The sequence below is a fragment of the Carassius carassius genome, chromosome 34 (assembly GCF_963082965.1).
Source record: "Carassius carassius chromosome 34, fCarCar2.1, whole genome shotgun sequence".
Lineage (NCBI taxonomy): Eukaryota > Metazoa > Chordata > Actinopteri > Cypriniformes > Cyprinidae > Carassius > Carassius carassius.
In genome coordinates this window covers 11,067,274-11,139,362 of record NC_081788.1, presented here as the reverse complement: position 1 = coordinate 11,139,362, position 72,089 = coordinate 11,067,274, and the positions used below count along the sequence as shown (strand labels likewise).

The following is a 72,089-nucleotide window of genomic DNA, read 5'->3' as shown; positions in this document are numbered from 1 at the left end:
TTATTTTGGAAAAGTAATTTGGAAAAGTTTTTACACTAATAAAAAACCCGAAACAGAGATTCTAGAAATTTCTAAATGTAAAATAATTTTTTTCAAAACAGTTTTATCAAATGAGGGTAAATAAGTCTCTCACTTCTGTCCCTTTAAACCAGTTTACAGCAAAGACAGCACGAAGGACTGGATGCACGTGATAAATATTCTGCAATTAAGAAAACAGACAAAAGAAATTGCACTGTAAAACCCGACTAGTAACTTAACTCAAACCGTTTGAGTAAACATATTGCCTTGATTTAAACCATGTAAGTTTTAAAACTTAATTAAGTGCTGATTGAGCATTAGTGATGAACAGCTGCTGTTAACAAACAGAATCACTGAAGAAAAGAGAAACACAAATTACTTTTCCAAAATAAAAAAGTAAGTGAGTGAAATTTTCACTTATTTTTCACAAAATCTTGAAGTGTTCCTGTAGCTCAGTGGTAGAACATTGCATTAGCAAGCGCAAGTTTGGGGGGAACACATGATAGGTGAAAATTGTTATCCTGAATGCACTGTAAGACGCTTTGGATAAAAGTGTCTGCTAAATGCATTAATTTAATATTATTTAATTAAAATTTACTCAATAAAATGTACTTATTCGTTTTTTTATTTTGACTTAACTTAGTTAAGTAGATTTACTTAATTTCCAAATGTGTTAAATTTACTTGAAAAATGCTTGTGCAAAAACTTGCCAAATAAAAATTAAGTAAACTTACTTATTGATTTTTTCAGTGTGTGCAAAACTCTAACTACAGTCTGCACTAGGAACAGTCACCTGAGCTAAACAGTTCAAATCACCTACAAAACTCATTCCAAGCAACACAACTCTTAAAACATGGCTCAAAACAGTCTCAGTGCAGCCAAACACTACACACAACCCTCACTGAGATAACACACACTGTCACTCAGAACACACTGAGAGGAAAAACACTAGCATAAAACACCCTTACAGAAAATACAAACTTTTCATCTTTATAGTTTGAACAATTTCAGTGACTTCATACAAAGTCATATTTTCTTCAAAGTAAAGAGGGACATTCTTTCACATGATTTATTTACATTTTTAGAACATAACAATTCTTTAAGGTAAATGAAAATTAGCAGTTTGCTTCAACAGTCTGTGTAGTAATTTACAGAATTGCAGTAATGAGAAACAAAAGGTAGAAACTAAAAGTACTGTACATACTGTAATTCGAACAAATAATTTTCAGGGCTAATTCTGAAATTGCAATCAGCAGTGTTTGAAATCTCTTCTGTTTTGAATGTGTGGTTCACAGTTTTGACAGCAGTGTGTTAGCATTTGAACAAAGTGCTGTAAATCCACAGTGTTGTGCAGGATGTGGTTAAAGTCATGGGATAAGTGTGTAGAGTTTTGAAAACTGTGTTCAAGCAATGAAAAATGAACTAGTGTTTGGTCCACATGAACTGCTGCTGTGCAGACTGTAGTTAGTGTTTTGCACATGTGACTCCAGTTGTGCTCACTGTCGTTTAGCAATTGTAAAAAACTGTAATAATTCCTAAAAAAAGCTCATTCTTTGTTCATGACACCTAAATTCATTTCTTAACAAAAAAATAAAAAATAAATAAACAAAAAACAAAAACCTACCTACCAAGTGTTCCAATTATATTATTATTATAAAAATTTAATAGAATCTTTTTAATTTATATTAACTTTCATAAGACTGATTAAATGAGTCAGGCATTCATATGTAAACTATTAGAGAGCAAATCGTTTGAAAATACAATCAAGACATTCCACAGATTCCTGGAGACTCGGTGGTTTAGTTCTCTAGATGCTTTCTTGCATCTGATTGTGCTTATCCTGCTCTCTGCGGGAGTTTGATTAGTTGGATCAGGTGTGTTTGTGTGGGGATAAAGCCAAAACCTGCAGCCCCCCAAACCACCCCTGCGGAGGGCATGCCACCCCTTCTTTCAGATATAAAGATAATAACTTTATATGCTGACTGTATATTGGTTATTACATTATTCTTGTGATCTCAGGCAATAAGGCCACCCATTACAAGACAGACTATTTTTTTTATTTTTCAGGATCACACCAAATATTACCAGTCTTCACAATACTAGACTGATTTTCATCGCTGCAGTATGATTCGCTTTAGTCACCAGCTCCAAATAAAGTTTTCATCTCTGTCCAGCAGAACTGCTCACTATGTCCTTGTTTTGACTGAAAGACACCTGAAGGAGTGTTTGATATGAGCTGCGTGAATGATGCTGCTTCTTTTTTCAGATTTTTGTAGGCAAGGGAGCTAAAAGAACAACTTCATTTTCATGGTAATTTACCGTGATTGCCCAAAGTTTATTGTACAGCTAGTCCTCCTGAAGATTCATCTAATGCTAAAAACTGATCATGTTTCTGAACTGTTCATTGTTTAAAATTGTAATGTTGAGAGGGATGTTTTCGAGACAAATTCGTCATGGTTAGTCATGTTGATATATGACATCCTTTCGTGATGTGTGGAATGTACAGGCAAAGATTCTCACAGAAATCTTCTTTCTGTTATGTTAGATCTGCTCCTCCTGTGCCACACAGCAGCTGGGCTCTGCTCTGCGTCTGCAGGACAAACAGACCAGTATAAAGAATGGAGCTGTTAGGCGCCTGTGCAAATGAGGACCAATTGATAATGTCAGACCCCTAAAATATGTGGTATTATCCTGAGGCTTGTCTGTCTTATTCACAGGTAGGAACCTGTAGCACCTTAGGGTGAAGAAAGAAGTGTCATACCATGATACATAGCTTAAAAATGTCTGTTTCTCACCTGCACGCAAGCTATTCAATTTTAAACTAATATTATAGAGCACCAAATCAGTAGAAGCATACAACTGAATACAGTAGGTAACTAATGTCAATTATAATCTCCAGGGAGTGTTTTGTTTCTTTAAATAATGCTTTGATCACAGGAATAAATGACTAATTTGAGAGTATGCATTAAAACTGATGGTCGGCATTAAAGCAGCAGTTTGTATAAAGCTGTTTGACCTCAGGCAAGCAGTGGTCACTGGTAATTCGTGACCAGAGACATGGGTTTAGACAAAAAGTAAGGCGCTCTCTAATTTGCTACTTAGCACAGGCCATCGCAGATGACCCAGAGCATTAAGGTTTCAGTTTACACCAGCTTCTTTGATGGCTTTCCTTACGGTAACTGAAGCACAGCAGTGACAGAAAACAGACACATCCTGTGACCCAGTGGGAAACGGTGTGTAAAATACAAGAACACAGTCACATGGTTTTATTAGAAGTGCTTTTATTTGTACAAAATCTACATAAAGGTGACAAGTCAGTTTTAGAGGATTGATTATATACTAGACATAGAAATTTGCCAAAGTAATTTGCAAGCATTTATTAAAAAAAAAAAAAAAAAAAAAATCACACAGTGCTCCCATAATATCAAATTATAAAATGCATCTGAAAATCTAACAGATTAGAATATCTCAGATCTTATTAAAATGTAACACAAATAAAAAAAAAAGTCTCCCTCAATAACATGCAATCATGTTTATGACCAAAAACAGCACTTCTAGCTGTTTTGTAACCAACCTCTCTTTACAGATGATGACTGTACAAGTAACTCAATTCCCAATGTAACAGGTTATCATCTCTGACATTCGAGCAGACTAACTGAATCATTACTATGGAGCGTGCGCCACCTGGTGGCTGGAGATGAAACAGGTCTACAATCTTCAGTTTCTCATATTAGCAACAAAATAAATACATCAGATGCATTAAAGAGACACTCCAACATCATTTCAACATCACATCTACGTTTGTGATTCCAACGTTAACACACAAGAAATAGGAAAAAGAAAATTGTCAAAGGAGAAATTGGATACATTTGTATCTTTTACACACCAAAATGACTCTCACAGGTACTAATAGGCACCCTTTAAAAGGTACAAAGCTGTAATTTGACCACAGTGTCAAAAAAAAAACCTTTAATATATATATATATATATATATATATATATATATATATATATATTTCTGAAGAGTAAAGTTTAAGGATGCTTCCACTTGAATTGCTTCTAACAAAGATTATTTTTTTTAAATAAAACTTTTTTTTCACTCACATTTTAGTGTGGCTACTGGTAACAGACATGATGTTGAAACAAGAAATGCTCATTTACGCTTATTATGACAGTTACACATTAAATGATATAATGGAAGAAAAACAACTTTTATAATAGCGGCAGTTGTAAGTAAATGTTGGACTGTTAAGATTGTAGATTCATATATGAACTTTCTTGCAAAGTGACCTAATATTGGTAAGCAGCGAATAACACAATTACTAGTCAAACATATTTGATTATAAAGTCTGTTCTGCTTATGACTGAGGAATATTGGAAGATCTAAAAGTCAGATTTTTTGAACACTGTAACACAAAAGACTGTGGAGTCAATTATGGACCAGCACAGAGAAAAAAAGAAGGTCTGCGTGCATGAAAACCAAAATGAAGTTGTGGAGGACTTTAAGTCATTAAACTTGATATATTCCTGAATTCTTCAGGTGCAAGATACTGACGACTAGGATCCTTGTCTCCTCCAAAATTCTCCCCCAAAGAAATCGAAATACATTCATAGTTTTTCCTCCCATCTTGTTCTGTTGCATAATGCTGGTTCCCAATACTGTTTTCTCCCTGAATGTTGACCTGGACAGCTACATGTACGTGTCCTCTGAACCCATGCTCTCAAATGATTTACGTAAACCAGGAACTCTGGGAGCAGCGACGGAGTTTCCATTCACAGGTGTGTCGTCTGGAGGAAGCGCAGTGGAGTCTGTAGTGGGTGGAGGATCTTTCAGCTGGGCTGAGTTGTTGGTGTTGCTGGAGTCTTTAGGCAGAGTTAGTGGTTGGATGGTGACTGCAGGGTTGGAGGAGTGAGGGATTTCAGTCAGATGTGCGGGTTTGGGTTTTGGTGAGGGTTGGGGAGGTGGTGGTGTGCGAGAGAGATTTGGAGACGGTTGGGTTTGGGGCGGTTGAGGTGAATGTCGGGGTGGGGGTGGGATGACAGAAGCTGGTGTGTTTTTTTCGGGTGTACTGAGGTGGGATTGCTGTAGTGATGGCGGAGGAGGGTCGGACTGATTGTTTGAGGTCGTCTCTTGTGTGTGATTATTAAGAGAGGCTGGTTTGGGGTCTGTTGGCAGGGGATATGGGTTTGGGATGTCCAATTTCGGATGGGAGGCTTTTCGGATAGTGCTTCTCTTCTTGCCACGAGCGAATTCGGATTTAGTGTCTGAGGGCACGGGATACTGGACGACGATGGTGGGCTTCTGACGTAGGTCTTGGCGGGTGTGTGGCTCAACAGACATGATGGCCCGAGCGCCGTGCATTCTGGGAGGGGCCTTGTAGCTGAGCTCGCCGTGAGTTTTCCGCCAGCGCTTGACCTGCACGCGATGCTCTCTCTCGACGTCCCGAGCAGATATGGGCAGCTCTAATACCTGCATGTGCAGAAGATAAGATTCATACTCATCAGTGTCTATCTTTGTTGTTTTGAACACTACACTCAACTGCAATGTCATGCTCATTAATGTTTCTACATGACGCAAATAAAATTCAGACATTTATGCTAAAGTTAGATTTGCATTTACAACTTAACAGGAAGTTTTTTTAATTCTTTGTAGCCTATTTATAATATTAGTGCCATAAACCTGGCAATATAGAGTTTAGTGAATCTCAGCTATGCTGCAATCAACTATCCAGCTATTTTTTTTTTAAACAAAATCCACTTAAATCTGTAAAACTCTTGACATTATATGAGTGTATGAATATTGGAATATTCAGTAAACCTTTAGTTTAACAAGGATCTTTCTATTTATGTGATGTCGTTTTTTAAACTAAAATTATTTTATACACACTTGTTGAAAAGTTTGGGGTCTGTAAGATTTTTTTTCCCCTTTTTGTAAAAGAAAATTGATACTTTAATTAAAAATATTTTTAAGTAAAAATATTTTTAATGTAACAAAAATATTTTTTATTTCAAATAAATGCTTGTCTTTTTAAATTCTATTCATCACAGTTTCCACAAAAATATTAAGCAACACTTAATATTCTTATATTCTTACTTAATACAACATCTGTTTCCTATAGTGAAAATAATAAGAAATGTTTCTTGAGCAGCATGTCAGCATATTAAAATGATTTCTGACACTGAAGCCCGGAGATGATGAAAATTCAGTGGATTATCATAGGAATAAATTACATCTTAAAATATATTCAAACTGAAGCAACTACAAAAATATTTTACTGCATTTACGATCAAAATAAATGCAGCCTTGGTTAGCATAAGCATAATAAAAGTATTTAAAATATCATAATAACCCCAAACTTTCGTGCATGATGCTTATTATTGAAAAAATAATAATAATAATAAAACTGAAGTTTTATTTGAATTATAAAAAATTATATTAAAAAACATCACTCTTTGTCAATCAACTTGATTCAAAACCTAAAGTGTGTGATACCTGATGTATGAGAAACCCCTCCTGCATGTATCGCGGCTCCAGGGTCCTGAGAAGCTCCATAGTCTCATACTGACCAGGACAAGCCTTCAGTTTCTCACGAGATCCCAGCATGCATTTCAGCAACACCAGTCCAACACGGAACATTATCTTCACTCCTATAGCAACAGCAAAGAACATAGAGTCAGAAAGAAAGAGAAACCTGCGTGTGTGGTAATATGTGTATAAGTGAATCTCACCGTCACACAGGAACATGTCCCACACTCTGAGAACAGACGACCAGGGTAGAGTTCTGGAAAATGCACACATGTACCACTCCGTCATGTAGAGGATGGGCTCGATCTTGTGTTTCTCAAGGTGGCGGTACGCCGGAGGGCTCACACGCTTTAATAATGCATTTAAGATCTCTCCATCCAACTGTATGGCCTCCTACAACACAAACAACACTTGCTTAAAGACAGCAGCAATTCCACATTCACACTAGAAAGGCACTGAAGGATCATCGATTAGATCCAAATTAATTTTGCCAACATCAACTTAATTTACCTCCCAACATTCGTGACACTTATATCACCTTTGAGCAAAAACAAAAGAAGCTTTGTTTTAATTTTACTAGCACCTACAGAATATTCAGGAAACATGAATCTGCTTGCAGTTTGAAAATGGGAACTTCAGATACGAATGCTATGAATGGAATGCAAACTATGAACCTGAGAACGTGTGCGAGGAACCCACATGAGCTTTAAATTACCTAAAACTATGAAGTTCATAATAGCTGATCTTCGTTCACGATGTTTTATTACATGGTTGCAAAATGAGGGACCTTCGTAATGTCATCACCAGGCACAAGATAATGACACCTAGATCTCACAAGTACTTCCCGTTTCCCCTTTTCGGATTATATTTGTTAAGTAGTAACATTTATTTCTTACATAGCAAGTTACATTTAGAGATCTTACCAGGCCTGCGCTGTAATATCCAGGGAGGTACTTCTCACAAATCTGAACCAGCCCCCAAAATGCATCCTAAGTACACATACACCAATAAAACATTTCAATCATCACTTAATCAATCAAGTAAGCATTACAGCTTTTTCTAATGAGAATGTGCACTAGAATAAGCATTGCAAACTACTTCATAATGCACTGTACCTCAGCAGGCATGTGCATCAGAAGCACTGCTGCTATAGGAGCCTGAGCCTGGCAGTAACCCTCATCCGGTCTGTACAGGGTGTAAGCCTTCAACACCCGGAACAGGTCCTGCTGCCTGCTCAAACAAACAAATAAAATAGATCAGTCAGACAGAAATCAAATAGATCAAAAATATACGTACAAACATATGTATAAGAAATTGTTGTGACTAACCCATGACCTCCTCGGGACACAAACATCTCATGGAAGGGGAACTGTCTGTGTAGATCTCTCTCTATCACATCAACCCACTTCGGGTCTCCAGCCATGCTGTCCAGCTCCTATTAAACAACGACACAAACACAGGTTCATCTCACAGACGCAAACATGCAATAGTTTAAGCACAGGGAACGCTGCACAGGTTTAACACATGTATTAACAAGTTTAGAAAAATAGTGGGGCTGCAACTTTAAGTTTGAGAAGCTTTACAGTAAGAAATGCATAATGATACAACAACCTCCTCAAATCAGCTATAATCATGACTCACCTCGAACTTCCCGCTGTTTTGTTCTCTTTTCACTTTTCCGCCTGACAGGTAGAGCCAGGCTCTGCCTCGCAATGAAGGTGGGATTCCTTTCTGACATCGCAGTCGCACCTGTGGGTGACAGAGGTCTGAACGTCACACACTAAAGGGAAACTTTTCAGTTAAGCAGGGACCAGCATGCGTTCACTGTGATTACAACACACACACAAAAAATAATCCAGACATCATTTTCCAATGGTTATTTGACACAAATGTGTCAGTTTCCCTTTTACACAAAAGCCACTTTATGTTTTAACATGTGATCTATGCTGGTTCTGATTCTATCTGATGATTTGGGTTTCCCTAAAGATTCTTATCACACAACACTGGCTGCACTGGATTTGTTGTTACATGTGACCAATAAAGGCAAGAACCAACAGGGAGATGCATTTTCTGTTTATTTCCTTTGCATTACTTCTAAAAATATATAAATAGGATGTACAGTATGAAAAAAAAAGACATTTTGAAATGTAAGCTAAAGCAGGGGTTAAAGCAAAAAAAACAAACAAATCCTGAGCCTGAACCTTTTTCCGGGGGTGGGGCAGCACATGCAAAGCATGCAATCTGTGGCAACTTTAACATTTGAAAGGATACAATGGCAAAGTTATTGCTCTCTTTATTCAAACTGATTCTCTTTTCATGAATATATGGTTGATCTGCAGAATGAAAGCGATGTCATACTCTTGGTAAATTATGAGCTATATACCGGTAACTGCTTTTTGACACTAGAGGTGTGACAATACACTTAGCTCACAAGAGTAGACAAAATACAGATTCTTGGGTCACTAGAACGTGACAATATTTTAATACTATTTTTACAAAATTTTCAATGACAAAATATTTTCATTTGTTTCAAAAAGTAAAACAATGCAGTTGTATTTAGAAATATTTTAACTAATCCAGAACTGTAACTAATGATTATTTTGGTAATCAACTAATCTGATTATTTTGACAACTGAGCCAGTCTGATATTTTTTAGTAACACAAACAGACCTAAGTGAAAAGCAGGCTTTAGTATGACTACCGTATTTTCCGGACTATAAGTTGCACTTTTATTCATAGTTTGGCTGGTCCTGCGACTTATAGTCAGGTGCGACTTATTTATCAAAATTAATTTGACATGAACCGAGAGAAATGAACTAAGAGACATGAACCAAGAGAAAACATTACCGACTACAGCCGCGAGAGGGCGCTCTATGCTGCTCAGTGCTCCTGTAGTCTACCACTGAGCAGAACAGAGCGCCCTCTTGCGGCTGTAGTCGGTAATGTTTTCTCTTGGTTCTTGGTTCTAAATAAATGCGACTTAGTCCAGTGCGACTTATATATGTTTTTTTCCTCACCATGACTTATTTTTGGACTGATGCGACTTATACTCAGGTGCGACTTATAGTCCAAAAAATATGGTATTTATATATAAACGAACGATGTGGCAATAATAACTGGCTCAAATAAATCAAAACCAGTAAATTACAAGACTGTACAGCCGTGGCCAAATGTTTTGAGAATTACATAAATATTGGAAATTGGAAAAGTTGCTGCTTACGTTTTTATAATAGCAATTTGCATATACTCCAGAATGTTATGAAGAGTGATCAGATGAATTGCATAGTCCTTCTTTGCCATGAAAATTAACTTAATCCCAAAAAAACCTTTCCACTGCATTTCATTGCTGTCATTAAAGGACCTGCTGAGATCATTTCAGTAATCGTCTTGTTAACTCAGGTGAGAATGTTGACGAGCACAGGGCTGGAGATCTTTATGTCAGGCTGATTGGGTTAGAATGGCAGACTTGACATGTTAAAAGGAGGGTGACGCTTGAAATCATTGTTTTTCCATTGTTAACCATGGTGACCTGCAAAGAAACGCGTGCAGCCATCATTGCGTTGCAAAAAAATGGCTTCACAGGCAAGGATATTGTGGCTACTAAGATTGCACCTAAATCAACAATTTATAGGATCATCAAGAACTTCAAGGAAAGAGGTTCAATTCTTGTAAAGAAGGCTTCAGGGCGTCCAAGAAAGTCCAGCAAGCGACAGGATCGTCTCCTAAAGAGGATTCAGCTGCGGGATCAGAGTGCCACCAGTGCAGAGCTTGCTCAGGAATGGCAGCAGGCAGGTGTGAGTGCATCTGCACGCACAGTGAGGCCAAGACTTTTGGAAGATGGCCTGGTGTCAAGAAGGGCAGCAAAGAAGCCACTTCTCTCCAAAAAAAAACATCAGGGACAGATTGATCTTCTGCAGAAAGTATAGTGAATGGAGTGCTGAAGACTGGGGCAAAGTCATATTCTCCGATGAAGCCCCTTTCCGATTGTTTGGGGCATCTGGAAAAAGGCTTGTCCGGAGAAGAAAAGGTGAGCGCTACCATCAGTCCTGTGTCATGCCAACAGTAAAGCATCCTGACACCATTCATGTGTGGGGTTGCTTCTCATCCAAGGGAGTGGGCTCACTCACAATTCTGCACCAAAACACAGTCATGAATAAAGAATGGTACCAAAACACCCTCCAACAGCAACTTCTTCCAACAATCCAACAACAGTTTGGTGAAGAACAATGTATTTTCCAGCACGATGGAGCACCGTGCCATAAGGCAAAAGTGATAACTAAGTGGCTCGGGACCAGAATGTTGAAATTTTGGGTCCATGGCCTGGAAACTCTCCAGATCTTAATCCCATTGAGAACTTGTGGTCAATCCTCAAGAGGCGGGTGGACAAAAAAAAACAAATTCTGACAAACTCCAAGAAGTGATTATGAAAGAATGGGTTGCTATCAGTCAGGATTTGGCCCAGAAGTTGATTGAGAGCATGCCCAGTCGAATTGCAGAGGTCCTGAAAAAGAAGGGCCAACACTGCAAATACTGACTCTTTGCATAAATGTCATGTAATTGTCAATAAAAGCCTTTGAAACGTATGAAGTGCTTGTAATTATATTTCAGTACATCACAGAAACAACTGAAACAAAGATCTAAAAGCAGTTTAGCAGCAAACTTTTTGAAAACTAATATTTATGTAATTCTCAAAACTTTTGGCCACGACTGTATTGAACAACACTGTTAAAATACATAATGCCTATACATAATATGAACATAACCAACTTAAGCACATTATGTATTAAAACAAATATCTGCAAAGGGGGCCAACGGCCATGGTGACGTTTCACTTTACAGTGTGATTAAACAATGTTAAAATCCATTACATTTTAATATTTGCTCACGTGCAGAAATGTTTGTTTTGAAATCGCGATGTACAATACATGGCATATTTATACACAGGTTGATGTATTCTCCTGTGTTCGCAAAGGGTTATAAATGACTTATGTTACAAATCTATGTGAGATAAAAACACTGTATTTCCAGATGACATTAAGCAATTCAAATTCACAGCGTATACAGAGTTAGAGTTTAGCCCCTTTCACACATACAGTACTGAGAAAATGACTGGTTACCATTAAGTTACCATTAATAGATCATGTGTGAACAGGACCTTTTCAAAAATCCCGGTGAATTTGTTCTGCCATTTGTATCGTTGTTATGGAGATGACATGATTACTCTGAGCTGTTTACAAAGCTCCCCTGCTTTATAGTTAGCTTTTCTATGTAAATATGCCCTAGATGGAAATCTTTGACCATTGCGACTCGCAGCATTTTGCCGCACTTTTTTCCATTAATCAGGGCTGCGAATCAGAAATTGGTTAATATTATGTGCTTCTCGTGTTTATAAGAGCAATACATTCTTATTGGCTAGTAATGTCAGTTTGGTTGCGAGTGAAAGCTGCTCCTCTCATACCATTGGTAGATGAACTCATGGACTCGAAAGTGATATCAATCAACAAGTGTTTTTTTTAATGTAGGATTATTTTTGCAGCCAACTGCTGCACGCCGGAAATCTGGCACGGTGCTGAAGAACTTTAAGCTCTGCTAAAGATTACATTTAATAGTGTTAATAAATTATTTTTTTAACTTTAAAAGGTTAATAGTATTTTCAAAAGCATTAGTTAATAGTATCACCCAAAAATTAAAATTACCCCATGATTTACTCACCCTCAACTCATCATAGGTGAACATGACTTTATTCTTTCAGACAAATACAATCTGAGTAATTAAAAAAATAAAGCATTATAATGGCAGTGAATGTAGGTCGGGATTTTCAAGCAAAATAATGTGCATCCATCCATTATAAAGCTTGGAAGAGCCATGTCTTTTATGTATGTGTGTATTAGGGGTGTCGCGATATACCGGTATTGGCGATAACCATGATATTCAAAGCAACAATTATAGACATCGTGTTAATTTAGTGTGTGATGATATACTGGTATTAGCAATAACCGCAATATTTAAAATGAACAGTTCTCTTATGATAACACCACATGTAAATACTCCAGTGCCAGTACCTGGTTGAGCTCCCAGGTGGCAGTACTGTGCCTTAATGCTGACACTGTCACACAAGAAGGAGACACCGCGCTCGCAGCTACTCAGAGAAGAGCCGTGTTCATCAGAGTAAGTTGCCATTATATTACTGGTCATAGAATGGGAAACGTTATATTAACCTGTTAACAGCAGTTTTCTGTGTTCATATATTTGATTAAAGAGTGATTATTTTAATAAGTAACGCGTTTTCGTTAGTTTAAACTCTATAAAATGTTAAGTTGGTCGCAGTGCCATGCACTGAATGCCTCATCTGCGATCATTCTTCAATTAGGTTCATTAGTTAACATTAGTTAATTACATTAGTTAAGCTGCGCAAATCCACTTCATTTTCAGCGTTTATTTGCGCATCTTCTCAGTTAACAACGGCTCTGTGTAGTAACAGCTGCTCTATGTGAAATCACGCACCTGATGGAATTTACCACTGATTAGAGAACCGGCTTTACTGACGAGATGCGCATTAACGATCGGCCGATCGTGATTGGCGCAGCCCTAATAATATAGTAATGTCTATTTCTCCATAATCTTGATTATTTTACCCAAAAGGTAACGTTATTCTGTATTTGCCATGAAAATGTCATGAAATTCAAGTTCTCAAGCCCACTACTGCATGTCATTGCTTTCAAACTCTGTGTGACACAAGGACGAGCACACACAGTTACACAGGCATGCAAACATAAAGGCCATCAAAGACTGTTAAGAAATCCTTTGGCAAAAACTCTTCTTTTGTCTTTACCTGAAGACGCCTCACTCCCAGTGAAAGCTTTATAAAGCTTAAGAGAAAAACAGAGGTGAACACTCAGACTAATAGATACACACATCACTGAAGACCATATAAGGAGAGCTGATGTGATATTAGGCTTGTCCAGACAGGGCCTCGTTGGAACGATTGCATATTGGTGTCATTCTGCTGAGGTTTTTAATTAATTCAAGCAGCAGTGGGACTGTCTGAGCAAGTCAACGAGAGGAAAAACGGGAATGGGAAGAAGATGACACTCATAATTTAAAACCCTCATGTTTTCACAGTTTGGTGTACCTATGCCTTCTTTCTCAGTTCTAGTGCTTACATGCAAGACATCACTGATCTGTTCCTGGGAACATGCAAAAGAACAGAATACGACTGACTGAAGAATCTAGTGAACGTCGATGGTGGCTCCTACCTTCTTGAACCTTTTACTGATCCATTTGTCCCAGTGGTTCAGCATATCCAACCATTTGGCTTCCCTGTGCCTTAACACTTCCAGAGACACTTCTTGAGCCCTGTGTGAGAGAGAAAAGAAGAGATTAAGAACTTTACATTTTGATTGTCAAAGGAGATGGCAAATGTTATTAGTTTTCACAATTCTCATAAGCGATTACATCACGTCATATCTCACAACCGATTACTTCTCTAATATTTACACTATTGCTGTATGGAAAATAGCTGGGTAAACATTCTGCTTAACTTCTCCTTTTGAGTTCCACGAAAGAAATAAATTAAGTCATAAGGGTTTGGATATGAGGGGGAGTAAATGATGACACCATTTTTATTTTTGGGTCAACTATAAAACAATAAAAACATACTATGTCAAAGAGAACGACAGCTACTAAACCAACAACTGAAATAGCTTCTTGAGAACAATGTCATGAACACATCACCAGTCACATTTAAGTCCTTCATATAGATACTTAAATACCACAACAACAAGAAAGAAAGACAGATAGACAGATAGATAGATAGATAGATAGATAGATAGATAGATAGATAGATCGATAGAGGACATTTATTGGACATCCAGATTACAAACAACAACATTATCTAGCTGTAAGGAGCTAATAACTAGAGATTCAACAGATATATCGATTTTCTGATATGTTTCCCGATATTGAAGCATTTTACCATAATCGGATATCGGTTTTGTAATATCGGATTCACAGATAAACGCTGAATTTAATTCTCTCTCTGTTGTAAATTTGCTCCATCATTATTCGCATGAAGCCACTTTCATATTGCTGTTCACTCAGCGGGTTGACGTGGTTGATGCTCAGGAAATGATCCAGCACAGCAACCACATGTAAGTTTTAACAAGATTCACTTGTTTAAAACACCCTAAATTGTATTAACATTTACTATATAACCATTATTTTGCTCATAAACATCTAATTAAATACAACTCTATGGAAATATATTATTATTGCCGCGAGCGATCACAGTTTGAGTATAGTTCTGCGTAACTGCATAGATAAACCACACTGTCAGCAGGCATTTCTTAGTCTAGAAGGAAAAACTTTATTAATAATTTTGTATAACATTATAACATTCCAGTTGAGAAATGCAATATAATATTATGTTTTGTTTGTTTTATTTCAATATTCCAGAAAATTATATTCAATGAATTAACATTTTCCAGTGAATTATTATTGACTCTATTATTGTAGCTGTTTAACAGCTTATAAACCTACTAAAATGGTAGTTTAAAATCAAGTTGATATGACTCCTGTCCTTTATTTTCTCCATTTGAAAACATTAGCCATTCTAAATTTATTTTGCTTATTGTTAATATTATTGTTGTTTCTGTTTATGCTTTTTAATAAAATGTTTTTTATTGTTGTAATATAAAGATTAAATTTAACATGAAAGTCAAATTTTCAAAACTTAAAAAAAAAAGATCACTGAAAAGAGGAAAAACCAAAGTGAAGTATGTTCTTTCTTCACTCAGTCATTTATTTACTTTATAACAGTTAATAAATATCGGTTCTGCATATCGGTTATCTGGCACATAAACATGCAAATAATTGCTATTCTTTTGGTAATTAAAAAAATCAATATCGGTTGATCACTACTACTAACATTTCTCAAATAAGATTATTACAAACCAAGTCAAATCAATTCAACATTGATAATAATAAGAAATGTTTCTTAAGCATCATATCATCATATTAGAATGATTTCTGAAAATCACATGACACTGACTGTCACAAGACTGGAGAAATGATGCTGAAAATTCAGCTCTTCATCACAGGAATAAATTACAACTAACAATACACTAAAACAAAAAAATATTTTTTTCGAAATTGTAATAATATTTCAAGGCATTGCTTGTTTTAATGTATTTCAATCAAATAAATGTAGCCTTGGTGAGTATAAGAGCTGTAATCTTACGGACATAAAACTTATGAAGGAGAATATTTAGAGAATGAAAAAAGCTTAATTATCATAAAAAAAAATTGGGCAGAATAATTCCCCTGAATAATTCAAATTTGAACCATTTAGCTTTTGGCCGAGACATTTAAATATCAGTTTGCCAGCAGCACACCAACCACCAGCTAGCTTCCCCTTTACTTAGATACCGATTCTAACCACTAGAAATTTGATCTGAAAGCAATGTTTCTTTAAATATTTTTCCTATTAAGCATGCAGGTTTTACTTCCTTTTCATTTTCTAGAGCAATTTTGACTGAAACCAGAAGAAACTATAACCGTTTTCATGAGTTTGGTTTGGGGCGCTCTCTCTCCAGTAGTTGGCAGAGACGGTGTGACCTCAGGGCAGCAGCACTGCCATAAACCACAGGAAACGGAAAGCAGCTGTACACTCCGTACAGAGGGACAACTATCACTTACTAAACTATTCCATGCTCTTTAACAATTCACAAGGAATAGCCAGGCCTGCAGCCGTCTCAGGCTACTGTTTAAACCCATTCATTCTTCACAATGGTGTGGTGACAATCCTAAATCCAGGCGTATCGGTAAACAACATGAATGTGTTCTTCTCTGTAGATTACAGTGTTTATTAAAGACGCCAACCTGGGGCAGATGCCTCGCTGATAAAAGACAGGAAGCTTTAACAGGACTGAAACTGGCAGCAAAGCAAATGAGGATGAAACGCCCTGACAATCCATTCAAACCACATCAGTGAAAACTAACAGAACTTTTTGAGCCCACTTTCAATGAAAAGAAAACTGAGTTTCATACATCCATCAAAACGGGTTCAACGAGTTGCACAAAACAGATCCATTAACTCTGAAATTAGATTGGTTAATCTTGGCGAGTTTAAGATACTTGGTTGCATGCTATGTTTTGATTTTGTTTACTTTAGTTTGACCAGCCAATTTCCCATTTCACTTTTTTTTTTTTAAAGGTAGGGATTGTGGTGCTTTGGCATTAAGCAAAATTACAGTTCAATTACTAATTTCATGCAAACATTTTCCATGGCTGGTGCAAACAGTCACATGACATGAGCTTTAAATGGATATATGCACAAATTGCACATACAACAGAAAACAGATGTAAAACTGAAAACAATTATTTTTACAATTATAATATCTTTATATATTTTGAAATGCAATAATTTATATATTAGAAATTTATTTAAAAATATTATATTTTTCCACAAACGAATCAAAACATAGATATTAAAATAGTAAACAGTTGTACGAATAATTGTAAAATGGATTCACTATATACACACAAACAATATATATTAAATATAGATTTTTTTTTTAATCTGTATCAAAATATTACTTTTTACTGCATTTTTGGATCAAATAAATGCAGCCTTCGTGAACATATGATGCTTTAAAAACAATTAATTAAAAGGCAATGTCTGCCACCAGGAATAAAGTATTCTTTAACTAACTTTTTGAAGAGATGCAGTTTTCTTTTCTTTATTTATAAATAACACATAGGCCTTCATACATATATAATAACTACATACATAATATGACATACAATAGGTTAAGCTACAGTAATTCAATCACCACTGACTTTTGTTTTGTTTGCTTCAGTTTAAGTTTGTCAAGAATCTAAACTATGTTACTTTCAGATGCTTTCCGGCCCCTCACACACCCATCAAAGTCCAAACATGCAGTATTTTCTGTCCCTCGCCTCATCACGTGACCTCGATCTCCCAAAACCAAGCGAGTAAGCGACACAAACATGATCTGATGGGATCCACTGAACAGCCTGGCACAGGCACACTGGCGCACTTACGATTCGGATGAACACTGCTGGGCTCCTCCGATGAAGCCGTACTTGTCCGTTTGTCTCGAGCTGGTGAAGCCGTTGAGTTCAGAGTCGGATCCAAAAGAGCTCTCCTCGTCAAACTGACTGCCCAGAGTCCTTACACTCAGAGTGTCCTCAAACAGACGGCCGTTCTCCTGCTGAGCCATCGTGATCCTCTACTAAATCACTTAACGTTACAGGTCATCACCTGAACCCGTCAGTAAACATCCCAAGAGAAAACGTGAAATTAACGAGATCCTTCAGCTCTAATTGATCCCAAATCAGGCCACCCAAAACTACACAGTCCCCACAACCACGACTTGAGTTTTGAACTTAAGTACTTTAACTGTATTTCTCGTCTTTTGTATATAGATTTGTGGCGTCTTTTAAAGCCACAACGTGTTTTAAACGGATTACTGTGCGTTTAAATCTCCCGAATGCTAAATTAGCTTAGCGCGCAACGTGTCACTATCCAACCCAGTCATTTTGATCCCAAAACAACAGCAATCACTGAAAAAGTAATTTACATAAGCAGAAACGTCGTCCGAAAAAAATGTGAAGAAAACCGGACGAGCGAAACTACGCCTGAATTTCCTGAATCACATTTTTCCAGTCCATGAATTGTCAGGTTTCGCGCTCAACGGCTCCGGAGGACTGTTTTCATTCAGCACGCAGAGCTTCGAGGAGCAAAACAGCGTATATTCCCGGTCGAGATGCACCAGCAGCGCTGTTCTCGTAATTTACGTTGAGGTCCCATGGTTAAAAGGCACGTAATAAAGTCACTGACAGCAGGTCAGTCGAGTCTTGTTTTTAGTGTTAGGGTGGTGATGACGACATTAGCGCTGAGTTTCCAGTCTTGCGTTTGACAGTTCTGCACATGCGCGTCTGTGTCACTTCCGGAATCCACATTAATTGCATATCATAGTTCTGTGGCTGTGTCGATGGTCGAGGTTTAATTTTAACTATTTAAATATTTATGTGAAAGACGAGCATTAGAAAAGAAAAAGGAAGTGTGAATAGCAGTGTGAATTAAATGGATGAAAATTATGTTATTCCAAACCTGTATGATTTTCTTCTGTTTCTTCCATTAGATTTTTTTTCAAAATTTTTCAGAATATCTTCTTTTGTGTTCAGTAGAAGTAAGAAACTCTTTATTTTACTTTTATTTAAATAATTTTAATTCCCAATATGTAAATAGCCAAAACGACTATGAATATGGTAAGCACTCACTTTAAAAAAATTATATATTAATAATGCCAAGGTAAGCAGTAGAAATGTATATATAATACTGGAAGTAATACAGTCAGTTTTTATAAATTCTCTGAAAAAAAAAACGTGTAGAAACAAATTTCACTGAGAAATTGCTAGCAAATTTCTCACTTAATTACAAAGAAACAACAAGTAACAATGAATTAAACATGAAAATTTGTTTAAAGTAAAAAAAAAAACTGAAAAGGTATTTTTCATGTGAAAAGTACTCCAATAACATACTACTCAATAATCTTCTAATTTGCTGCTTATTAATAGTTATGTTTTTTTTTTCTATTGGGTCAGGTTAAGGGATGTAGAATATGGTCATAAAGAATAAGGTACTAATAAACAGCCAATAGTAATATGCTTGCTAATTATGCTAGTAGATAATAGTGAGAACTGGTCCTTAAAATAAAGTGTAACCAGAATTTTTATTTTATTTTACAACTTTGACATTTTGGTAACACTTTAGTGTAGGCACCCATTCGCACTATTAACTTAAGTTGATTTTTATTAGAATGCATTTTTACTAGCATATTGGCTGCTATTAGTACATATAAAGCACATATTCTGCATTACCATATTTTACATCCTTTAATCCTACTCGATACCTAAACTTAACAACTGCCTTACTAACTATTAATAAACAGTTAGGAGTTTATTAAGCCAAAAATCATTGTTAATAGTCAGTAGTGAGACCTTAAAAATAAAGTGTGAGAAGCAAATAATCTTTTACACTGTGGTCACTCTTTTGAACAATGAATCTTTAGGGATCTTTAAAGCGGTATTCTAAACAAAACATTTAACTCACACTAAAGTTATTCAAAGCTTATATGCATTTCTTTCTGAACACAAAAGTCAATATTTTTAAGAACATGCAGAAAAAAAATGACTTTTTTATATAAATATTTTCCATAGAAGTAAGAAAGACACTCTGGTGTCTCTTGACCATTTCTGAAAAGGTTGGGTTCTCTTGAATTTATCATATTTTTCCCCTCTTACACATGACATATTATTTACACTATTTGTAAAATAATTAAACAAAGCATAGCAACCGAGTATGAAGTTTATTAGAGGTTTGAGAAAATGTGCCACTCGTAGTCCAAGAATTCAAGGGCCTCACAAAGTTCCAGTTTCAATTTGCAGTTCAACAAACTGTCTGTGGGGGGCAGCAATTACAGACAGAATTTACAAGTGAGCAAATATCCTAACATTATGGCCTTTTCTAAAGTTCAGTTAGTTGGTATTAGTCCAATAATATGTACTGTATGCATTCTGCACGATGATAAAATATGTAATTTTATAAAACTGAAGTCAGTGAGCTGGCCTTCATATATATTTTTCTGTTAAAAACATAAAAGAACACTGTTTGTGTTACGAAACCATGTTGTCTTGTAGTGCACTGCTCCTAACAGTACAATACATGTGACAGCAAGCAATAGATATGCATCACTCCTTGCCTTTATTATATCTAGAAATACCAGATCGAGAAATCTTCTTGTGAAATGCAGTGTAATAATGAAAGCTCTTGATATGCCCGAGGGTTGACATGAACAGAATTGCAGACAGAACTAAACTGAGGAGGTTCAAGTGAAATGGAAGATTTGTCTTTATTTAAGACTCCTCCTTTTCATCACCATGTGTGATAATGTAGCAAAGTGATTTATAGTCAATATTCCCAGCCACATCAATTGGAGCCACTGCAAAAGCCTGGTCAACCTGAAAGAGAATCAAGTAGATTAGAACATGATTAGAACAATGATTCTGTAAAAAGTACACATTCTTATCACAGCAACTGATAATATAGGCTATCAAAAGCCCATTGTTTGTGATAGCAGTAGAAAGATGGGGAACATTATCTGTATCTATTGATTTTTCATGCATTTTATGTGACTAAATACATATATATTTTAAATGCAATGTTTATAAATGCAAATATTAACCTCTTCTGCAGTGAATTTATCAGCTTGGTTCATTAGCAGCCTCCTGAACCTGAAATAAAATGAAACAAAATCCATCAAATGTTCTTAAAAACTACAGTAATGTTTTCGCAATTCGTTTTTATTCACTTACTCATCCTTATTGACAACTCCTGTAGCATTTGGGTCAAACAGTTTAAAAGCAGCAAGAATGGTTTCTTCTGGGTCTGTGCCTGTTTGGAGATAAGAATATTACACAAAGTATGATAAATCCTCCATTCAAGTCCCTTATAGGTGTTAAGATCTTGAAAGTTTAGTTGTCATACCATTGAGCTTTTCTCCGAAGAGAGTGAGGAAGACAGTAAAGTTGATGGGCCCTTTTCCCTCTGCTAACATAGACTCCAGCTCTTCATCACTCACATTCAGCTTTCCTGCACAAACATAGTATGCTTATCTAAAAAACTGTCTGCTGATGTTTCAGATGTATAATGGAAGTATACTGAAACTCTCCGGCAAATGCATTTTATATACCTAGCTGTGCATAAGTTTCCTTCAGATCAGATTTGTTAATAACTCCATCCCGGTTCTGATCTATGCAGCCAAATGCCTTAAAAAAAAGGCAGATTATGTATGTTACATGATTTATTCTTAGATTATATATTTAATCAATTAAGCCTGAAATCAACTGCTGCTGGTACCTTTCTTATGTAGCTTTTCAAAATATACATTGTTTCAAAGCGGCTTTACAAAAAGGATGTTTATAATATCATGCCTTATCGATTTGCTCGAGTATACATCACTTTTCAAGTGAACAATATGCTGTATGTATGCAAATAAAGTTGGATATGCATATATATGTTACTTTATATATAATATAATATATATTATATATTTTATATATTTTTATATACAACACAAACTCGTGTTGTGTTGTGACAGTGACAGTAAGACCCGCCTTCTTTGATTTGATTGGCCATCTCGATCATTTTGACATTGACGAGCACTGTTGGAACACTGAAGCAGACCAAAGTTTAACTTTTAAAACTTTTTGTCATCCTAAAAACAAACATCTTTACAATCTTTTTATATAAAGAGTCTTTTAAAGGTCAAAATGGGTGGAAAAACAGTAAAAAAAAAAAAATTAGACATAAACGACATAAAATGCAGGCCAGGAGCGAGGCCCTCTAGAGGCGCAAGACCCTTGCAGTGTCACACTTGACACATCTCTTGCAACGGTACTGATTATAGCCTTTAGTTTTTTGGGTTATGACTCCGTTTCTACTAACGTTGCACATCTCGGCTTTGCAATATTTGTCCACTCTTCTTTGCAGAACTGCTCAAGTTTTGTTAAATGTGATGGTGTGTTTGTGGACTGCAGTCTTCATGTCATTCCTCAGATTTTCAATGGCGTTTGAGTCTGGGCTCTCACTAGGCCAAGCAAGGACATTCACCTCTTTCTCCTTCAACCACTTTGCCTCAAGAATTTGATGGTATTTTGACCCATCCATTTTTCCAGTTCCTGCTGCAGAGAAACCCACTACACGTCCATGCTTTACTGTAGGAATGCTGTTATTTGGATGGTGAGTTGTATTGGATTTCCACCAGACATATCATTTGGTGTTGAGGCCAAATAATTACATTTAAGTCTCATCTGCCTCAGAATCTTCAAGGTGTGTTTTGGCAAATCTCAGTCATGACTGCATGTGGCCTTTCTTGAAAAGTGGTTTTATTCTTGCAACCCTTCCATACAGCCACATTTGTGGATAATTTGTGATGTTGTCACAAGCACACAATGGCCACTCTGTCATAAATTGCTGCCACTGCTTCAAAGTTGCTGTAGGCCTCTTGTTCATCTCTCTGACCAGTTTTCTCCTGACTCTTACATTAGTTTGGAGCGACTTCCTGATCCGGGGAGGATCTTACAGAGAGGCTCAAAATCACCTTCCAGAACATACTCATTCACCATTCATGGATGGTGGAATGATCTTCCCACCCCTATCCGAATGGTGAATTCCTGGCAATTTTCAAGCGACAGCTGAAAACTCATCTCTTTCAACGCTACTTAACATCATTCTAAATTATATATATATATATAAACTTTGCCTTTCTCTTTATTTATTCCTTCTCTTTCTAGCTTTTACTTATTTGAACAATGCCTAAAACTTGGTATTACAAGCACTTCCTGTGTCTGTTTCAAAGTGACATGACATACAGCCAAGTATGGTGACCCATACTCAGAATTTGTGCTCTGCATTTAACCCTTCCAAAGTGCACACACACACTGTGAACACACACCCAGAGCAGTGGGCAGCCATTTATGCTGCGGCGCCCGGGGAGCAGTTGGGAGTTCGGTGCCTTGCTCAAGAGCACCTCAGTCATGGTATTGCCAGCCCGAGACTCAAACCCACAACCTTAGGGTTAGGAGTCAAACTCTCTAACCACTAGGCCATGACTTCTCCCTTCCCCTGTTTGCCGCTATAAGAGGAATATATTTTTGTATTCCCCAGTTGTAAGTCGCTTTGGATAAAATTACTACGTACATTTAGTCATTCTGCAAAATGACTAAATGTAAATGTCTGTGTTTTACCAAATAACTTTTTTAAAACATATTTTGATCTACTGGGATTTTCACACACAACCATCTCTAGGGTTTACAGAGAATGGTCTGAAAAAGCAGGTGTGTAGACGAAAATGCCTTGTTGATGTCAGAGGTCAGAGGAGAATGGGCAAACTGGTTAGAGATGATAGAAAGCAAAAGTAACTCAAATAACCACTAGTTACAACCAAGGTATGTAGAATACCATCTCTGAACACACAACACTTCGATCCCTGAAGCGGATGGGCTACAGCAGCAGAAGACCACAACGGGTGCCGCTCCTGTCAGCTAAGAACAGGAAACGGAGGCTACAATTCACACAGACTCACCAAAATTGGAAAATAGAAGATGGGAAAAATGTTGCCTGGTCTGATGAGTCTCAATTTCTGCTGCGACATTCAGATGGTAGAGTCAGAATTTGGCGTAAAGAACATGAAAGCATGGATCCATCCTGCCTTGTCTCAACGGTTCAGGCAGGTGGTGTAATGGTGTGGGGGATTTTTTCTTGGCACACTTTGGGCCCCTTAGTACCAACTGAGCATTGTTTAAATGCCACGGCCTACCTGAGCATAGTTGCTGACCATGTCCATCCCTTTATGACCACCATGTACCCATCCTCTGATGGCTACTTCCAGCAGGATAATGCACCATGTCACAAACCTCAAATCATCTCAGACTGGTTTCTTGAACATGACAATGAGTTCACTGTACTAAAATGGCCTCCAAAATCTCTGAGGAATGTTTACAACACCCTGTTGAATCTATGCCACAAAGAATTAAGGCAGTTCTGAAGGCAAAAGGGGGTCTAACCTGGTACTAGCAAGGTGGCCAGTGAGTGTATATGTGTGTATCTATGTGGTGTGTGTGTGTGTGTGTGTGTGTGTGTGTGTGTGTGTGTATATATATATATATATATGAATGTGTATTGATTTTTATGCAATATAAAGACTGACCTCTTTAAACTCCTGTATTTGTGATTGCTCAAACATGGAGAAGACATTGGAGGAGCCCCTTTGAGCAGTTTTCCCCCTCTTAGCAGCAGTTTTCTTACTTGCCTTTGATAAAAAAAAAAAAAAAAAAAAAAAAAATATATATATATATATATATATATATATATATATATATATATATATATATATATATATATATATATATATATATATATATATATATTATAATAGTTATAATATATATATAATATAATATTATAACACACAGCAATAAATATACATAATGACATTCATTAAAATGACTTTTTTGATATTTGTCAAAGAATAAGGCTAACTTTACTTACATTAAATAAAAATATTAATAAAAAAACTGTTTAAAGAGTATATAGTGCTTCTAGGTTCTCTATTATAAATCCAGTTTATATTAATTTCAAATTATTTTTTGTTATATTCAAAACCAGAACAAACGTAGCTGTGTCCACTCACCATGTTGACTGTCTGCTTTGCTCTGTGTTTGTGCTCCTGGATCAGTGGTGTTGCTAATGGAGTCTTTAAGTATGAGGACTCTTATCACTTGTCTCTCTATAAAGGTCTGCAGTGCTTCTGTTAGTCCCCTACATGGGCACCCAGAGCCTCCTAAATACAGGAGCGCTGATAACTGCCCAAGTACTCAGATTCCAGTGGGGTGAAAAATGAGATAAAGTATTGGATGGGGAGGGGAGAGTAAATGGAGGACTTTTAAGAGATGCAAATAATGGATGGATGCAATGCAATGAAATGAGAATGTGAAAGAAAGAAACAAGGGCATGAGAAAGCGGTAGTATGTAAGTTTATGTGAGTCTGGGTGGCAGGACAAATGGTACGTGTTCAAATTAGGGCAGCTCATGACCTGGAGAATAACAGAGCTTGCAAATCAACATAGTGTCCTTGAGTGAAGCTCTGGGACACGCACAGTCCATGTTATATTTTAGGTTTGCTTGGATTGGGTTGAATTGGGTACAGTGTGTGAAGAAAATAAGACTGTGTGACAGCATTGTGCATGTGGAGTCATTAAGAACTAAACTATTTTGAGCCAGTTATTTTTATATATGGTTCATAATTTTCAGCGAATTTTTACTGGATCACACAAGTACAGTGCCCTCCACTAATATTGGCACCCTTGGTAAATATGAGCAAATATAGCTGTGAAAATGATTCAGCATTTTTTTTTTAAATCACAAAATTTGAAATTCATTAAGGTAAAGCTATGGAAAGAATCTCATAATTAAATAAATGTTTTTTCTCTTGTTCATGTTAGCCACAATTATTGGCACCCAATTGTTGCAACGTCCTTTTCCCGAGATTACAGCTCTGAGTTTTCTCCTATAGTGTCTGATAAGTTTGGAGATCAGATACCTGGGGTAGCCATGGCAGAAGCTTCATTTTGTGCTAAGTGGCACATTTTTGTGTTGATTTTGATGTTTGTTTTGGATCATTGTCCTGATGGAAGGTCCAACCACAGCCCATTATAAGAATTATTACAGATGAAGTCTGATATTTGATAGGATCCATGATGCCATGTATCTGAACAAGATGTCCAGAACCGCCGACAGAAAAATAGGGCCTCATCATTAAAGAACTAGCAGTAAATTTAACCATGGGCATGGGGTACTTTTTATCCTGTTTGCACCAAAACCAAATGCTCCAGAAGTCAACACAATTTATTAATAGCCGGGGGGTGAAAACTTTCTGAATTTGAAGATCAAGGTAAATTGTATTTAATTTGTCTTCCGGGAAACATGTAAGTATCTTCTGTTGCTTCCAAAGGGCAGTACTAAATGAAAAAAATAAATAATAATAATATATAATAATAATATATATATTTCAACGGAATAAGAAAAAATTGGACACCTTCTTCCTGTTTAAAAGTTTTCACCCCCGCTCTAATGCTTCGTGTTTCCTTCTGGAGCATCAGTGAATTTTCGAACCTTTTTTAATAGTTGTGTTTGTCTTCAATTGTCCACAGTGTGAAACCAAGGGATCCCAAACTTATGAATGGGGTTATTTTAATTATTTCAGCAATTTTTTTTCTTGTGGACTAGATGTAAAAATCTTGTATGTACAATATCTTACTCAGGACAGGACTCAATAAAAAAATATCATGCATTTTGTATGATCTCTCTTATTTTGTTAAAAATATTCACATTTTCACTGATTCTACAAGGGTTTCCCAAACTTTCGCATGCCACTATATAGTCTTTATCCACTCGAACTCTCCTTCCTCTTAGTGCATTAGGGCAATAGACACATGTGCTATTCCAGACAGATTTGTAATATCTTTATTTGGTTGAACTTCTTAATTATTGCTTCTTAATTATTGCTTTCTATTTTGTGTAGCTCAACAATCTTGTTCTGCACATCAGAACTATATATATTTTTTTTGGTTTTACTCCTTGTGATGGATGATCAGGGAATTTATCCTTTGTTTTCCTCCTATTTATAATCCTGTGGAACAGGACATGATGGCTGGAGAATTTCATGCTCCTTACCCTGGTGTGCTAAATGATTTCACGCCTTCATGATTTTAGCAAGTCTAGGCAGACTTTCAGTAAATCTAACCCTAACACCCATCATTGTTTGAAAACAACCACTGATTTGAACTGTAGTTCTGCATGTACACTCAGTAGTCTAATTATTATTCCTCATTAGAAATAAGATACACATGCATCCTACAGTCTTGTTTGTTTAACTGCCTGACATAAGGTATGCATATCATTCATCTTATTATTTCTCTGTTCTTTGGTTTTGCAGTTTTGTGTGTGTCTGTGTGTTTTGCTATGTGTTATTAGTGACTGTAATTAAAGTGTTTGAATAAAACTTACTACATACTCAGAAATATATTAGGTATGTCTTGATTAAAGTTCCAACAACATTTGGCAGAAGTGCAAATGACATAAGTGAGGACTTTATACATAGCCCGAGTCTGATAATACATTGACTTGTAATCAGCAGCATGATCATCTGACCTGGGAATTGATGCTAAACCGTGTCTTATCTCTTGTTCCTTGACTACTGCTTTAACATATCATTATTCATTAATGATGCTAAATCCATAGTTCTAATTTTGTGTTGAGCAAACTGAAAAAGTCCATCGTATTGTTAACTATTCCTGACTGTACACAGCTGAACTGACTTGCTTTAATTACCAATTGTTCTTTTTCTCATTTCAGAGAACCGAAAGGAAAAGAGACAGAAGTCTGATGTAAGCAAGCTTTTAGTTTTCATCATTTTAACAAATGTGATTTAGCATTGCAGTGTAATGTGGATTCAGCGAATTGTTTTCAAGATGTTACAAACGTGATGTTGAATTAACATCACATTTTAACATTTCTTCAACATTACCATTGGTTATTTATGTTAATTTCAGCATTGAATCATTCAAATGATTAAATGAGTCCGCAAATGTGATGATGAAACAACATCATTTTGTAATGTTGATTCAGTTACCATCAATTACCATTTACTGTATTTTATCGTTGAAATTTCCACATTGTTTCAAACTTATCTTGGGGCGCAAAAGTGATAAATCAACCAATATCACTTTATAAAATTAATTCAATGCAATTAGCATTGAAACATCAACACTGATTTAACACTGTTTCAATAGTCGCTCGCTTCTGGGTAAAGTATTTGCCGACAACCAATTGAAGCAATATAGCAAAAAAAAAAAAAGATGAAAGTCTGCTAAAACACAATATTTTTACACGAGTTGGGTAATAATCTAGTACAGTCAGGCACTGTCAATGTAATTTACTGTTTAGTTGTAATTTACACCTTTAATGCAATCTTAATATAACTTTACACATAATTGTACTAAGCAGTGATCGTCATAGGGTGCAAATTAGGGCAGGACCAGCACAGTCATCACAGGGCTCTGGCCTTTTATAAGGGAGAGATTCTTTCTTTTAGTGTCTGTATTATCTTTATATTTGATTTGATAAGGCGTAGCAGCAGTGAACTATGAATCCTTTGTTCTTGGCTATAAAAGGCGATCTGAAGGAGGCTTTGCATCGTCACATGAGCATTTTTCAACTTAGTTAATCCCATATCTTTTGATTTTAAAATCATTGGCCGATATAGTATTGCACCATCAGCAACAATAATTTCTCTGTAATTCCATATTACAATATGAACTGTCCTACTGTCTATGAAGGTAAGAGTTCAATGAACACAGATATACTGTCACTCAATTTCACCAAACAAGACTCATACTCCTCCAATGTTTTCCTAAGTAATTTTGCCTCATTTAACAATTTCCCCTTGGGCACTTAACCAAAGGCAAGCAAAGTGTTTTCCATATCAGTAGTGTGTGGTCTTCACAGATATCCAAGGTGATGAGTTTGCCACATCAACAAGGAGGGCCCGCAGTCTGAATTGGCATAGAAGGAGACAGGTGTGGGTATTTTTTTCTACAAAAATAGGAGAAAATAGTCATTTTGTTGCCTTAGTTACAGGGTGTCAGGGAAAAAGAAAATTATGAAAGAAACCCGCTTTCCTCAACAGAGTATTAGAGTTTCAAAGGATCACAATATCCTGTTTATTTGAGTTAAAAGTTAAAAGATAACTTCAGTGGTGCAAGGTAAGCTGCTCAAGCTTCATGCACTTCTTCAACTGGGAAAGGAATTGGTAACTTTGAGTAAACTGGAATGAAAGTACTGAACAACATATTCAGGCTACAGAAATATTTGGATTTTGGATGTGGGACACTTGGATGATTGAACATGGACCACAAAAAAGACCATCCAGTGTGACTGACTGTTGGAATATCCACATCGGACCATGAAGAAGGTTGGATAAGTTGATTGACAATTTACGTATATTTTTTACATTTCATTTGAGCCATTTGCATTAAGCTGGAAACCAGGAAGAACCAAAGGAAAAACTGAACTTGAAAATGATGAACCCGTGAGGAAGACACACCATGGACCTTCATATCATGGATAAGGTAAAGAACAGTCTTTTAAAAATATTTTTATTGTCCCTTTTTCGTCAGCATGGGTTGTTTAAATAGGGATGTGATTGATGTTTATGAAGCTCTACATATAATGCACATTCTTATATCAAAAGTATATCATATTTTACTAGTAAGTGTAGAATATTTTCATGTTCAGTTATACAGATTTATTCATCTTTATATCATAAATTGGATATTTAATTATTTACAAAGTAACCCACTTTGACAAGAGTATATTCTTAAATCAGATATCTTTTTATTATCTATACTTAATTGCTCCTGGTTTCTGTCCAAGACATTGCCAGGATTGAAGCGTCTATCAAAGCATGCTGCAATGTCCTGCAAATATCTGTTGAGCTTTCTTGGGTCCTCCCCCTCATGCCACAGTAGATAGATGTCTTTGTTGAGCGTTTGCTCTTATGACTGTCATCTATGGCTTATGACCTTGGACGAACTCCATGTGTGCAATTTGTGCCACTTTGGCTGCATCTTCAATTCAGGGACGGCATGATTACACAATTATGTGTTGGCCTGCCAATGTCCATTGGCCTGTCTTTTTATGATATAACTGTGCATTGAATGTGTACCAATAAACAGTTCTCATGTTTATAAAATCTGATAATAAAAGATAAACTCTAGCTAGAGTTATCACACCCTCTCATACAATTTTTTTTTTTTTTTTTGGATAAGCCTAGACAACATACAGAAGTCACAGCTGTAAAAATATTATGATACTGATAGCTTTCTGTCTTGATTACTTTAAACTGAGGATGGGTCTTCTTATAATAATGCAGGCTAGTATAAAGTGTTTAATAACAATGAATAATTTACATTGCAATCAGTTGTATTTCATGTGTTTAAGTGTAGTGTTTTTTTAATGTTATGATACAAATTCAAATGATCTGTATGATAAAGATTGTATTGTAGAGAAGTTCTACAGTGTTCGAGAGCAGTCAGTTCTGAAGTTGAACTATACTTGAATCCAAATGATAAATGTGTCCAAAAATAAAGTTCTGTTTTCACTGATAAGCACCTTTTGCAATGTTAGTATATTTTGACCGTATCTCGGCGTGGGAGTTCAATGTCTGATCACGAGGACACATGACATTTTAAGGTCTTGATACACATACGCATAAAAAGGCATTGTTTAAATATGTAGCACACATTTAATAAAATGTGTGTGTGTGTGTGTGTGTGTGTGTGTGTATTTTTGTTTATTAGTGAGTGCAAATTGCATGATCAAAATTCTGGTTAGGTATGTAATATGTTACATTACACATTTTTGGTAATATACTGTAATCTGATTACTTTCTGATTAGTATAAGATTACTTTTGATCAAACTTGTTTATCACACTGATTTGGATAGGATAATCTTGTGACATATAAAGCGGCTATTTCAGTTAACATGAGGTCAAATAGGTTCGGCTCACAAAAAAGTTTGGGAATCCCTGCATTATATGTAAATACCAAATGACATGGGCTGCATTTCCCAAAGGCTTCGTGAGCCTAAGTAGATCACAGAACCATTGCAACCAATCTACGATCTACAAGCAACTTAGCTCCAAACGCTTTTCAGAAATGCAGCCATGAATTCCAAAGACATTGCTGAGAAAACACTCCTTGTAAGTAAAATTATTTCTGCAAATCCAGTGATCAAAGGTTTTTTTTTTTCTTGATTTTTGTTTTATGAGTGAATATGATTAGTGGCTGGCCTCTGTGTGCAGGTCTATAAATCTAGAACACTTTACAAACACAAGTGACAGGCTTTATTAGGAAGGAAAGTTTAAGTATTATGAAACCTAATACAATTCACTTACAAGTATTCTCAAATAGATACTTACAGTATATACAGTATATATAGAAAATGGTCATAAGGAAATTAAATGTATAAATTTGTTACTTAATACTTATGTAACTAAACCAAATATGATAACATTATCTATTGGCAACATACAATATTTGGATATTAGGTCACACTTGGACCAATTCTCACTATTAACTACAACTTTTGCCTAAAAAAAACCCTCCTAATTTTCTGCTTATTAAACGTTAGTAAGGTAGCTATTACGTTTAGGTGGGTTTGAATTAAGGGATCTAAAATATGGCCATGTGCTTATGTGCTTTATAAGTATTATGCATGCTAATAAGCAACTAGTTAGTCAGAATTGGTCCCTAAAAAAAGTGTAACCAGAAATTTGGTCCATTAAGTGCACAAAATCAGCAACCAACAGCCTTCATGTTATCAGCATTTTAGTACATGATTCATCAGAGTTCCATTTTCTAAACTGCAATTCTATTATTCAATTATTTATGTCTTTTTGCTATACATTTTTTTTTCGAGATACATATTATACATTGTAATATCTTTCTCTTTCTTGAACTTCCATCAAGTTCAAGATAAACTTGCCATTGATGGACATCTTTATTATTATTATTATTATTTAATATTATTTTTATGCTTCTTATGCAATTTAGGATCTTTGTGTAATCACATTTATCTGACTTATCTTATTGAATAATCTTGTTGATTTTTATTTAGCGATTTTATTTTTTACCCTGTCTGACCACTAAGGTAACTCTTCAGAGTGCAATAAACTTCGGATGTTTAGACTTCCCCTCACATCACATTCCTGCAGACCTATTTCTGGAAAAATGTTTGCCCTGTGCAAACTAAGTCATCTATATTTAGAAAGGGTTTAAGTTCAGTAGCTATTTTTGAATTGAACCTAAATACCATTTTTCAAAATCGAATTCTAGAAAGTGCATTACATAAGATAAATCGATATAATAAAATATTGTACAATATAACAAAATATCAATCACAATTTTAGTGGCTCGAACAACCATCTAAAGATAGCCACATGCCAGCTTAGGTATATCCCATACAATGTGGTTAATTATTATTATTTTTTTTGTATTGCATTGCATAAAAATAATATGTTCATTGTTGTTTCATATATATTTATTTATATTACGGAGATTACATTCAATATCACTTTGAATTTCTCATGGAGGCAAAGGTCATGTTCGCTGTGAAGCGCGTGATCATGTTGAGTGGCCTTGACAACTAGGTTTCCAAGGCGATTGGTGAGATTAAATGTGCATGTGTGTGTGTGTTTGATCAAGAGTGTGTGTGTGTGTGTACACAGAAGGCAATGATCTTTTTGACCACACCTCCCCACCTCCTCCACTGGAGCATAAAAACAGCTGAGCATCTCCGTGCATCTCACACACAATCAAATTTGAGCAAATCAACGCTCATCATACACTTGTTGTGAAAAGACTTGCAAAGATGCCGTGTCTTACTTCAGCTCGTAGACAGAGGATGCCGAGTGACTTAGAGTCAGTATTGGAGAGACTTCTCTTGGTAAGAGCTAAAGCAATAATACTAGAGTGTCTATGTACAGACTGACATGAATCATAACACATGCCTTTTGGCTATTTTTTGATTCATTGCCACTAGTGTGAGTGTTACAAACACATTTGAGATGATCTGGAGCATACCATATGTTAATATCAAGTTATGACTGTTTAAAACTATTTGAACCTCTCTCTCCGTGGCATATTCTACAGGTGGAACAAATTCTGTCTGAGTTTCTGCTGAGTAAAGAAGATCTAGAGGAAGTGATGAGGAGAATGCGCAGAGAGATGGAGAGGGGACTGCGAGTGGAGACACACAATGAAGCCAGCATCAAAATGCTGCCCACTTATGTCCGCTCCACACCTGAAGGCTCTGGTGAGAGTTCTGCTCTGATCCGCATGCTCGAAAAAACGACATGTTAATATAAAGGGAAATAAGATAGAACACATTTTTTTGTGTTTCATAGTTTTTGGTTGGTTGAGTATAATTTATAGGCTGTATTTTATAGCTTATAAATGTATAATTAAAAAAAAATAAATTAAATGCAAATAAATGTATAATTAAAATAAAAAATAAAAATTGTATGGGATTGTATTTTATGTTGTCATTGTATGTAGAACATTGTATTCTCCAAGAAGCATATATTTGTGTTAATGGAATAGTTTCCTCATCCTCACGCCATTCCAAAACTGTATAACTGACTTTCTTCTGTGGAACATCCATTTTTTGAAGAATGTTTGAACTGTTTTGTCCTTGCAGTGAAAGTCATTGGAGTCTAAAACAATACTGGACTCCATTGACTTTCATTGTAAGGACAGAAAGCATGCATTTTTCAAAATATCTTTTGTGTTCTACAGAATAAAGAACGTTGTACAGGTTTGGAATAACATGGACTGGTGGACTATTCCTTTAAGTGACATAAATATATTGCAGTTTGTCACAGAGTTTAATCAATAATAGCTTCTCATTAGGTTACTTTATGTAAATAACTATGAGTACACACATGTAGACAAAAAGTCCTAAAAGAAAAGGGCTTTCTTTTCTGGAATCAGATGTTGATTCCTCTGACTCATAATGATGCTGATGCTTATTCATGTGTCTCATCTCAGAGGTTGGTGATTTCCTGGCACTGGATCTTGGAGGGACAAACTTTCGAGTGATGCTGGTGAAAGTGAGTGAGGATGAAGAGCGCGGCTGGAAGGTGGAGACGAAGCATCACATGTACTCCATTCCTGAAGACGCCATGACTGGTACAGCTGAGATGGTAAGATATTAAAAGGTCAAACACTCTGTACATACACAAATTCTGACATGTTAGACTCATTGTACCCCTTTTTCTCTACATATAGTTGTTTGATTACATTGCCGGCTGCATATCTGACTTCCTGGACAAACATAATCTGAAACATAAGAAGCTTCCACTGGGATTCACTTTCTCTTTTCCAGTCCGCCATGAGGATTTGGACAAGGTCAGTGACTGTATGCATACTGTATAGCCTCTTAAGGTTTAATCAGACTGAACCTGTGGCAGATGTGTGCCATATTTATTAACTCATTTAATCACAAAGTGAAGACGAGATGCACTTTAATATGGATGTGCTTTTTTCAATGTTTTAGATTACCAGACGTACTATTTTACGCTTAATTTGTTGCAGGGCATTCTGCTTAACTGGACTAAAGGCTTCAAGGCCTCTGGCGCTGAGGGAAATAATGTTGTGGGTCTACTGAGAGACGCCATTAAAAGAAGAGGGGTTAGTATGCATGACTTACCTTTCATACTAAACATTTCCAGCACGAATTCTGTACTTGAGTCCTATCTAACTGGTAATGGTAATGTTTGGAAAGAGAATGGAAAGCTGCTGTTAAACCAGTAGTATATTAGACACCCTAAAAGCTTATAATAAAAGGTTAAGGCCGCTGTCCTATAAAAGTGATTGAATGAATCTTTGTTCAGGACTTTGAAATGGATGTGGTTGCCATGGTGAACGACACAGTAGCCACCATGATCTCCTGCTACTATGAAGACCACAGCTGTGAAGTCGGCATGATAGTAGGTAAGAGTCACCGCATACACTTAGACCCATATAAATATAGTTAGACCACGGGCATAAACTTTATAACAGGAAGATGGAATATTTTAACAGCCATTCAGGAAAAAAACATCATGGCAATAAAGCAATAGGCCTGAAGCTTTTAGTTTAATGTTTTTGTTGTCTCTCTTTCATTTTTCATGGTCTCTCAGGGACCGGCTGTAATGCGTGTTATATGGAGGAGATGCGTAAGGTGGAGCTGGTGGAGGGAGAGGAGGGGAGGATGTGTGTGAACACAGAGTGGGGAGCGTTTGGGGACAATGGTGAACTGGAGGACTTCAGGCTGGAGTACGATCGCGTTGTTGATGAGACATCACTAAACCCTGGACATCAGCTGTGAGTGAGCTTAAAAATCAATCAATAAAATCGGTCCAGAAGTCTGAGACCACTTTCATAATCCTGGGTTCATATTCAAATTTGGAAATAAAAAAGCTTTATGCTTTAAAAAATAAAATAAAACAAAGGAAGGTTAAAATGAGGAAAAATGTATAAGAAATATTTCTAAAATATTTAAATAAATATATATATATTTTTGCTTATATTCAAGTACAAGATGCACTTTAGAACATGTTATGACATAATATGTCATAAAAAACATTTACTAAATTATTAAAATTTAAAATAAACAAATATTTTGTGATCTCTAACTTTTAAACTAAAAAAATATATATATTGGATATGTTATAGCAGCACAACAAATAAGACATTTTCTTTAATTTTGTTTAATTTAAACCTATTTTAAAGAACTAATCACAAAAATATGCGTTTTTAGTTTGATATTTTTTTTTTCAGGATATTTTCTTTCTAAAACAATCACTGGAAAATATTATTTCAGTATCTTGTCTATAAAAGAAATATTTGACATATTATTTTGTAGTATGATCAGTGCACTTAATTGTATCTAATGTGCACTCTGTGTACTTCAAATCTCAAAAGTACCTTTAAGAAAAAAAACATACTTGCAGATAACACATTAGTGAAATATAGACCACTTCAGTCCTTACACACTTAAGCACACTTATGAAATGTACTATAAAAAGTGAATTTTGTAATAATATCAACTTAAAAGTTTTACTTTAAAGTACATTTTAAGACATCACAAAAATATGGAGCTATGCATGCATCTTTGATATTTTTGGATACTTTTGATCTAAAACATTTACAGGAACATACTGTATTATTTCAACTCCTCATCTATGAAAGTACAGTATTTGACAAATAATATGTATACAAGACAACAGTCACAGTTATGACCATCTTTCGTCATGAAGTTAAATGCTTTCTCCATTGTGCAATAAAGTTATGTGCAATACCACTTTTATTTATTTGATACCACCCATCTTAGTCTATCCCTATATTTAATCTATTCTATTCCATCTATAGCACACTTGTACTTACAATTTTTGTTTATATATATATATATTATATATATATACTTATTTTTTTATCATCTGTATGTTGTTTTTGTCTATGTACTTGAAGCTTTTGTCACCAGATGAAATTCCTTGTATGTGCAGACATACTTGGCAATAAATCTGACTAAAATGTGAAGATACATGCACAAATTCCTCATATATCACATCTGTAACTAGATTAGACACTTTAGGCGCAGCAGTGTGAATCTGAAACGCAGATGTCCTTACATACATGCTTCTAAGTTTAAGAAGAGCTTATTCATATGGCAACCTGGAGCTCTTATGTGGTCTCCAGGTGACAAGGGTTGTTTTTCTGTACATGTGGAGATACTGACGGTAGCCACGTCAGTGCTGGAATATACACGGCTGGATTAATGGCCAGGGAAGGAGGTCATTAGTAAAGCTGCTCGCCTAATGGGTATTTACAATGTACTGTATGCTAGAAGATTCTCAATGGGCCGCTCCTCTTCCCACGTCACTATAGGCCATTTGTATTTCATGATTATCCCCAGGCTTTTACTAACATTAAAATGTTTTCTTGTGCTGCTGAAATTGATGACTCAATGTCAGTTTTAGCTTTGCAAGATCTAATATCCACATATTCTTTCCTGATGACTGTAGGTATGAGAAGCTGATCGGTGGGAAGTATATGGGGGAGCTTGTGCGTCTCGTGCTGCTAAAACTAGTGAATGAAAATCTGCTGTTTAACGGCGACGCCTCAGACCTGCTGAAAACACGAGGAGCTTTTGAAACCCGCTTCGTCTCCCAGATTGAGAGGTACGGCTGATGATTTTCAAAAGAGAAAAGCTACTGTAGATTGTTTTGGTTTGTTCGTTTAACCATTCTTAAATCTAGATACATAAGCAAGTGACACAAGATATCATGTTTTGCTTTCTGAATATCAAAATTAAGAGAACTGAAACAAGTAAATATCTGCCAATGGTGTTCTTGTTTTAAGCATAAACAATTCTGATCACAAGGCTTTAGATCGTATGTCATTCTTGTTATTCAATGTTTAGAAATTTGTATTGGAGAACAAGACGGGACAATCAAAAGCTTCAAACGTTTGTGATAAAGATGTGCACTTAATTGCACTGAATGTACACTTCAGTGTAGTGTACTTCAAAACTAAATAAAAAAAAGATTAAAATGATTTAATACTCTGTTGTGCTTTCAAGAAGTGCACTTATTTAATATCAATTTAAACAATAAAAAAATGTTCATTTAATTGCAAATAACAGTTAAGTATCAGAAATCATTACATTCAGTTCACACTTAAGTATATTATATCTGTAATATATACTAAAAATATTCTAAAGTATAGGCCTATTCTTTTCCACAAGGGAAATGCCAAAGATGATGAAAAGATGTTAGTATCTCTGCAAGGTTAAGAGAATCAGAATTGATAAACAAACGTATGCTTGTACCCTAATACACAATTTATTTGATCAATTTCAGTGACACGGGGGACAGAAAGCAGATTTACAACATCCTAAGCACACTGGGAATCTTACCCTCGGAGCTGGACTGTGACATTGTGCGTCTGGTCTGCGAGAGCGTGTCCACTCGAGCCGCTCACATGTGCGGGGCCGGCCTCGCTGGCGTCATCAACCTAATGAGAGAACGCCGCTGTCAGGAGCAACTGAAGATCACTGTGGGAGTCGATGGCTCTGTCTACAAACTACACCCTCAGTGAGTACAAGACGAGTGAGAGGGATTATGGCAAGGCAAACAAAGAGAAATGAGGGGGGGAATTAAAAGGAAAGAGAGATGGAGGCTGCCAGATGAGTAACTATGTGATATAAACACCATTATAACGTGTTTTCCAAATTCTCCCATGCAGTTTCAAGGAGCGGTTCCATAAGCTTGTGTGGGAAATGAATCCTCACTGCGAAATTACCTTCATCCAATCAGAAGAAGGGAGCGGTCGGGGTGCAGCTCTCATTTCCGCTGTGGCGTGCAAGATGGCCGCCTGCATTCTGAGACCGTGATAAACCCCAATCCGGCCTCGTCAGGTGGATCTCATGAATCACAGCTGACCCGCGATGATCGAGCGGCCTCTCAAAGCCTCTCCATATGGTGAAAGTGCTTCTCTCCTTTTCAGCATTACATTGCATATGTGAAGTGGCCGGCTACAGGGTTGTTTGGCAACATCATGCATACATCCCATTGAAATATTTAACATAGCTATGTATTATTTTATGTCATAAAGTCAGATGTTTGCCGTTAAATATGCTTTTAGACACAACATACATATTTTCTTGTTAGCTGTTGTCCTGAGCACATTCAGGTTGTGTTACACATACTTGCACCTTCATGATTGTTTGGAGGTTAGGAGAGACGTGGAGGGAACTACATAGGTGTGATTGTAAATACATGAACTGGTCAGGTTCAGCAAGGTGATTGTGCACTGTTTATTGCTTGTTTTATTTATTGACTTTTAAATTATGTTTATATTCAGTGGTAATCAGAACTGTTAAATTATTTAATGTAGGAGTTGAATATACTTTGCACATGTGATTCCTTGTTGTAAATAAAGCTGCTGTACTATTTGAGTGACTGGAATTGTTGTTTTTAGAGGTCTGCTATAAAAAAAAAAGTTTAAATCAACATTACACTCAAAAATTAAGATACATAGTGGGAAAGGAAAGTATAAAGACATTTATCACAATGGATTTAATTATCCATCCTGGTCCAGCTCTTTGTACGGTACAACAAGGCTGAAGATAAAGAAGCCATTGATTTCAAATAAACACAATAAAGGATAAAAATGATCAAATAAAAGAAGAAATATGATGAGGAGCCTTATATTTAAAATGAAATTAAAATGTAGCCTACTTCTGCATCCTCCTCCATGAGATTGACATGACATTTCAGGGATTCTCAAGACCTCGTGGATCAGGATGGACCATGACAAAAGTTTAAGAAAGTGTTGTGGACTAGTTGATTAAATTGCAGCAGTCACAAATTCTGCTGGATGATTGTGTTTGATTAAAACTGACGTCAAACAAATGAGCATTCAGGTGGATGACACGAGACCTGATGTGTTACTGCCACCTGCTGCTTCTTATATGGAAATATTTGCATTTTGATGCAAGGATCAAATGTGCCAAACTATATATTGTTTTATACATTTTAAAACTTTGTATTTATTTAAAAAAAAAATCCCCTGGATGACAAGACAAAAATATTTTTCTGCAGTGAAATAATGAGATATGCAAACTTCTGGAAATATTCCAGTCATGTGCATGTACAGTACAAGAGAGTGGGCTTGTTTTTTTGTGGTCGCAGCAGGCAGTTGTTCATAACGGATGTGGCTCTAACCAAACAAAAGTTTGAAAATCTTCATGAGACAATGACAGTGTTGGTAATATTGCGTCACATCTTGTGAATATGTGGAAATTATGTAGCAGAAGTTAAGTAACTCTTAATTTAATTTTATCCTGGGTGGTCATGCACTGCTGAAAAGCCAGAACCATGTTATAGGCAGTGTTGGGGAAAGTAACTTTTAAAAGGAATGCATTACAATATTGTGTTACTCGCTAAAAAAGTAACTACGTTTCATAGTTACTTTTAATGGAAAGTAATTTTAAATATAATCAGGGCTTGAAGTGTTAAAATAAGAAGTTCTGTTTTTTTAGCAAATGTAAAAGCCCTTTCACACCAAAAATGTGTAATGAATAAACCTCAGGCTCAGCAATAAAAAAAATAAAAAAATAAAACAATGAAGCATAATTGTTAGTTTATCTAAAGTCATTTTTGCTTATTAGTATAGTTGGAGTGGATCATCAAAGGTCAGCAGCAAAGACATTAGTTAATAAAATGGGATTGGATACATTTGCGTCATATTCTGAGTTTGCATTTTACTGGTTTAATTAATTTTAATGTATAGTAAAACTTTTTTTTTTTTTGCAAGTGGGATGAGTTAATGCACATTCACATTTAGTCTAGAACTACAGTAACATCATGTTCACACAGCGCACACAATGCTTCTGTTTTCTTCCAATATGGGGACAGGAGACTTGTCAGTCAACAAATGGGAAAACAAAGTAACTGGCATTACTTTTTTGATAAAGTAACTCAGATATTTTCTTGTAAATTAAAAAGTAATGCATTACGTTATTAGTTACTTGAAAAAAGTATTCTGATTACGTAACTCACATTACTTGTAATGCGTTGTAACACTGTAATACTTGTAAGACTGGTTATTAAAGAAAAATAGAACACTCTTAGAAAAAAGGTACAAAACTGTCACTGGGGTGGTACATTTCAACAGGTAATCACTTGCATACTTAATGTACTAGTACTTTTAAACTACTATGTACCTTTAGCTACTAATATGTAGCTTTTAGGGGTAAATCAGGTAGAACGATGTACCTTATAGCTTTTGTACCTTATAGGGTTCTGCCCCAGTGACTAATTTGTATGTTTTTTTCTCTGAGAGTGTGACCATATCAGCTAAAAACACTATTTCACTACACTTCATTAGCAAGAGAAGGGACACAAACAATCAATGTGATTGATGGATGCCTGATCAAGCTTCACTGGTCAAACTAGTTGTTCCACATTATAAAATATCCACTTGTTCAGAAACATTTCTCTAGTCCACCAACATACTGTGCAAACATTACTCTGTTCATTTTGAGAGGCTTAACCCCTTCTTCCATTTTTATAATGCATTGTTTAACCTCTGAATGACTGGGGGGGGGGGGGCTTCCATGTTTACATGCTTGTTGCCCACGACATACAATAAAAGGCTGACTATTCTACATTTAGCAATGCTAATTGCAATCGTCAGCAGGAAGAACCAGTAATTTTGGCCTCATGTAATATTGCTGTATGTGTATACGTCACTGAAAGTGAAAGCCTGTGGTCAAGGGCCGTTTCTCACTCTTCCATTTCTGCTTTTCTCTGATGTCAGACCATCAAAAAACAGAACTGTGATTAAGAAGAAATTTTATGAAATGGGTCACCTGCAACAATAATTATAATAATAAAAAAAAAACGTGTGGCATAATCATTTGCTTGATATCTCTCTTTATAATAAAAAAGGGGTCTTTAACATGTGGTCCATAATCATACTGCTGGGGGTTCATTATGGTTTGATCTCAAACTAATTACTACAAAAAAATAATAATAAACACAAACTTAATTTAATGTTCAGGCAGTCGTTTCATTCTTGGATTGCCTATACAAAAAAAAAAAAGATCATAAATTAGCCTATTTCAATATATCAATATTTTGTAGATAACATTAGTATTTAATGTTAATATTAAAAAGTTATGTTATTAAAGAGCAAGTTTTAATACAACACTACTCAATTAATATGCACCAAAGTATTCGTGCAACAAGATGGCAGTGTAGCACATGAAATTCTGTTTCAAACGTAGCACATTGCATGTCATGTGATAATTGGATATTCCACGCAAAAATGAGAAGCCTGTCATTATTATTATTATTATTATTATTGATCTCTCTAATTAAAGCGTATTCTGCCAAGTTGAGGAAGAAACTTTACTTCATTCATTCTATCATTGCAATCAGGTTAAAACTCTTTTGGGAGAACCTAAGTTTGTATTTGTCTTCTTTCATTGAATATAATTGAAACTTTTCGCTGAAAGATATATTTCTATATTATTCTGGCAATTACCATATGCTATCGATCTTGTTTATTAATTAATTAATTAATTAATTTATTTATTTATTTTTGAATTGTAAATGTTTTATTCACAAAAACAAGATTTTACCTAGATTTGAAATCTTTCTGGCTGAGGTTTCGCTTATTGTTAAATCTTTTAAACTCATTAATAACCATAAGAATAACACGTTTCTTAAAGCTTATGATGATATGTTTCTTACTGATTGAGATGTTACTGTATTTTTTCTGTCTTATTCCTTTTATATTATTGTATCTTAATGCAGTGCTGTTTGTTGTTGCACAGGAAAAGCACGACTCATGTATATATTCCAAGTATTCTGAAATCATAAGACAGCTTTCTTTCTTTCTTTCTTTCTTTCTTTCTTTCTTTACTTACTTAGTCTATTCTATTCTCGCCTGTCAAGACAGATTATGAAAAACGTTTTGTGCAGCTGAGAAACAATTGTTCTGTATATAGGCAGATGCCGGATTGTTGCCCCGCCCACGAGCTCTACTTTCCCCGCCCACTTTAAAAGCAAACTAAGGGGGATTTTACATTGTTTTGTTTGAGACTCATTCGCAGTTTTGCTCTCTTTACTTTGGGCGACTTGTGATGGTCACGCGAGGAAACCCAAACACGCGCTGAAACATGTGGACGGAGGTGAGACACAACAACAGCTCTGTTCATGAAGAACCACAGGAGCATAATCTCACACAGGTACAAGCAAACACACGGGGAGCAATCCAGTGCAATACTGAACTCTCCTGCAGTGCATCTGTTATAAATGATCCATCTGTTTACAGGCTTTAAAGATAGGACCTTTTTAAGATGAGAAAAAAATATTGCAAATGTTGACATTAGGTTAATCAGTTTAATCATGTTAGGTTGCATTGTGTTTTTTCTAGTATTCAGTAAAGTAAAGTTAAATTTTGAGAGACTTAGGACTGCATTTACAGCACAGATCAAATGGTTGAGGAGCAAGACTTCTTGGGAAACAGTAATTCTCTCTTGCCCCCCTCCTCCTCCTCCCTGTCTCATTTCCTGTCTTCCAGCATGTTTTGGAAACTTTCAGTCATGACATAGTTTCTTATCTTTGTTAAACAACAGTGCTGGGACATGCCCCCCTCTCTCACTGTCACATATCAGTGATTGGATAGGATAGGTTCTACAGAGGTGCAAGTAATTTTTCCACAGATTCACCTCTGGAGAATTCAATACTACTTTTGACAGATATATTAAAAACGATGAATGCTTTAAAGCTGATTGATTCTACATGGGGCAGGTTGCCCATCATGGGAGCCGCCGTGTTTGAATCACATGACTAGTGAATACTATACTCGCTTGATCTCCATAACCAGACATTTTATTTTACAAAGAGATTAATCATAACTGAGGGATATACCTGTGGACATGTAATGTCTATACTGACATCTGTATCTAGAAACTTGCACTGATGTGATTCTGCATCCACACAGATTGGTCTAAAAATTAAAAATCGTTTTTGCATTGTTTCATAAAAATGTAGCCACGCTTCTGAAATGGTTTACTCTTTTATGTAATGTCACCCTGTGCTTATTTATTTAACCCCACCAATCACTGTTCTCTTATTGTATTTAAAGGGATAGTTCACCCAAAATTGAAAATTACCCCATGATTACTCGCCCTTAAGCCATCCTAGTTGTATATGACTTTCTTCTCTCAGACGAATACAATTAGAGTTACATTAAAATTTTCCTGGCTCTTCCAAGCATTATAATGGCAGTGAATGGGTGTTGAGATCTTGAAGCCCCCAAAAGTGCCCATATCCATAATAAAAAGTGCTCCACATGGTTAGAGGTTATGGTTTATAACATTTTAAATATGGATATTTTTCTTACAAAAATGCATTGCTTCACTTCAGAAGTTTTTTATTAACACCCAGAGTCGTTTGGAGCACTTTTTATGATGGATGGATGCACTTTTGTGGACTTCAGAATCTCAACCACTTTTCACTGCCATTATAAAGCTTGAAAGAGCCAGGGTATTTTTTTTTATATAACTCTGATTGTGTTCATCTGAAAGAAGAAAGTCATTTGCTGTGGGTTATTAAATCATGGGGTGATTTCCATTTTTGGGTGATCCGTCCCTTTAACACCCACTTTTTGCAATTCACTCAGTTCCTAAATGATAAAATCAAGCCCCACCCATTATTTTTTTTATGAAAAAGCCTGTTGTTTTCTCTCTCCAGATAGTTTCCCCAGTGTCTTCATGGATCCCCTTCAACTCTGATAGAAATGGTAGTACATCAAACAGCCTTAATTACATTAGGTTAATGATAGTCTGTACATGCATGTTTTAACATAATCTTCATTGTCTCTAAAGGCTCAGCAACTACCAGTCCACCCACTATTGCTGAGACCGCCATGAACAGAGAGAGTGGAATCATACCAGGTACAATCTCACTCTCTCATTTGATGGTCACATGACGCTCACAACAGATTATTACATTTTACAGCATATTAAAATAGAAAACATTGGTGTTTTCCAGTATTTTTGCCTTGGTGAGCTTCTTTGCCAAAAAAATAACATATGACGTATAGGAGACATGATTTATCTGTGACTTCTCCCCTCATCTCCTACTTGTGAAAGTATTCATTTGATTTTGCAACTTGTTTGACATTTTGCCAGGATGAAACAACAAGGGGTTATGTTGTGTAAAAATATCAAATATCAAACATAATGAATTCTCAAAACAAAAAAAATATTCAAGAAGAATGAGTAGTATTCAAGAGTGTGGGTTTTTATTGACCACATCTAGGGAAACTTACAATATCTAAATTTCATTGCATTACAAATAATTACCAACTAACATGCAAACAGATGCTGCTACAGCTTTTCTCAGAAATATCACATTTTTTATTTACACTACAGTATATCCACTGTTTGTGTATATAATATTAGAAGGATACAGATTTTTTTTTTCACTTCCTTAAGCACAAAAATGTAGGTAGTGTGTATATATACATAGATAAAAAGAGAAATCACCCAGTGTATCATGTTTCAGTGACAGAGATTTTTATTTATTTATTTTTGTGTACATAAATACTTGATCTGTCAATAGAGTTTAGCTGATATAGTTTGCATAATTTCTCCTAATCATGCCAAATTTAGATTTGATTTGCTTTAAAGAACTAATCTAAAAACCAGGGTGTTAAAGAGAAAGTGAAGGTTGAGTGTTAAATCATAGTTGATAGTTGATTTTCCTTGTTTCAGCTTCTTCACTCACAGGCTCAAACAGGTTTCCAAGTCATCACTGGAATTTTCCACCTCCCCGTTTCCTCACTCACTGTTTATGTCTATATATGTCTTGGTTCTCAGGGTCGGTCTCCTTGATGAAAATCACCAAAGAAAAACAAACTGACTGTTCTTTCCCATTTAGTGGGACCTTTGACCTTTCACATGCCTAAAATCAGTATATAAAGCAGCTGTGATGTTTCATAAATAGGAGATGTTTACTAACAGTACTAAGTGTCTAAGCTGCATTTTTTCACTGGAAATACCAGTGCTTTTGAATTGCAGACAATGAAACTGCAGCCTGTCACACTCTATATCAGTGGTACTGATCTCATCTCTGGGTAGAGGATACAGATTATGTGCCTCTGTGTTCAAATGTTCTTCAGACTGCAAACAGCAGAGTAACAGGTGTGTGCATGTGTGTTTGCAGGTGCGATTGCTGCAGCAGTGTTCATAGGCTTTCTGTTAGCCCTCTATGCTGCTCTTTGGAAATGTATGGTTAAGCAACCAGGAAGGTATGAACTAAACCAAACTTTCACAAAGTGCGAGTGCATAGTTGTTTTGTTATGTTGCATTTTGTTCTTTGTTTTACTTTGTGCTTTTTATTTATTTTTTATTTACTTTTTTGTGTTTTTATTTTTTTATTTTTTGCTTTTGCTATTTTTTTGTTGTGTTTTGTGTTGTTTTAATTTCTTTTGTCTTTCTTTGTGCTTTTTTTTTTCATTTTGGTTTTATTTATTTATTTATTTTTATTTGTTTGTTGGTTTTGTTTTGTTATTGGGTCCAAAAGTAAAAAAAAAAACTACATTTAAAACAAATAAACTTCAATAATTATGATTATATACATATTCAATCAAACACTGCCCTCATTCAAAAAGGCGGAAAGTCTAATATTGATATTTTAAAAATGTAAATGTATATTAATTGTCTTTGGAAATGCATGGCTACACATCACAAATGCATGAACCAAACAAACCTTTCACAAGGTGCAAGTACAATGCCGTGTTTAGCTTTTTGTTTTGTATTGCATGTTGTGGGGTTTAAAACTACCAGACCACATTTAAAACAAATAAAGAATATGACATTTGTTCAAAAACAGTGTTGTGCCAATTAAAAATGAGGGACAAATCAAATTCTATGATATTCAGACATTCATATATTTTTCAATTCACTCCCGCTATCTCTGTTAGGAGGAAAAAAAGAGCAAGACCGAAGGCTCGTGAACACAGGTCTCTTACATGCTGACCTCTGGACGGGATGTCCACCTGTCTACCAGAGATTCTAGTTACTGATGTTAAGTCAGAGCTTCTCCTGCTGTGAGGCACCTCATGAACCGTGTTTAGGTCTTAACGCAGTTTGAGACAATATTTCATGCTGGAGGGAACTAGATCAATATCTGCTGTGTTTCATAAGTCACCCTTTGGGCTCTGGGTTGGTCCATTTGTATTTCAGAACATGTTATTCAGTCAGACCAGAGAGTTGCATTTAAAAAAAAAATGTGACATTGGACCACAAAACCAGTCTTAAGTCAATGGGGTATATTTGTAGCAATAGCCAAAAAAAAACATTATATTGGTCAAAATTATCGATTTTTCTTTTATGCCAAAAATCTTTAGGATATTGAGTAAAGATCATGTTCTATGAAGATATTTTGTACATTTCCTATCGTAAATATATCAAAACTTAATTTTTGATTAGTAACATGCATTGCTAATTTGGACAATTTTAAAGGTGATTTTCTTAGTATTTAGATTTTTTTTCACCCTCAGATTCCAGATTTTCAAATAGTTGTATCGCGGCCAAATATTGTCAGATCCAAATAAACCATAAATCAATGGAAATCTTATTTATTCAGCTTTCAGATGATGTATAAATCTCAATTTTGAAAAATTGACATTTAAGACTGGTTTTGTGGTCCAGGGTCACAAATGTTTCCAAAAATTTAAATATATTCATTAAACTGAATGATTATGTGTATATATAGGGAATAGCAAGTCCAAATGTGCTCTAGAAGTATGTATGAATAGTTTACTTGGTCACAACAAAACAAATGTCCACCAGATGGCAGATGGCTCAAATTTTTTTTACTGAAACCAGAATCAGCCACTATATACAGTCTTTAGTGGTTTATCTTTATAGACTTGTGTGTTTGGGACGTTTATTTTATTGCTGATAGCTATGCTAATTAATTCATGAAAGATATAATACACTTTTAGAGACTAGGCCCTTGTTTTTCTCCAAACATCCCCTTTGACCATCGTGAACTCTGCACCAGTGAATGAGTGCATGTGTGAGCGAGACTGATTTCCCTTATGCAGCAGGATTGACCAGAGAGCAGCAGACTTCTGGGTTAAAGTCTTCGGGTACGTGCGTGTTTGTGTGTGTGAGTGTGAACATAAGAATTGCATATTTTTAATTGCAGGTGCTTTGTTTGCACAATCAATGTAGTGTTATATATTTTATTTGGACTGTGTGTCATTAATTTCAGTGCTTGATTAGGATTTGATTTCCTTTTTATTTTGAATTAGAATGTGTTCAATTCTCAGTAGCATGGCTGTATAAAACCTGTTTATCACTGCACAAATGCTTAATATAGAATGTTATGAAGAATATGTGCCAATAAATGTGAACTTTGATTTACTGTAGGAGGATTTTGTACAATAATGCTAAAAAGCTGTTTTAGTGAAAGGCTTAAATATTTGAATACTTGCTAGATAATTTAATATTCATATGAGAAGGCAACATTACAGTTCAGTATACAACCCGAATTCCGGAAAAGTTGGGACGTTTTTTAAATTTTAATAAAATGAAAACTAAAAGACTTTCAAATCACATGAGCCAATATTTTATTCACAATAGAACATAGATAACATAGCAAATGTTTAAACTGAGAAAGTTTACAATTTTATGCACAAAATGAGCTCATTTCAATTTTGATTTCTGCTACAGGTCTCAAAATAGTTGGGACGGGGCATGTTTACCATGGTGTAGCATCTCCTTTTCTTTTCAAAACAGTTTGAAGACGTCTGGGCATTGAGGCTATGAGTTGCTGGAGTTTTGCTGTTGGAATTTGGTCCCATTCTTGCCTTATATAGATTTCCAGCTGCTGAAGAGTTCGTGGTCGTCTTTGACGTATTTTTCGTTTAATGATGCGCCAAATGTTCTCTATAGGTGAAAGATCTGGTCTGCAGGCAGGCCAGGTTAGCACCCAGACTCTTCTACGACGAAGCCATGCTGTTGTTATAGCTGCAGTATGTGGTTTTGCATTGTCCTGCTGAAATAAACAAGGCCTTCCCTGAAATAGACGTTGTTTGGAGGGAAGCATATGTTGCTCTAAAACCTTTATATACCTTTCAGCATTCACAGAGCCTTCCAAAACATGCAAGCTGCCCATACCGTATGCACTTATGCACCCCCATACCATCAGAGATGCTGGCTTTTGAACTGAACGCTGATAACATGCTGGAAGGTCTCCCTCCTCTTTAGCCCGGAGGACACGGCGTCCGTGATTTCCAACAAGAATGTCAAATTTGGACTCGTCTGACCATAAAACACTATTCCACTTTGAAATAGTCCATTTTAAATGAGCCTTGGCCCACAGGACACGACAGCGCTTCTGGACCATGTTCACATATGGCTTCCTTTTTGCATGATAGAGCTTTAGTTGGCATCTGCTGATGGCACGGCGGATTGTGTTTACCGACAGTGGTTTCTGAAAGTATTACTGGGCCCATTTAGTAATGTCATTGACACAATCATGCCGATGAGTGATGCAGTGTCGTCTGAGAGCCCGAAGACCACGGGCATCCAATAAAGGTCTCCGGCCTTGTCCCTTACGCACAGAGATTTCTCCAGTTTCTCTGAATCTTTTGATGATTTTAAGCACTGTAGATGATGAGATTTGCAAAGCCTTTGCAATTTGACGTTGAGGAACATTGTTTTCCACAATTTTTTTACGCAGTCTTTCACAGATTGGAGAGCCTCTGCCCATCTTTACTTCTGAGAGACTCTGCTTCTCTAAGACAAAGCTTTTATAGCTAATCATGTTACAGACCTGATATCAATTAACTTAATTAATCACTAGATGTTCTCCCAGCTGAATCTTTTCAAAACTGCTTGCTTTTTTAGCCATTTGTTGCCCCCGTGCCAACTTTTTTGAGACCTGTAGCAGGCATTAAATTTTAAATGAGCTAATTAAGTGGATAAAAGTGTAAAATTTCTCAGTTTAAACATTTGCTACGTTATCTATGTTCTATTGTGAATAAAATATTGGCTCATGTGATTTGAAATTCCTTTAGTTTTCATTTTATTAAAATTTAAAAAACGTCCCAACTTTTCCGGAATTCGGGTTGTACTTTATTTTGACTGCATATCCTTTTACAGTGTTTGTAAAAAACATTTATATTTATCCTGTACAAATATCCTTAAAACAAATTTTCCTTGATTGCCTCTGAAATTAGTATTAGTTTGCCTACATTCATACAGTCAATAAACTGTTGTAAAAGCACCTTATGGTTCCTTTAACAGTAAATGGTAAACTTTGAATGCAAGGTTGAGAGATTGAACTATTGAGATGATAATACTGAACATGTATACAGAATGTAGAAATACACACAGTGCATTTAATATAATTACAGTAATGCTTATAATGAGAGCAGATGCTCTTTATACTGGAGTGTTATTTGAGTTGCATTGTCTGCTTTCTGTCCTCAACGAGGCAATTACTTGCATGCAAAAATGACAATATGAAACAATACAACAAAATTAAATATAACTTTACAAATATTACACAATAAAAAGTGCAATAATTCTAAACTATTGTACCAATATCCTCATTTCTAAAACAGTGGAATTGTGCTCCTCAATTATCACGTTGTCTCAGGTGTGACCTGAGCAAGATAATCACCGGTAAAAATGATGGTGTATGAACATCTTCAGAAGGAGATAAGCTGTTTTATAGCAGTAACACAACACTACTGCGTCCACATAAAGAGGCACAGAGCTGACATAGCAAGATGAGATTCTGCTTGAAATGTTTTCGAGCCTGCAATTTTTTCTTTTTTATTCAGGACTCACACGCAATAGTGTATGTTATAGCAGGTGATCCCTTCATTTCAGAGTAATCTCTTATCAACTCACTGTAAAAGTAGAGGTAAATGAATTGGAAGACAGAGGGAAAGCAGTTTGTAAGAGCTACAAAATATCATTTTCAAATTCGCTGGGTTCTTGGGCGGTCTCGGAGACGATGTCAGCCTTTACCGGATGTGATGGCTCTACAGAGATTTCTCCTTTTGACTTTTCATGGCTTTCAAAGCTAATGTTGTCATATGTAGCTTTGCCGTTGAGTTCCATTTCTTTGGCTTTCTTCTCTTGCATCTGCAGCAGAACTGCGTTGTTCACACCAGGACCTGAGCAACACAGACAGATGATTTTGATAAGTTTTGTTTAATCAAACCATTTTATAATACACCAGATTTTATTCGGTTGGTTCAAGTGTCTGGAATTGAATTGAACAAACCGAATAAAATCTGTGAAAAAAATAGTGCTTGATACATAGTCTTTTATTGTTAACTAAAATTTTACTTAATATTTTTATTGTAATTAAATAAAAGTAATTGAAATAAAGCTGAAATAGAATAAAATTCAAATATGAGATGGAAAAAACCTGAACAAGTTAATGAACTTGAAGTTAAGGTACTAAAATTACTGAATTATTTAAAATACATTTAAAATGAAAATATTAAAATGAACACTACTTTAACATTATAATAAATACTACCATAGTATATCAATAATACAAAAATAACTGATTATGTGGCAATGTACTTATATTAAACAACTCATATACTCTCTTGCAGTATTTTTAAATAACACTTCAAATTGTAGAATGCTACATTGTTTCCTCATATGTTGCATTTATTTCATCAAGTAGATTGTGGTAATGTCAACTAAATGTGACCTTGGACCACAAAACCAGTCTTAAGTGTACATTTTTTGAAATTGAGATCTATACATACAACTATTTGAATATCTTGAATCTGAGGCTGAAAAAAAATCTAAATACTGAGAAAATCGCCTTTAAAGTTGTCCAAATGAATTCTTAGCAATGCATAATACTAATTATAAAATTAAGTTTTGATATATTTATGGTAGGAAATTTACAAAATATCTTCATGGAACATGATCTTTACTTAATATCTTAATGATTTTTGGGATAAAGGAAAAATCGATAATTTTGGTGTTATTCGATGTTATTTTGGCTATTGCTAAAAATATACCCAAGCGAATTAAGACTGGTTTTGTGGTCCAGGAACACAAATAACATTTCCTTCTCTTTCAGCATATTGGACTATATAAACAAATTGCATCAGCTTTTCTTTTTTCTTCCTTTACGGATGAACTGACATGTCTGATGCCTCCCTCTTCCTTATCTGTTCTTACTGGATGTTTCCTGTATATTTCTCATTGTCTGTGTTTTCAGATTTGAAATGCAATACACATTTTTGGTCATTAGTTTTATTTTTCGTGTGTAGTTTTTGTGTTAAACCTTTTACATTTTGGCTGACTGACAATTTTGAATTTGCGTTTTGGGATATGAATTTGCTCACCTGTTCCAAATGTACACGTTGCACACTGCAAAACCAGTGCAATTACAATACTTTATTACAATTTTAACTAGTCTCTTAGAACCTAAACTCTTTGGGATTGAGCACCATGTGCATAAAGACTGCATGTCTTTATAATCATGCAACATACCGAAGAAACTGAGCAGCACGGGCAGAAATATGAGGCCGTGGGCCATGCCAAGCAGAGTGATGACCAGATTGAGTCTGAAGAAGAAGATCTGGATGAGCTGTGCTTTAGCTAATGCCAACACCACTATTCCAGGTAGATTGGTCATCGCAACTCCAGCAAACACCTGGGAAAGAGAACACACACACACTCATGAAACAACACGACAACTAATGCATAACTGAGGAAGATTCAACATGTTTGCTGTGGTACTCACTGCACTGCCCATGTTAGCTGTGGCTTCCTTTGCCCTTTCCACCTTCGTGGGTTGAATACTGAGCGCAAATGAGCGTGTTAAATGAGACACAAACTCTACCGATATACCAACGGCCTGAAAAACAAACCCACAGTGAGATGAGAATGTTATAGATCATTCCTGACTACTTTTATGAGCTGCAAACATGCAGACCGTAAGGTGTTTTTCTGAACAACTCACCGTCACAAGGTTGATAAGTGACACAGCATTGAAGTCAATGCCCCACAACGTCATGACACCAACCGTATCCACAGTGATCATCACTATGGTGAGCAGGTTCAGAAAGCCTGATCTGAAGTCCATGCCGAGCAGGATACAACACACCACGAATGTGGGGAGCAGACACACGCCGATGTTGAACAAACCCTCGTTCACGATGGTCAGATACTGCTCGTAATACACGTACGTCACACTGCAAAATAAAAGATCATAGAATCATGCAGCGCTCAGAGATTTTTGATCCCGGGTCCTCTTTCTAGTCTAACATATTCATTTATTGCGCATGTACTTTTACTTGTATAAAGAACTATTATTTTAGTGTTTCTTTGGCCATATTTTATCTTGCAAAAAATAAGTCTACTTTTGTTTAGGTGTGAACTCAACGTAATGTTTCTGGACACACAATTCCATGTTATTTGCAATTAAATGAAAACATATTATAGTTTATATACACGTTAAACACAATTGGTTGAACTTAAGAGAGCTTTTTGACATAAGTAGGACTTAAGTGCATCTTTTAATGGAATTTCATAATTGTTTCTATTTGAAATATAGTTAAAGCAATTGACAAAAGTACTGAATAAACTCAAATATAATTTATTTCTATTGAACATGTAAGTCATGTATATTTGTAATTACACACCTGTAATGAAGTTGCAATTTTTAATATTTAAATAGTCTTTTGTTTAATATATTTTCTCTAAGTAGAGTTTATTAAACAATATACTTTTTAGATTTTAAGTACACTACAAAATGCTCATTAGATTTTAAGTGCACTACAAAATGCTCATTCAGTTCAATTATGCGCACTTCTTTTTCACTGGTGCCACCTTTAAAATAGGTATGTGATATCCCTACTACAAAAAAAAACATATATTTTTCATCCTGTAGTTCAAAGAAAAATCTGATCTATGATGCTAGTTTGCAATTTATGAATTCAAGGACACTTTTATTCAACATGTATTCAAGGACACGTTATCTTTCAATAGTATTACATGAACTGATTATTGCTTCTTATCTTATCCGGAAGAAGAAGCAGCAAGGGTGAGAATGATAAATGTAATAAGATATGGGAGGATTAGAAGTGGACACCTACGTGTAAGGGAAGACCTCAAAGTCTTGAGAGGTGCCTGTGATGTTCCTCATGGTCATTGTGATGTTATGTGCCAGCTTTCTGGCCTTCTCTAGCGCTGCCGTGAACTCCTGCGAGTTTACCAGAGGAGTGTGATAGGCCATGAAGCGAGTCGCTGAAAAACAAAGAGATATATCAAAACCTGGAATATAGTTAGCATTTTAGCAAGTAGCGGATTTCAGTTTATGAGTAAACTAAGGTCTGTGGCTTTGTCACATTTTATTCTTTAACATAAATTACATTCATACCTCAAACATTGTGAACAAGTCATTAAATAAGGAATACAGCTACCACAAGGATCTGAGTTTACTTGCTTGACAACAACTGGTCGTTGTAGCTTAGCAGCTTTTTAGCGACATAGCTTATTTCTAGTTTCAAGAGTTGTGATATGACAGTGTTTAACTAATGTTATAGAGCAAAACATTAAAGTTTCATTCAGAAATATTAAAAACAGACTTTACTCATAAACCAGAAACTTCTGTTTTTAAATGTATGATGGAAACCAATACAAAATTGCCTACACATTGACATCATGTTCGAAAAGATCTATAGAACAGTGATTTTCAACCATTTTGACTACAAGTTTCCCCATTGTTCACAACAATATTTTAAGGCCTTATGACTTTTCCAGCTAGTCCTGATTTTCTGGAGAATTAAGGATAAGGTATATTGATAACGTTTTACAATAAGGCTGACTATTTACGTTAGTTAACTACTTTAGTTAACATGAACTAAGAATGAACAGTACTTCTACAGCATTTATTCATCTTAGTTCATGTTGAATTCAACATTTAGCTACTAATGCCTTATTAAAGTTAAAAGTTGTGCTTGTTAACATTAGTTAATTCACTGTGAATTAACATGAAGAAACAATGAACAAATGTATTTTCATTAACATTAACAAAGATTAATAAATACTGTAATAAATGTATTGTTCATTGTTTGTTCTAGTTAGTGAATACATTAACTAATGGAACCTTACTGTAAAGTGTTAACGGAATCTTTTAAAAATATGTTATGCTTTGCATAACTAAAAAAAACTATATTCATTATAAAAATGTCCAATAATGTTTTCATAGACCATTTCCAGGTCTAGAAATCATATTATTAAAATTAGGCTACTGGTTGAGAACCACTGCTAGAAGGTGAATGCATATTGTTACATAGATAGTTAATTCATGCTTCTCACCTATTATTTCCCCAGTTTCATTGTCTCTAACCACAGCTTTATCATAAGCTCCCAAACCACTGGAAATGAAACCATAATCATGAACATGTTTTATTCTAAACATTCAGTCTGTTCAGTCTTTGAGGTGGTTGTTTTTCTTACCCCTTTGGACACTGTAGGTCAGGTCTGTTGCTAAGAAAGTCTGGCAGAAATCTGTTAAAATCTTCAACACTAGGTCGCAGAACCCCATTCTGGGGTACACTCGTACACTTCTTGTTACACACGAAGAGACCCGCTGTCAAAAAAAGTCTATACTTAGTTCTCTAATAAATTTGCATTGAAACACACACACCCATAATAAACAAAAAGGTTTTATATGTTCACTGCTAAATTATGTAAAACTCTTACTCTCATTGGCAGGACAAAATTTGCCTGTATTTGGGCCAGCCGTATAGATGCGACAACATTTGGATCCAGGGTTCAGCCAATCAATATAGTCATCCACCCAGGAGGATGCTGGGATAGCCAAGTATGATCTAGAGCAATCAGCAAAATTTTAGTTTTAATCAGCAGCTTAAAAAGAAAAGTAAGTCTCACTTTAAACAAAAAAGTATGCTTTTTTTTTTTTTAGCAAAATATCAAATGAAGTGTCATCTTCAAGCAAAGTGTTCTCAAAACATAAACATGCACTTCCAATTAAAAGTTTTTTTTTCTTTTTTCTAAAAGTGATTAATACTTTTACTCAGCAAGCCAAAGACTCATTGAACTGACTGATGGGAACACAAAATATTTGGTAAAACTTTAGTATAGGGTCCAATTCTCACTAATAACTAGTTGCTTATTAGCATGTCTATTATTAACATATTAGCTGTTTATTAGTGCTTATAAAGTACATATAATGCATGACATCCATAATCCTACCCAATACTCTAAACTTAACAACTACTTTATAAACTATTAATAAGCAGCAAATTAGGAGTTAATTGAGGCAAAAGTCATAGTTAATGGTTAGTTAATAGTGAGAACTGGACCTTAAAATAAAGTGTGACCAAAGATTTTTTTTACAGTACATTGTTACAAAATGTGAATGCTGTTCTTTTGAACTTTATATTCATCAAAGAATCCTAAAAAAAAAAATCTAATTTTCACAAAATATTAAACAGCACAACTGCTTCCAACATTGATAATAATAAGTAATAATTATTGAGTGCCAAGTTAGCATTAGTGCAGGATCATGTGACACTGAAGAATGTGAATAATGTTATACTGAGTAATAAGGTGATACTAAGACTTACCGCTCAGGGTACTCGGTGGCGTACCGGATCTTCTGGGTGAAAGAGAACGGGTCACATCCCACACTGGAACACACTGCATTTATGCCCTCCTCACTGTTGAAATTGAACCCTCTGGTCGTGATGAAATAAGTGGGCACACCAACCTCAAAATACTTATAGAGGTATGCAAAGTAGTCCAACATGTAGGAGTCCTGAAAGAGAGAACGTCAACACTCTAACTTAACATTCAATAACTGAAAGTTTGCATTTTGGCATAATTGGTCATTTTTATTGGCAGGCAAGTAGAGTAAATTTGTGTACTTACAGATGGCATGGCCAGTTCCTGATTTAATCCCACTTTTACATGGAACAAGAGGAACACACAGGCACAGAATGACGCAAGGAACACCACCATCTAAGAGAACGAGGCATAATAAGATTAAACTATTAATCTGTTAATATAAAAGCTTATAAAGGACAGAAAATATCTCATTTACAATCATAATATCAACAATTGGTCACTTTTAGCTACATTTACTAGTTTTATATTGTAAATGTATATTTATTGGAATAAAATGTCTTCCTTTATTCTGTTAAAGTTTTATATAAAACTTGTATTTGTATTTTATGCATTTATGAAGCAAAATGGTTGGCTGAGTTAAAACTTATGCTAAGGACAACTAAGGTACAAAATTAAAGTACAACAGTACAAAATGTAAATAAAAAGAAAAAAAAAATAGATGTTTTATTATTATTTTTTAATTATTATATTAAATGTATTACTTTTATTTTCATATTTTATTGGAAGACATTTGAAAATCAGTAATTCACTATATATGGATTTTCCAACTTTTCCAAGTTTCATGTGAAAAGAGAAATGATCTTGAAATCTGTTGGTCAATAAGAATCCCCCCTGGGACATACAAGTGCTTCTAATTGAAGAAACAGGCTAATACCATTATTGGTGAAGTAGGAACGTACCACTAATACCCTGCTGACAGGGTTGAGCAGTGCAGGGGCATAGTACTTTTTCATAAATGGGAGCAGGACACCCTGGTTGGGTTCGGATGGGTGTGGAGTTTTCACAGTAACGCAGCATGCTATCTCACAGCGGTTTGCATCTTGACGCCTAGCATCAATTGAGAGCAGAGCCACAAAGGCAGTCATCTGTAGAATGAAGTCCATGAGCACAGCCAGTGCAGCGTACAGGGCAAAAGACTTCACCGCTGGCATAGTGCTCAAAGCACCTGCAAAGAGACAGTAAAGGTGTGTTTAATCAGCTGTATATATGTTTCCTTATAGATGGAATTAATCTGAACCCACCAACTGCATTCAATATGACTCAGTCAGGTGCCGAAAGTACATTATTGGCTGTACTATACATGAATCTTTCTTTAATTAGGATGGTGCATATCTACTGCATCATGTCTCGCTGACATACACAAGTGAGCAACGGTCAGGCAATATAATAAATATTCCAGTAGGAGATTCTCACCCAGGAAGAAACAAACGGATTCAGACAAACTGCAAAGCAGCATGCTGGGAGCCACATTCCCAAGAACTCTCCCAATCTGTTCCTCCCTCTTCTCTCCTGGTATGCGCATATCTCTCTGATAGAGATTAAATACAGAAAGCAAGCATGTTTTATGAAATTATAGCAATAGTGGTAGTGACATACAGCAATATATTAAAGTTCTAAAAAACACACTACCATTCAAATAATTTTATACAATTATAATTATATAATTTTTTTTGTGTGATCTGTATCTACTGTCACTTTTGATTTATTTAACTGCTGAATAAAAGTATTAATTTATTTTCAAAAAAATCTTACTACCCCAAACTTTTGAATGGTAGAGTAGAATGGTGACTAAGAAAAGTGAGTTTAGAGCAACCTACGGTGTGATTATAGCTGACCCTAGAATGTCAGAAAGGCAAGCAACAAAAAAAGAAGAAAACTCAATAAACTTAACAAACCTGATATTCCAGAACTAAAATGAAGATGTTATCAGCTCCCACAGCAAGCACAAGGAAGGGTACGACCTGCAGAATGACCAGTGAGGACGGAATCCCAATCCAGGCATAGAAACCCATTGAGGCCATGACAGAGCAGCCAACCACCAGAATACCACCCAGTCCCACCAAGAACTTTGAGTCTACCTATGAAAACAATAATAGCACCTTGTCAAAACAGGCCAAAGGGTAGCTCATCTGAGATACTTCTGAATGTATTTCATCTAAAAATATGTTCTTCTTTTTCTTTTTCTTCTTCTTCTAATAATAATTATAATAATACAATTTACTTATCAGCTCTTTATAGCACTCAATGACAACACTTTTATTAAACTTTTATAATTATTATAAATGACACTTTTACGACCTAATTTCATAAATAGTCTGTAATATTTAGCAATATTTAAAAGGACCATTTTAAAAAGATCAAAAATCACAAATTTTTTAAAGAGTTAAACATTTTAAAAACGGTTACAATTTATATCAGATGCATATTAATATCCATGGTATTGTTAATAAAATAAATAATTATAACTAATAACATCTCTATATATTTTTAATTGATAACTATTTTATTTAAGAAAGTATTGATTTGATTGCTCAGAAACATGCTGGAGTTTCCCCTTTATTTTAAGAAAATAATTGTTTCCTTCTTTATTCCCATTATCAGAAATGAGGAAATTCCCAGCAAGCCATCAAGCACTCTGTTACGCACTCACCAGGATACGCTTACAGGATGAATATTCCCCGAGCGCCACGGCTATGTAGAGGAAGATGACAGCATAGCTTATCATGAATATGGGGATATCCTCTGCAGTCGTTCTGTTAATCTCATCCTCCAGAGACCTCTGCAGAGCACCAGACAGGTCCATTATGAGACTGCAAACACTGACATTTTGATCATTACAGCATATGGCCAACCGAGTCTCACCTCAGCCATGTAGGCAAATGTGAAGTTTGTGTTTGGGTTTTTCTGGTATTCCTGCACAATTTCCAGGAACCTTTGTTCCCACTCTTCAGCCACCTTGAATTTAACATCAGTTCGTGCATAATTGTTCAGAGAGAAGGTGAGGATCAGGGCTTCAGCAGTGATGTATTCCTCATCTAAATAATAAAAAAAAAAGTTATGGAAAGTCAAAGTCAGTCCAGTGAATCTTTAAGATAATGGTGAAATGTTAGCCAACAGATACGTGTCTTACTCTCATATCCTCCTACAGCCAGGAAGGGGAAGACAGGGCCTCCATAGTCTGCCATACAACTCATGCCAAGAGCTGTGATGTCTTTAAATGATAAGGGAGAGCTGTGGGAAAGCATAATATATGGATTTTATGTGTGATGTTTTACAAGAATAACTGAGTAACTTACATTTTAGACACAATATTGGCAGTAATTTTGTCTATTTTATCACCAGTGAAAACACTTCCAATCAATAGATAGCATTTTGTTCTTGTTTGAATCAGCTTTTTAGAACAATGTAGTTGGTTGAGTGAATGATTCAATGACTCTCCAATGAACACAGTAAACGATTTCAAAATAGCATTCTCTTACCATTACTTTTATTATTATAGTAGAATTATTATTGTATACTATAGGAACCAGTCACTGGCTGTGTCTAAATAGACATACTTCCCTACTATATAGTAAACATTATGTGAAAAGTGTAATATGTTCGAGTTCACAGTATTCATAAACCAGCAGGCACAAAGTATATTATTGCCTGGATAACCTACCATGGAAGAGACAGTTTACATTATACTGACAACAGGAAGAATGTACATCCGGATTGCATTCATAAGGCGCACATTCAATTTTTACATTCGCAAAGGTACAAATTAGTCAAAACAAGTAGACTACCTACTTAAAATTTTGAATGGAGCCTATCACACTAGCATACTTGTTTTCTAATCTTACTATTTCTCACATATAAAGCCTTTATGTAGATTTTATATTAGTACACTAGCCTAACAGTATGCTACAAATTCCAAAATGAGCCTGTTCTTATTTTGTTCCTGAATGAATTATGTTATTGAACCAATTGGTGAGCAAATTATTCAGCTACTCACTCATAAAGAGTCACTTGTCACCATCTACTGGCTTAACAATGTAACCTACAACCTTTCTGCCTGAAAATTTTTGAAATCCCCGCATGCAAACTCAGACTTGCTGAGTAAGTCATAAAAACAGTGAAAAGTCCCAGTTGTGATTGGAACACAAACTGTTCAATGGAACTTCAAAAAGTTGGAAACATCTTGGTGCAGTCTCAAATGTTAGGAAACGCGACATCTAGAGATATATGTTTCACTTACTTTACGCAGTAGATGAAATGGTCCCTCCAATCCACCTCCTTAGTCACGCCGAGCTCTGTCATGTTTGCTTTGGCGTTCAGGTTGTCCATGCTGTTTTGGAAGTATTGTGGTAGACTGTTGACAGCGCAGTCTGTTAAAGAGGGGTTGTTTGGATTGAGTGGTGCATAGCAAACATCTTTAAGGCTTGCAGTGCGGTTTAGTTCATCTGACCAGAATTCAATTGCTTGGATTCTCTGCTGAAGCTCCAACAGCTCAATGATCAAATCTGCGTGAAAAAACAAACCCCATATATTTTACTATGACTGAAACTTAAGCATCGCTGCATAAAACACTGATGACTACATGCTTATGACAAAAACATAAATGTCAGTTAATGCTCTTGATATTAAAATTCCTTATCCTTTACGTAAGCTACACTTCCAAACTTCAGCCTTACATTGGTTCTCTTGGTAGCATAAAAAAGTTAGAGCTTTGGATGAGTTATATTTATAGAAAACTAGATATGGCTGCTTTGAAACTGCTTAATGAAGCTTTGAAACATGTACAAATCTTTTGTATCGAATCAGTGTTTCGGAGCACAAATCAAACTGGCAATGTCAGTTTTAATGACAAAAACCTGTGTAGCCTATAATAGAAAAAATAAGAGTAAAAATTAAGCTCAATACACACAAAACACACACACAAAACAAGAACTAGTATAAAGTAATGGAAGAATAATAGAATTCCAATAGCTAAATAACTAATGGACAGATCCAAGTCCTTGCTCTATTTTTTTTTTTTTTTTACGATAATCAATTGTCTATTACTATAATCAGTTTTTCTTGGATGAGGATACTGAAAAAACATACTATTGCTACTTCTGTTACATTGTGAAAGTAGATCTTTCATGACTAGATAATTTGGACAACAACACAGATTTTTTTTATTTGACCGAAAATGTGAAATATGAGGTAATATCACCTTTAGAGATGATGCCACTGAAGTTCTGTTCACCAAAGAGTAAGGAGTCATAGTAGTGACTGGGCCTGTCCGGAGCGGTCAGGATCAGTTGATTGGTGCGGTAAAATGGATCAAAGTTTGCATCGTGGAAGGCCTTCTCACGCATGGCACGACTTTGGGGCGCTGACCAGAGCTGGACAGGATCTGTGGTGAGTTCTATGTCTTTTATTCCCACTGCGAATGCCAACACAACCACCAGGCAGACTGGTAGCACTATCAGAGGATATTGAGCCATTATGGTTCCCCAGGTCTGGAAAAGAGATCCCAGGAATTCCTGAGTGGCAAGACTGGCTTTATCAGAGCATGAAACATCTTTAGGACTGATTTTACGTCCAATCTCATTTTCATTTTGGTCCTTGGTGTTCTTGCCCTTCCGAGCGCCCTTTGACTTTTGGCAGTGGATGGAGTACTCAACAATTATGTAACACATAAGAAGGAGAAAGATGCAGGAGAAGACTGTGATGGAGATGACAAGGACACCATCTAGTCGACCAATCATGAATGGTTTAGGTAAAGGCGGTGGCTGTGGAACAGCTGGACAGGATTGTTCGCAGTCCTGACAGGAACAGGCCTCGCCACCTGTTGGGGTCGTCTCGTTACAATTCAATGCTGTTCCTGCAAACAGAACCGCTCCTGGTGGGAGTCCAGCGGTCTGACCGTCTGGCAAAAGCTTGAAGTTAATATCCAGAGGTGCCAGTCCATTGCTCGAGTCACCCTGGAAATCTAACCAGCGTTGTGGCGTACACAGCGTTGCACCATAGCGCCCACACATCGTGGCAATGGCGTAGCCTCCGGTGGCTGGGATTCGTACGTTTTTGCAGGACCTAAACGATGCATCTGAGAAGCTGGTAGATACATAAGCCTCGTAACCCACCACAGCTTCCTTAACCATGCCAGCCGGTTGAGTGATGTTTGCAGTTTTCGTAATTTTTAAAATCTGACTTTGGTTGGGACTGCAGGTGGTGGCGCAGTGTATATGCGCAAAGTTGTCGGCGCAGGACGGGCAGCGGATCAGAACTGCTTTGGACAACGTCAAGCTGCTCTGTAGAGCACTGAGCTGTCTGATGGAGCAGCAGGCCAGTGTTTTACCCTCACCATGGGCCAACATCGGGCACACGGATTTAAAAAGTTCATAGTGGTCTCCTGTCACATTCACGGCTTTTCTGTAGTCCTTACAAGGTACCCTAGGGGGGATAAGAGCCCCCTCCACTGCAGGGTTTAGGCCACAGTCCTCATAAAATGAGCAGTAGCCTGGTTCATGCTGAGCACCTGTGAGAAACTGCAATAAACAGATATACAACAGAAACATAAAGATATATTAAAATACTTCTCACAGTATCTTATAGATCTGTAATATTGAATCTTACGCACATCTCAGAACTCAATAATAATTTTTCTTTTAATTCAGATTTTTACAGCTTTTTATAATATTATAATTATTTAGATTAATACTTTTACTACATTTTCCAAGTCTGGAATATTTTCAAATTCTCTTCCATGACTGTGGAGGCCTGGGAAAAGCTTAAAACATGATCATGGTTTGTGCCTAAACGTTTTCAAAGATGCATAATGCTTGTTTATTTCATGGCATTTGTCTTCTTCTGCCTGACCAACATGATCATATAAGGTCGAATTTATTTTATATTCACAAAAACTATTAACTAATACACAATAAGTAAATCTAATGATACAAATATACCACGAGAAATCTGTTTTGTATCACTGTTAAGGCCAGAAAGAAAGTGTTTAATAAAGCTAGAGATTGTAAAGTTTAGATGTATATCAATGGAAAACGTATAATGACAACTGATTTTAACCTCAGTTTAACAACTGGCAAAGCCATAGACATACATGCTTAAACCTGAAATCTTCAGTCTGCAGTCATTTGTAAATACAAATATATTTAAATATTCCATTATTGAGGAACATTTTAAACTTATTTGTAAATCAATTATGAAGCAAGTTTCACTCTGACTCATGTTATTGATTCCTGTTCCACAAATAAAGCGTGGAAAATAACTACACCGTCACAGCCAGTACCCGGACATTGCTGTTTCAACATATAAAATGAACAGTTTCACATATTTTTTCGATGATTCTGTCACTCAGAAAATGTAAACATAGATAATATGTCAAGTGAAGACCTACCGTGCAAGTAGCAAGTGTAAACAATACGGACCATGTCCAGCTCTTCATTTGGAAATGCATTTCTCTTGTTGTCTTTGCGCTTCTGTGTGAATGGAGTGTTAGTTCCAGTGGAGAGATGGAGGAAAGAGGATGTGGGGAGTTACAGGTAGCAGAGAAATCTCTGCTCTACCTCCACCTGGGCTGGTACTGTAAAGAAACAGGAGGAAATGAAAGGCTTTCTCACGCTCATTGGATAAACATAAGTGATACTGATGATGATCAGAGTCTTATCTGGCCTGATGTTTCCACCACCAACCAGAATGGACAAAAGCCAATCCAGCTCACTGATCATTAACTAGATGGGCAGACTAAATCAAAGGTGTATTACTGACGCTATAGAACTTCGAAGGAACAAAACACACCCACCAAAACCTGATAACCCCCCGATGACTCTCTTAATAAAATGTTAATTAAACTATGGTCCGCATGACTGCAAAACTTTCTTTTTTCAGTGGTGCGGTTCTTATCCGTACACAGTATATAACATAATACAGTCATTAATCTGTTTATATAGTCTATATTTTATTTTTTGCTTTGTAAAAAAAAAAAATGTTTAAAGTGTTTTTTTCTTTCTTAGAGTACTGTTACCTAACCATTTATCGATAGAGAGCCTGTTGAAATACATTCAGTCAAGACCACTGGAGAAGCTTTCATTAGCACTGAAAAACAATTCAGACAGGTAAGATTCATGACACAAGACTGAAGAAGCATGTAGGTCTTATTTGGCCATTATATTTTTCATGTTTTTAAAAAGGAGACCCTTATGCTCACCAAGGATGCATTTGTCTGGTCAAAGATTCAGTGAAAACAGTAATATTGTAAAATATTATTATAATTTAACATAACTGTGTTCTATATGAATATATTTTAAAATATAATTTATTCTTGTGATGCAAAGCTGAGTTTTCAGCATCATTACTCCAGTTTTCAGTGTCACATGATCCTTCAGAAATCATTCTAATATGATGATTTGCTATAAACATTTCTTCTTATTAACATTGTTTCAGGATTCTTTGATGAATGTAAAGTTCAATAGAACACTTATTTGAAATATAAATCTTTTTTAACAGTATAAATGTCATTAGAATCGGTCACTTTTGGTCAATTTAATTTAATTTAACTGAACAAAAATATTAATTTCTTTAAAAAAATAAAATAAATAAATAATAATATATAAACTTACCCCTAACTTTTGATTTGATTTGACATTGTATGACTTCTAACAGGACTGTTGATCACAAAAATAAATAAATAAATAAATGAATAAAATGAAAGTATGATATTATAATAAATCTAATTAATCTCACATTTCATGTCTATTGATTCTGAACATATGTGGCTTTTCCTTGGGCTTCTTGGTAGAAGCTCAAAACTAATCTACAAATAAGATATCAATTATTTGTAATGGCTGAAGGAAAAGTGTTTGCTAAAAAAATAAAAGTAAATTATTAAGGGAGCAATAAACAGTGAAAGCATCATCACTGAACAAAGCCAAAAGATTTCACAAACCGACAAATGACAACAATAAAGAGAGAAGGCAGAAACAATCGAACAAAATTGGAGGGTTTTATGAGATATGTACCACAGGTGTTTGTAAGAAATCTGTGTTGTGTACTGAAAGGGTTTTTTTGTTTTGTTTTTTGTTTTTTTCTCGGTGATGACCAATGAAAAGAGATTTGCAGCAGTGAGGATGTGAGGTTATAAAGACATGGGCTAGTGCATGCTTATCTTTCCTTGCAAAAACATAATTTGGGGTTATATCCACTTGAACCAACACCAGATAGGACAAAGTTTTATATAATTGTCCTTTAGGATTGTCAGTTAAAGCAATCAGATAAGGTTCAGATTGTTGATGAGATTAAACATGCAACTCGATATGTTAATACGTAACATGCCAAAATTAAGCTTGCAAACACATTGGAATCAATTAAGATTAGTTTAACGCATACAGTAGATTTTTATTTATATAGTTTGATACTGATGTCTGAATGTTTAATGTTTGATTATAATTGTAGCAATTTGTGGATTCTGCACATTATATTAGTAGAGTAACATTAAAGTTGTAATAAGGATAACAGTAATAAGGATATTTTTATAATGTTTTCATTACATATTATAATTAATAACAGTATCACTGTTATGTAAGATAATTGGCACAATGGCACAAAGCTTAAGAAATAGTGATATAACTTTGACGAAAGCAACCTTTTACCTTTTTACCTAGTTTCACCTTTGCAAAAGTAATACATATCAAAACGTTAAGATTTTTTTTTTTTGTGCCTATTTGGCAGCTGGTGCTTTTTAAATAACTTGAATAGTTCAGTAGATATGCTATCATGCTTGTCTTTTGGCACTTTATACATTCTGTACTGTTTAAATACTGAAATAGAATTGTTGCATAATTCCAAATAAATTGATTATGAACCCCAAATAAATGTAAAGATATTAACAAAAATTAAACATAGTTACGAATAAATAGAATGAGATCCACAAAATAAATCATAGAGTTTCACAAACATTAATGAAATTCACAAATAAATAAAATGAGATTTGCAAATAATAATAAAAAAAACATTCACAAATATATTTTCATGTCACAAACACAGTTTTGCCTGGCATTCATTTGTGAATGGATTTCTGAGCATTTGTGGATCGCTGTGTGCGCATTTGTGGATTTTTTTAAAAAAAATTAGCGTCGAGATGCTGAAAAATGCACAAATGCGTGGACTCCACCTACCATCTACTCAAGCTAATCAGATGAGATCAACGGCCACACTTCACCAAAAAATCTTAGCATGTTCTCGCTATAACCAATCATGCTTTACAGTCAATGAATTTAAATTCATTTTGTACCCTTGTATAAGGAACTGAATTCAAATTGAGCTGAAATACAGTTTGTGTTTAAAAAAAAAAAAAAAATTAATTAAATAAGATAATGTTTACAAAAGATTGTTGGAGTGTAAGGCTTCTTAATATTTCCATCGAATCAGTGAATGAGGGTAAACTTATAAATTATATAATACACTAGCATTTAAAGATCCAGTGCATCATCAGTAACGACCTCGTGACGTGTCCAAATCAAACAGAAATCTGCTGCGATGCTGTCTACACCGGACGAGGCGCAACACGATGAAAGACAAATGATTCGCGCATTTGCCTTGATGCGTGCAGTTGCAGTTACAGCTGTTGCAATGCAGCGACAGAGAGTAGACACAACATATGGCATGGTTTATTTAGCCTTTTAATACGGTGGCCGAGACAGCTCAACACGCTGCAACTTAAGAAAACACGTGCAAATTGAAAAAAACATCAGCAAGGGAAGAAAACATCTTCATCAGTTTGACAACACAAGTGTTGCAAATCATCACAACACATGCATATATAACGAAACATGCTGCAAATCATCACAACACATGCATATAACGAAACACGCTGCAAATCATCACAACACATGCATATAAATAAACGCGCTGCAAATCATCACAACACATGCATATAACGAAATGCGCTGCAAATCATCACAACACATGCATATAACGAAACGCGCTGCAAATCATCACAACACATGCATATAACGAAACGCGCTGCAAATAGTTCACAACACATGCATATAACGAAACGCGCTGCAAATCATCACAACACATGCATATAACGAAACGCGCTGCAAATAGTTCACAACACATGCATATAACGAAACACGCTGCAAATCATCACAACACATGCATATAACGAAACGCGCTGCAAACAGTTCACAACACATGCATATAACGAAACGCGCTGCAAATCCTTCACAACACATGCATATAACGAAACGCGCTGCAAATCCTTCACAACACATGCATATAACGAAACGCGCTGCAAATCCTTCACAACACATGCATATAACGAAACGCGCTGCAAATCCTTCACAACACATGCATATAACGAAACGCGCTGCAAATCCTTCACAACACATGCATATAACGAAACGCGCTGCAAATACTTCACAACACATGCATACAACGAAACGCACTGCAAATCATCACAACACATACATATTAAGAAACGCTGCAAATCCTCACAGCACATACACATTAAGAAACAATTAATGAAACTTTGCAAATTTATTTTCATTAACCTTGAAATTATATTTAGTTGAGAATATTAAAGTTAGCCATCTTAAGTAACATTTTACATTTAATCATGTAATTATTCAGCTTATTTAGGCTAATAATATCCAAAAGATAAAGGAATCATGGTGTTTAAAAAACACCATATAAAAAAAACCCTCACCTTTCAGTTCACCAACAACTCCACTGACCAGTAGCCACTGCACGATAAACAAATCCAAGCCGGGTCCGACACTTTTTGAGGTCTCCTTGAAACATTTCCATTGTGGTCAGTGCTATTTGCAGCGCGTTTGTTAATTGCATGTGTTGTGAGGATTTTCAGCGCATTTCGTTAATGCATGTATTGTGAGGATTTGCAGCGTTTCGTTATATGCATGTGTTGTAATGATTTGCAGCGCGTTTTGTCAAAAGCGAGTTTCGTTATATGCATGTGTTGTGATGGTTTGCAGCACGTTTCGTTATATGCATGTGTTGTGATGATTTGCAACACTTGTGTTGTCAAACTGATGAAGATGTTCTCTTCACTTGCTGATGTTTTTTCAATTTGCATGTGTTTTCTTAAGTTGCAGCATGTTGAGCTGTCTCGGCCACCGTATTTTAAAGCACAATCACGGTAACAAATATATAACACATATAATATCAAAAATGGGCCCAAATCATCACTCAGCATCCTCAGCCTCAGCATCACTGCAGCTTGTACTGCGGAATGAGAGTGGACAATGTAAATAAAAACCACACATTAACTTTGGATGCTGTTAAGTAACTTTTACAATCAACACTTGTAAGTCTGATTCATAGAAAATACTGTTTGCAAGATCAAGTGTTTTAAATATCCTGTCTTACATTTATATGAATTTTTATTCAACACACCTGCACCACATCCTCCCCAAACAATGGCAACTTTGTGATACTTTAAATGAATGTTTGAAAATATTATTAATAATTAGATCCACATAGCTGCTCGCATACATCATTTAAGTGGCTTGACTGAAAGACTGTTGTGTGATAGCAATTTAACCTTTTACACAAACTCAAATGTTTATGAAGAGGCTGAATCCAGTTTATTTATAAGTTTTTATTTTATAAGTGACAAATTAATACCAGGAAAAGTTGTTTGTGACATAAAATATATATATACTTATTTGCAAATCTCATTTTATTTATTTGTGAACTTCATTCATGTTTGTGAAACTCTACGATTTATTTTGTGGATCTCATTGTATTTATTTGTAACTATATTTAATTTTTGTTAATATCTTTACATTTATTTTGGGGTCATAATCTGTTTATATTGAATTATGCAACAATTCTATGTCCATATTTAAACATCCACAATTTCTATGCACACAGTGTATAATGTGGACAAATGGTTCATGTGATCAATAAATAGGCGATTATGACAATATTTGGTTTGTGTAAAATTTGTCAAAAAAAAAAATTAAATAAAACATTTAAATAAAATTTGGAATGTGGCAAAAAAAAAGACATTTAAATTTGCATAATCAAAACATATTTTATGTATTTCATATAATAAACATATTTGTGCATAAAAATGTCAAGAAATGTTTGAGTTATTGTTGAATAGGGAAGAGGGATGGGTTTGGAGGTAGAGATAAATGTGTTTCCAGACATGAGACAATATAGTGAATATGAACAGACTCCATCCAATAAAAACATGTACTTCTAAATTTCAGTTAATACAATAGAGCTCAACAAAAATAACAATCAAAAATCACAAAAATGTCAGCACACTTTGAAGTGGAACATATCCAGACTTGTGGCTTTCACTCCATTGTGTTTTTAGGCTGATTAGACATAACGACATAGATTATTATTATTATTTTTTTTCATATAAAAATATCTTAAGTATTTAAAAAGCTTGCCAATGTTTCTGAGCTTCTGTGTCTCTGATTAGTAAAAGTTATATATCGTGTAATTCTGACTGAGTCTTCAACAGTAAACTCTCATTGTGTTAAATTAAGCTTATAATGTACTAATGTACATATATTCTTAAACTCTTAACAAATATCGTTTTCAGTGACTAAATCTGCATTATATATATATATATATATATATATATATATATATAACAATATAAATGGGAATTACAAAGAAATAGAAATGCTTGTTTTGTATTAAATGAGAGATGAATTTCAGTACGAGTAAAATCACTTCAAGAAACGCTTTTAAATTTTTGTCTTCTACTAAAGAAGAGAAAACATCAACCTGTACATTTTAATTTCTTTTTATTTTGATGCACTGAAAACTAACGTTTTCCTCATATTTTGAAATAATAGAACGTTTATCTTTTTACTTAGCGTGAAACTTGCTAAAAATGTTGCGTTCTATCTTCATCCGTACAGTACATTATCTTGTATCTTGATGACTGTAAGACATGTATTCCTATAGTTGTGAATGATTACCTGCCCTGTCCTTGAGAATCCAATTAATGAAGATTAGTGTTATCAGTGTGTGTTATATGACTGATAATACAGATACTCAGGACAGAGTGACCGTTGCCATAGGAACAGGAAACATAAGCTGATCCATGATCATTCTCAGAGTCTCTTATGAAAGGGGTTATGCTTTTTTACAGGGGTTGTTGTATAAATGCATAAACGACTGATGAATAAACACATACATCAGGTACCAAATAACCATTTTTGGATTAGAAAAATTTCACTCACTTTCCAATTCCTGAACTTCAAACCACCAGCATTGTCATGTACAGTAAATATTGCAGCCCATAATATTCTTAATTACGTAAAAAAATGTTGATATACAATTTGATATACATTTATTATTTTGATCAAGCTGTACAAAAGTTTAGGAAATGGCAAAATATTATTAATCGTATAAATCGTATAAATCTTTCAAATGCTGAAAAATGAAAGAGATTTTCCAAGCAAAAAGGGGTCCGAGAAAGTAAAAGTGAATTAGAATCAAATTTCAGGAGGTTTCAATTTGTGCTTCTTTCCGTTTTTTTTTTTTTTTCAAGGTTGAGTCCCTTTAACACTAGTCTGGATCTTTTAAATCATGATACTGTACATCAAGCCATCAGAGAGCAGAGTTCTTCAGCAAACACCTGTCTGGACACTGGAGATTGGGCACAATAACTTTATTATTTTAGGTGTGGTGTCACAATGATTACCGTTTCTGGGAGGGTGTGTGAGAATGGTTTTTCCTTAGTCTCACTGTTTATTCTTGAGTCTCAGAGTCTTGTATTATTTATTCACTGTAAAAGTTGTAAACTGTTGTAATGACTACAGTCTCACGGAAAACATATCTATTTTAACAGGTGGTAATTTAACATGAATTTGTATGATGTGAATATATTTTTAGAAATCCAGTAAGCATAAGAGTGTATGTGTATGGATGAAGACTAGCACTGTACAGTATGTGCACTATTTTGCACACTTATTGATAAGCACACATATAGACTCATGGTTATGGGCACATAAATTATCTTTTCAACATATAGTTTCTGTGTGGAGGGACAATATATGTTGAACTTTACCCAGCATGTTCTGGCAAGTGATAAACTATCAAGTAACTACATCTTTTTCCTGCTCATAATCTTTTATTCTTTTATCTTTTTGGTGTCAAAATACCTTTACATGTATTTAACTAAAATGATCAGTTTCTTGATTACAATGATGTTTAACATTTCTGCTTTTTGTACCAGGATGGCAATATTACATAGATTTTGACTGATTTTGAAAAAAATCATTGTTTTTGGATTTATGCTTTGTTTGTGTGTGAACATATACAGTTAGGTCAAAAGTCTAAGTCCACTGTATTAAGAAGCTTGAATTTAAAAAACCCGATGATCATGTTCTCCAGCATGATTTGGGATGATCCAAAGAGCATCTTGAGCTTCAGTGAAGGAAGAACATTTGACTGTGGAGTCTGGAGTCACAAATGTACTTATTTGATTAGTGACCTACAAATATGGCATTCTAAACATTTCTTAATCATCGGCATAATGTTTCTTTGTTTTTCGAAATTCTAAAACTTTCAGCTTATTTCAAGGTTTGAATTCGATTTTGAATCTTAGATTTTCAGTGTGAATGCTTGTATGCTAAACTTTGTGAATCAACGTACATGACTGTAGCATGTGCATTGTGTTGAGTACATAACAGTGTGTAATTTGATGGTTTTTTTACATGGACATGGAAACTTCAAAAATTTCAGATTTCCTCATGTGCATATGTTCACTGTCATCACACCTACGTCATGAATGAAATAAATGGATCTCGCAGTTGTCACCTACATCAGGCCTGTGTTGAGGTGGCACGGACCGCCGCTGTCAGTTTTAACCACTGAGTGGGCTAACTTCACTGTGATGATGAAATTTGACAGCACGACTGATCTAGAGGAAGTAACCTGCCTCAACCCTTTTGTCTGCATTCATTTCAGTATTTGAAACAACCTTTTTGTTTTGAAACATTGGTTCACAAAAAAAATGAAAATTTGATCATCCTCAGGCCATCCAAAATGTAAATAACCTTGATTTTATGTCTTCA

At 35.4% G+C, this 72,089-nt stretch overlaps 5 protein-coding genes across 5 annotated transcripts; 2 read left to right on the top strand and 3 right to left on the bottom strand.

Annotated features, from left to right (window-relative positions):
* Nucleotides 1–4,025: 4,025 nt before the first annotated feature.
* Nucleotides 4,026–18,504, bottom strand: tbc1d10aa (TBC1 domain family, member 10Aa). Its single transcript, XM_059523979.1, has 9 exons — nucleotides 17,609–18,504; nucleotides 13,801–13,900; nucleotides 8,186–8,293; nucleotides 7,873–7,979; nucleotides 7,660–7,774; nucleotides 7,468–7,533; nucleotides 6,748–6,937; nucleotides 6,512–6,666; nucleotides 4,026–5,488 (listed from the first exon to the last, which is right to left on the bottom strand). Exons 1-9 carry the CDS (start codon nucleotides 17,785–17,787, stop codon nucleotides 4,709–4,711), a joined length of 1,800 nt encoding a protein of 599 aa, XP_059379962.1. The 5' UTR covers nucleotides 17,788–18,504; the 3' UTR covers nucleotides 4,026–4,708.
* A 1,417-nt stretch (nucleotides 18,505–19,921) lies between these two features.
* Nucleotides 19,922–24,445, bottom strand: myl7 (myosin, light chain 7, regulatory). Its single transcript, XM_059523542.1, has 6 exons — nucleotides 24,340–24,445; nucleotides 21,322–21,397; nucleotides 21,117–21,221; nucleotides 20,945–21,023; nucleotides 20,815–20,863; nucleotides 19,922–20,590 (listed from the first exon to the last, which is right to left on the bottom strand). Exons 1-6 carry the CDS (start codon nucleotides 24,373–24,375, stop codon nucleotides 20,486–20,488), a joined length of 450 nt encoding a protein of 149 aa, XP_059379525.1. The 5' UTR covers nucleotides 24,376–24,445; the 3' UTR covers nucleotides 19,922–20,485.
* Nucleotides 24,446–32,547: 8,102 nt separating this feature from the next.
* Nucleotides 32,548–38,748, top strand: gck (glucokinase (hexokinase 4)). Its single transcript, XM_059523977.1, has 10 exons — nucleotides 32,548–32,697; nucleotides 32,904–33,066; nucleotides 33,801–33,955; nucleotides 34,041–34,160; nucleotides 34,347–34,442; nucleotides 34,646–34,745; nucleotides 34,934–35,117; nucleotides 36,818–36,973; nucleotides 37,655–37,888; nucleotides 38,040–38,748. The coding sequence occupies exons 1-10, from the start codon at nucleotides 32,623–32,625 to the stop codon at nucleotides 38,185–38,187; spliced, it is 1,431 nt and encodes a 476-aa protein (XP_059379960.1). The 5' UTR covers nucleotides 32,548–32,622; the 3' UTR covers nucleotides 38,188–38,748.
* A 3,610-nt stretch (nucleotides 38,749–42,358) lies between these two features.
* On the top strand, nucleotides 42,359–47,749 carry sb:cb288 (uncharacterized). Its single transcript, XM_059523976.1, has 5 exons — nucleotides 42,359–42,552; nucleotides 44,063–44,111; nucleotides 44,197–44,265; nucleotides 45,539–45,623; nucleotides 46,299–47,749. Exons 1-5 carry the CDS (start codon nucleotides 42,484–42,486, stop codon nucleotides 46,351–46,353), a joined length of 327 nt encoding a protein of 108 aa, XP_059379959.1. The 5' UTR covers nucleotides 42,359–42,483; the 3' UTR covers nucleotides 46,354–47,749.
* Nucleotides 47,750–49,554: 1,805 nt separating this feature from the next.
* On the bottom strand, nucleotides 49,555–63,630 carry LOC132115479 (NPC1-like intracellular cholesterol transporter 1). The gene is made up of 19 exons (XM_059523975.1): nucleotides 63,416–63,630; nucleotides 61,229–62,546; nucleotides 60,269–60,533; nucleotides 59,162–59,262; nucleotides 58,894–59,066; nucleotides 58,682–58,810; nucleotides 57,927–58,109; nucleotides 57,445–57,559; nucleotides 56,931–57,196; nucleotides 56,275–56,364; nucleotides 55,971–56,161; nucleotides 55,084–55,211; nucleotides 54,838–54,970; nucleotides 54,697–54,755; nucleotides 53,472–53,622; nucleotides 52,337–52,568; nucleotides 52,118–52,231; nucleotides 51,865–52,027; nucleotides 49,555–50,516 (listed from the first exon to the last, which is right to left on the bottom strand). The coding sequence occupies exons 1-19, from the start codon at nucleotides 63,473–63,475 to the stop codon at nucleotides 50,302–50,304; spliced, it is 4,086 nt and encodes a 1,361-aa protein (XP_059379958.1). The 5' UTR covers nucleotides 63,476–63,630; the 3' UTR covers nucleotides 49,555–50,301.
* Between the last annotated feature and the right edge of the window lie 8,459 nt (nucleotides 63,631–72,089).

Excerpts from the sequence above, each read along its gene's own strand:
- tbc1d10aa (XM_059523979.1), bottom strand. The coding sequence starts at position 17,787 with ATGGCTCAGCAGGAGAACGGCCGTCTGTTTGAGGACACTCTGAGTGTA. Across the intron at positions 8,294-13,800 it reads TCAGTAAAAGGTTCAAGAAG|GTGCGACTGCGATGTCAGAA; the intron begins GTAGGAGCCACC and ends TGTCACCCACAG. Across the intron at positions 7,775-7,872 it reads GTGTCCCGAGGAGGTCATGG|GCAGCAGGACCTGTTCCGGG; the intron begins GTTAGTCACAAC and ends TTGTTTGAGCAG.
- sb:cb288 (XM_059523976.1), top strand. The coding sequence starts at position 42,484 with ATGTGGACGGAGGTGAGACACAACAACAGCTCTGTTCATGAAGAACCA. Across the intron at positions 42,553-44,062 it reads AGGAGCATAATCTCACACAG|ATAGTTTCCCCAGTGTCTTC; the intron begins GTACAAGCAAAC and ends TTCTCTCTCCAG. Across the intron at positions 44,112-44,196 it reads CTTCAACTCTGATAGAAATG|GCTCAGCAACTACCAGTCCA; the intron begins GTAGTACATCAA and ends TTGTCTCTAAAG.
- gck (XM_059523977.1), top strand. The coding sequence starts at position 32,623 with ATGCCGTGTCTTACTTCAGCTCGTAGACAGAGGATGCCGAGTGACTTA. Across the intron at positions 33,067-33,800 it reads CTCCACACCTGAAGGCTCTG|AGGTTGGTGATTTCCTGGCA; the intron begins GTGAGAGTTCTG and ends GTCTCATCTCAG. Across the intron at positions 33,956-34,040 it reads TGACTGGTACAGCTGAGATG|TTGTTTGATTACATTGCCGG; the intron begins GTAAGATATTAA and ends CTCTACATATAG.
- LOC132115479 (XM_059523975.1), bottom strand. The coding sequence starts at position 63,475 with ATGCATTTCCAAATGAAGAGCTGGACATGGTCCGTATTGTTTACACTT. Across the intron at positions 53,623-54,696 it reads TGAAACTGGGGAAATAATAG|CGACTCGCTTCATGGCCTAT; the intron begins GTGAGAAGCATG and ends TTTGTTTTTCAG. Across the intron at positions 52,569-53,471 it reads TTTGAGGTCTTCCCTTACAC|TGTGACGTACGTGTATTACG; the intron begins GTAGGTGTCCAC and ends TTTATTTTGCAG.
- myl7 (XM_059523542.1), bottom strand. The coding sequence starts at position 24,375 with ATGTTTGAGCAATCACAAATACAGGAGTTTAAAGAG. Across the intron at positions 21,222-21,321 it reads GGAAACTTATGCACAGCTAG|GAAAGCTGAATGTGAGTGAT; the intron begins GTATATAAAATG and ends ATGTTTGTGCAG. Across the intron at positions 20,864-20,944 it reads GGAGTTGTCAATAAGGATGA|GTTCAGGAGGCTGCTAATGA; the intron begins GTAAGTGAATAA and ends ATTTTATTTCAG.